This window comes from Rattus norvegicus, chromosome 19 (assembly GCF_036323735.1).
Source record: "Rattus norvegicus strain BN/NHsdMcwi chromosome 19, GRCr8, whole genome shotgun sequence".
In the NCBI taxonomy this organism is placed as follows: Eukaryota; Metazoa; Chordata; class Mammalia; order Rodentia; family Muridae; genus Rattus; species Rattus norvegicus.
In genome coordinates this window covers 86,772-158,860 of record NC_086037.1, presented here as the reverse complement: position 1 = coordinate 158,860, position 72,089 = coordinate 86,772, and the positions used below count along the sequence as shown (strand labels likewise).

The 72,089-nt window shown below is 42.7% G+C and overlaps 2 pseudogenes across 1 annotated transcript; both read left to right on the top strand.

Annotated features, from left to right (window-relative positions):
• The first annotated feature begins 15,925 nt into the window (after positions 1-15,925).
• On the top strand, positions 15,926-22,976 carry Ces2a (carboxylesterase 2A; annotated as a pseudogene). Its single transcript, NR_171898.1, has 12 exons — positions 15,926-16,014; positions 16,542-16,750; positions 17,553-17,691; positions 18,459-18,592; positions 18,676-18,934; positions 20,090-20,188; positions 20,459-20,599; positions 20,720-20,800; positions 21,058-21,202; positions 21,584-21,721; positions 22,127-22,199; positions 22,624-22,976. The product of NR_171898.1 is annotated as a carboxylesterase 2A, transcript variant 1, non-coding (transcript).
• A 14,356-nt stretch (positions 22,977-37,332) lies between these two features.
• Ces2c-ps2 (carboxylesterase 2C, pseudogene 2) lies at positions 37,333-52,832 on the top strand (annotated as a pseudogene).
• The last annotated feature ends 19,257 nt before the right edge of the window (positions 52,833-72,089 follow it).

Here is a 72,089-nt window from a genome sequence, read left to right as displayed (position 1 = left end):
AGGCCTGAGAGCCTAGATTGCCCTCAGTATGCAAATCAACAAGGCCCCATTAATGCTTCTGAAGTGGATATAATTGATTTTGAACTTTTTTTTAATAAGAAATTGCCACCAACACAGCTACAGGGTAGAGGTGGAATGAATAGGGGATGGATACATAAAAAGTACCACCCAACAATAGAGAAACACTGGAATTAAACGATAGCATAGATATAATAGATTCATCATACACCTATGGGACACTTCATCCAAACATTTCAGAATAAACATTCTTCTCAGCAGCACCTGAGATTTTCTTTTTTTTTTTTTATTAACTTGAGTATTTCTTATATACATTTCAAGTGTTATTCCCTTTCCCGGTTTCCGGGCAAACATCCCCCTCCCCCCTCCCCTTCCTTATGGGTGTCCCCCTCCCAACCCTCCCCCCATTGCCGCCCTCCCCCCATAGACTAGTTCACTGGGGGTTCAGTCTTAGCAGGACCCAGGGCTTCCCCTTCCACTGGTGCTCTTACTAGGATATTCATTGCTACCTACGGGGTCAGAGTCCAGGGTCAGTCCATGTATAGTATTTAGGTAGTGGCTTAGTCCCTGGAAGCTCTGGTTGCTTGACATTGTTGTACTTTTGGGGTCTCGAGCCCCTTCAAGCTCTTCCAGTTCTTTCTCTGATTCCTTCAACGGGGGACCTATTCTCAGTTCAGTGGTTTGCTGCTGGCATTCGCCTCTGTATTTGCTGTATTCTGGCTGTGTCTCTCAGGAGCGATCTACATCCGGCTCCTGTCGGTCTGCACTTCTTTGCTTCATCCATCTTGTCCAATTGGGTGGCTGTATATGTATGGGCCACCTGTGGGGCAGGCTCTGAATGGGTGTTCCTTCAGTCTCTGTTTTAATCTTTGCCTCTCCCTTCCCTACCAAGGGTATTCTTTTTCCTCATTTAAAGAAGGAGTGAAGCATTCACATTTTGATCATCCGTCTTGAGTTTCGTTTGTTCTAGGGATCTAGGGTAATTCAAGCATTTGGGCTAATAGCCACTTATCAATGAGTGCATACCATGTATGTCTTTCTGTGATTGGGTTAGCTCACTCAGGATGATATTTTCCAGTTCCAACCATTTGCCTACGAATTTCATAAACTCGTTGTTTTTGATAGCTGAGTAATATTCCATTGTGTAGATGTACCACATTTTCTGTATCCATTCCTCTGTTGAAGGGCATCTGGGTTCTTTCCAGTTTCTGGCTATTATAAATAAGGCTGCGATGAACATAGTGGAGCACGTGTCTCTTTTATATGTTGAGGCATCTTTTGGGTATATGCCCAAGAGAGGTATAGCTGGATCCTCAGGCAGTTCAATGTCCAATTTTCTGAGGAACCTCCAGACTGATTTCCAGAATGGTTTTACCAGTCTGCAATCCCACCAACAATGGAGGAGTGTTCCTCTTTCTCCACATCCTCCCAGCATCTGCTGTCACCTGAGTTTTTGATCTTAGCCATTCTCACTGGTGTGAGGTGAAATCTCAGGGTTGTTTTGATTTGCATTTCCCTTATGACTAAAGATGTTGAACATTTCTTTAGGTGTTTCTCAGCCATTCGGCATTCCTCAGCTGTGAATTCTTTGTTTAGCTCTGAACCCCATTTTTTAATAGGGTTATTTGTTTCCCTGCGGTCTAACTTCTTGAGTTCTTTGTATATTTTGGATATAAGGCCTCTATCTGTTATAGGATTGGTAAAGATCTTTTCCCAATCTGTTGGTTGCCGTTTTGTCCTAACCACAGTGTCCTTTGCCTTACAGAAGCTTTGCAGTTTTATGAGATCCCATTTGTCGATTCTTGATCTTAGAGCATAAGCCATTGGTGTTTTGTTCAGGAAATTTTTTCCAGTGCCCATGTGTTCCAGATGCTTCCCTAGTTTTTCTTCTATTAGTTTGACTGTGTCTGGTTTGATGTGGAGGTCCTTGATCCACTTGGACTTAAGCTTTGTACAGGGTGATAAGGAAGGATCGATCTGCATTCTTCTACATGTTGCCCTCCAGTTGAACCAGCACCATTTGCTGAAAATGCTATCTTTTTTCCATTGGATGGTTTTGGCTCCTTTGTCAAAAATCAAGTGACCATAGGTGTGTGGGTTCATTTCTGGGTCTTCAATTCTATTCCATTTGTCTATCTGTCTGTCTCTGTACCAATACCATGTAGTTTTTATCACTATTGCTCTGTAATACTGCTTGAGTTCAGGGATAGTGATTCCCCCTGAGGTCCTTTTATTGTTGAGGATAGCTTTAGCTATCCTGGGTTTTTTGTTATTCCAGATGAATTTGCAAATTGTTCTGTCTAACTCTTTGAAGAATTGGATTGGTATTTTGATGGGGATTGCATTGAATCTGTAGATTGCTTTTAGTAAAATGGCCATTTTTACTATATTAATCCTGCCAATCCATGAGCATGGGAGATCTTTCCATCTTCTGAGGTCTTCTTCAATTTCCTTCTTCAGTGTCTTGTAGTTCTTATTGTACAGATCTTTTACTTGCTTGGTTAAAGTCACACCGAGGTACTTTATATTATTTGGGTCTATTATGAAGGGTGTAGTTTCCCTAATTTCTTTCTCGGCTTGTTTCTCTTTTGTATAGAGGAAGGCAACTGATTTATTTGAGTTAATTTTATACCCAGCCACTTTGCTGAAGTTGTTTATCAGCTTTAGTAGTTCTCTGGTGGAACTTTTGGGATCACTTAAATATACTAACATGTCATCTGCAAATAGTGATATTTTGACCTCTTCTTTTCCGATCTGTATCCCCTTGATCTCCTTTTGTTGTCTGATTGCTCTGGCTAGAACTTCAAGAACTATATTGAATAAGTAGGGAGAGAGTGGGCAGCCTTGTCTAGTCCCTGATTTTAGTGGGATTGCTTCAAGTTTCTCTCCATTTAGTTTAATGTTAGCAACTGGTTTGCTGTATATGGCTTTTACTATGTTTAGGTATGGGCCTTGAATTCCTATTCATTCCAGGACTTTTATCATGAAGGGGTGTTGAATTTTGTCAAATGCTTTCTCAGCATCTAATGAAATGATCATGTGGTTCTGTTCTTTCAGTTTGTTTATATAATGGAACACGTTGATGGTTTTCCGTATATTAAACCATCCCTGCATGCCTGGGATGAAGCCTACTTGATCATGGTGGATGATTGTTTTGATGTGCTCTTGAATTCGGTTTGCCAGAATTTTATTGAGTATTTTTGCATCGATATTCATAAGGGAAATTGGTCTGAAGTTCTCTTTCTTTGTTGGGTCTTTGTGTGGTTTAGGTGTAAGAGTAATTGTGGCTTCGTAGAAGGAATTCGGTAGTGCTCCATCTGTTTCAATTTTGTGGAATAGTTTGGATAATATTGGTATGAGGTCTTCTATGAAGGTTTGATAGAATTCTGCACTAAACCCATCTGGACCTGGGCTCTTTTTGGTTGGGAGACCTTTAATGACTGCTTCTATTTCCTTAGGAGTTATGGGGTTGTTTAACTGGTTTATCTGTTCCTGATTTAACTTCGATACCTGGTATCTGTCTAGGAAATTGTCCATTTCCTGAAGATTTTCAAGTTTTGTTGAATATAGGTTTTTATAGTAAGATCTGATGATTTTTTGAATTTCCTCTGAATCTGTAGTTATGTCTCCCTTTTCATTTCTGATTTTGTTAATTTGGACGCACTCTCTGTGTCCTCTCGTTAGTCTGGCTAAGGGTTTATCTATCTTGTTGATTTTCTCAAAAACCAACTTTTGGTTCTGTTGATTCTTTCTATGGTCCTTTTTGTTTCTACTTGGTTGATTTCAGCTCTGAGTTTGATTATTTCCTGCCTTCTACTCCTCCTGGGTGTATTTGCTTCTTTTTGTTCTAGAGCTTTTAGGTGTGCTGTCAAGCTGCTGACATATGCTCTTTCCTGTTCTTTCTGCAGGCACTCAGCGCTATGAGTTTTCCTCTTAGCAGAGCTTTCATTGTGTCCCATAAGTTTGGGTATGTTGTATCTTCATTTTCATTAAATTCTAAAAAGTTTTTAATTTCTTTCTTTATTTCTTCCTTGACCAGGTTATCATTGAGTAGAGCATTGTTCAATTTCCACGTATATGTGGGCATTCTTCCCTTATTGTTATTGAAGACCAGTTTTAGGCCGTGGTGGTCCAATAGCATGCATGGGATTATTTGTATCTTTCTGTACCTGTTGAGGCCCGTTTTTTGACCAATTATATGGTCAATTTTGGAGAAAGTACCATGAGGAGCTGAGAAGAAGGTATATCCTTTTGCTTTAGGATAGAATGTTCTATAAATATCCGTTAAGTCCATTTGGCTCATGACTTCTCTTAGTCTGTCGACATCACTGTTTAATTTCTGTTTCCATGATCTGTCCATTGATGAGAGTGGGGTGTTGAAATCTCCCACTATTATTGTGTGAGGTGCAATGTGTGCTTTGAGCTTTAGTAAGGTTTCTTTTACGTATGTAGGTGCCCTTGTATTTGGGGCATAGATATTTAGGATTGAGAGTTCATCTTGGTGGATTTTTCCTTTGATGAATATGAAGTGTCCTTCCTTATCTTTTTTGATGACTTTTGGTTGGAAATTGATTTTATTTGATATTAGAATGGCTACTCCAGCTTGCTTCTTCTGACCATTTGCTTGGAAAGTTGTTTTCCAGCCTTTCACTCTGAGGTAGTGTCTGTCTTTGTCTCTGAGGTGTGTTTCCTGTAGGCAGCAGAATGCAGGGTCCTCGTTGCATATCCAGTTTGTTAATCTATTTCTTTTTATTGGGGAGTTGAGGCCATTGATGTTGAGAGATATTAAGGAATAGTGATTATTGCTTCCCGTTATATTCATATTTGGATGTGAGGTTATGTTTGTGTGCTTTCATTCTCTTTGTTTTGTTGCCAAGACGATTAGTTTCTTGCTTCTTCTAGGGTATATCTTGCCTCCTTATGTTGGGCTTTACCATTTATTATCCTTTGTAGTGCTGGATTTGTGGAAAGATATTGTGTAAATTTGGTTTTGTCATGGAATATCTTGGTTTCTCCATCAATGTTAATTGAGAGTTTTGCAGGATACAGTAACCTGGGCTGGCATTTGTGTTCTCTTAGGGTCTGTATAACATCAGTCCAGTATCTTCTGGCCTTCATAGTTTCTGGCGAGAAGTCTGGTGTGATTCTGATAGGTCTGCCTTTATATGTTACTTGACCTTTTTCCCTTACTGCTTTTAATATTCTTTCTTTATTTTGTGCGTTTGGTGTTTTGACAATTATGTGACGGGAGGTGTTTCTTTTCTGGTCCAATCTATTTGGAGTTCTGTAGGCTTCTTGTATGTCTATGGGTATCTCTTTTTTTAGGTTAGGGAAGTTTTCTTCTATGATTTTGTTGAAGATATTTACTGGTCCTTTGAGCTGGGAGTCTTCACTCTCTTCTGTACCTATTATCCTTAGGTTTGATCTTCTCATTGAGTCCTGGATTTCCTGTATGTTTTGGACCAGTAGCTTTTTCCGCTTTACATTATCTTTGACAGTTGAGTCAATGATTTCTATGGAATCTTCTGCTCCTGAGATTCTCTCTTCCATCTCTTGTATTCTGTTGGTGAAGCTTGTATCTACAGCTCCTTGTCTCTTCTTTTGGTTTTCTATATCCAGGGTTGTTTCCATGTGTTCTTTCTTGATTGCTTCTATTTCCATTTTTAATTCCTTCAACTGTTTGATTGTGTTTTCCTGGAATTCTTTCAGGGATTTTTGTGTCTCCTCTCTATGGGCTTCTACTTGTTTATTCATGTTTTCCTGGAATTCTTTCAGGGATTTTTGTGTCTCCTCTCTATGGGCTTCTACTTGTTTATTTATGTTTTCCTGGAATTCTTTCAGGGATTTTTGCGATTCTTTCAGGCATTTTTGCGATTCCTCTCGGTAGGCTTCTACTTGTTCTCTAAGGGAGTTCTTCACGTCTTTCTTGAAGTCCTCCAGCATCATGATCAAAAATGATTTTGGAACTAGATCTTGCTTTTCTGGTGTGTTTGGATATTCCATGTTTGTTTTGATGGGAGAATTGGGCTCCGATGGTGCCATGTAGTCTTGGTTTCTGTTGCTTGGGTTCCTGCGCTTGCCTCTCGCCATCAGATTATCTCTAGTGTTACTTTGTTCTGCTATTTCTGACAGTGGCTAGACTGTCCTATAAGCCTGTGTGTCAGGAGTGCTGTAGACCTGTTTTCCTCTCTTTCAGTCAGTTATGGGGACAGAGTGTTCTGCTTTCCGGCGTGTGGTTTTTCCTCTCTACAGGTCTTCAGCTGTTCCTGTGGGCCTGTGTCTTGAGTTCACCAGGCAGCTTTCTTGCAGCAGAAAAGTTGGTCTTACCTGTGGTCCTGAGGCTCAAGTTCGCTCGTGGGGTGCTACCCACGGGCTCTCTGCAGCGGCAGCAACCAGGAAGACCTGTGCCGCTGTTTCTGGGAGCTTCAGTGCACCAGGGTTCCAGATGGTCTTTGGCTTTTTCCTCTGGCGTCCGAGATGTGTGTGCAGAGAGCAGTCTCTTCTGGTTTCCCAGGCTTGTCTGCCTCTCTGAAGGTTCAGCTCTCCCTCCCACGGGATTTGGGTGCAGAGAACTGTTTATCCGGTCTGTTTCCTTCTGGTTCTGGTGGTGTCTCAGGCACAGGGGTCCTGCCGCTCCTGGGCCCTCCCCCATGGGAGCCCAGAGGCCTTATACAGTTTCCTCTTGGGCCAGGGATGTGGGCAGGGGTGAGCAGTGTTGGTGGTCTCTTCCGCTCTGCAGTCTCAGGAGTGCCCACCTGACCAGGCGGTTGGGTCTCTCTCTCACAGGGTCTCGAGATTTTCTATAAAGTAGTTTGTATATTAGGATATAAAGAAAATTTTTTTAAAATTTATTTTATTGGATATTTTACTTATTTACATTTCAAATGTTATCCTCTTTCCTGGTTTCCCCTACAGAAAGCCCCTATCTCTCCCCCTACCCCCTGCTTCCATGGAAGTGCTTCCCTACCCTTTACCCACTCCCTCCTGCCTCCACACCCTGGCATTCCCCTACACTGGGGCATTGAGCCTTCATAGAACCAAGGACCTCTCCTCTCATTGATGCCCAACAAGGTCATCCTCTGCTACATATGCAGCTGGAATCATGGGTCCCTCCATGTGAACTCCTCTTTGGTTGGTGGTTTAGTCCCCAGGAACTCTGGGGGGGTCTGGTTGGCTGATGTTGTTCTTCCTATGAGGTTACAAACCCCTTCAGCTCCTTCAGTCCTTTCTCTAACTCCTCCATTGGGGACCCCTTGTTCAGTCCAATGGTTGACTGTGAGCATCCTCATCTGTTTGTCAGGCTCTGGCAGAACCTCTCAGGAGACAGTTATATCAGGCTCCTGTCAGCAAGCAGTTCTTGGAATTCTCAATAGCATCTAGGTTTAGTGTCTGTATATGGAATGGATCCCCATGTGGGGCAGTCTCTGGATGGCCTTTCCTTCAGTCTCTGCTCCACACTTTGTCTCTGTGTTTCCTCATGTGAGTATTTTGTTCCCCTTTCTAAGAAGGATTGATGAATCCAACTTTGGTCTTCCTTGTTCTTGAGCTTCATATGGATTGTGAATTGTATCATGTACTGTATTCCAAGCTTTGGGGCTAATACCTTCTTATCAGTGAGTGCATACCATGTGTGTTCTTTTGTGACTGGGTTACCTCACTCAGGATATTTTCTAATTTCAACCATTTGCCTAAGAATTTCATGAAGTCATTGTTTTTAATAGCTGGTATTCCATTGTGTGATGTACCACATTTTCTGTACCAATTCCTCTGTTGAAGGACATCTGGGGTCTTTCCAACTTCTGGCTATTATAAATAAGGCTACTCTGAATATAGTGGAATGTGTGTTCTTGTTATGTGTTGGGGCATCTTATGCCCAGTAGTGGTATCATTCTGTTTATTTGATTGCAATGGAATAAAACTGCAAAAAAGCAAAGGAAACAATGGACTGTATACAATCTCATAGGATTAAACAACATACAGTTGAATGGAGATGTCTGTCATTCAAGAAATCAAGAATGAAATAAATAATGTAAAAATGACCATCTTACCAAAAATAATCTACAGATTCAATGCACAATAAAGAAATTTCAAGATCTTCCTTCACATACGGAGAAAAAGCCATATTACAATTATCATGAAACAAAAAAAGACTGGATAGCCAAATAATTCTTGAATAAAAAGAATATGGTTGGAGGTATCGAGACACTACGTTTTAAGTGCCACGGTAGTATGAGCAACATACTATAGCATACTCTAAATTGCCAGAGGAAAGGTACAGAGTATAAAGACACAGTTATGGTTTTCTGAACATAACTCAAAGCATAGGACCTCAAAGCCTGCCCCACAGTGATGCACTTCCTTCAACAAGGTCACACCTACTCCAATAAGGCCATCCCTCCTAATAGTAGCACTTCCTAATGGCCAAGCCTATTCAAACTATCAGAGACTTTAATATATAAATATGGTACAAGCACCTAAAGGTCCTGAATGAGGTAATAGAGTTGTCAACAACTAAAAAAATGTCTCCACCTATTATATCTCTTAGTTAAATGTCACTAATAATTGACATTCAAAACAATCCATCAGTTTCCATTCCATCATTGTTTCTTATGTTTAAGAAATGACAAACAGGTCTGGGCATGTCCATTAGCATTCAAGTGTTGGAGGGTATCTGGAGGTGCAGAAGAACCACTTGGTTTCTTGGTGTCAACTGAGTATACAGGTATATGGAAAATTCCACAACCACTCTATACACACAGAAATGCACCAAGGAACATTTTATCTTAGAAAATCATCAATGAATGTTCTTTGAGTGATGTTTTATAAATGGCAGATACATTTCTGCTAGATATGATGCCAGAATCCAGCCTTGAAAAGAAGCACCAGGTATTCAGAAAATGAAGGAACTGGTTCCTTGGCCTAGAGATTGAGGCAGTGGGGTATCTCTCAGGCCCACAGCTCATGAACTCCCTGGTCAGATAATAATTTAGAGTAGAGAGGACATTTGTCATGAAGGGCTGGGACCACAAACTGAGGACAAGTGGTGATTTGAATAGGAATGGGCCCCTCAGACTCATGTGTTTGAATGCTTTGCCCATAGACAGTGACACTATTAGGAAATGTGGTCTTGTTGGAGGAAGTGTGTCACTGTGAGGGAAGGCTTAGAGATCCCCTATACTTAAGCTATACCCAGTCTCTCCTGGGAGCCTGCAAATCAAGATGGGGAACACTCAGCTCCTTTTCCAGCAACATGTCTTCCAGAACGCTGCCATATTTCCCAGCATGACTATAATGGACTAAATCTCTGAAACTGTCTGCCAGCCCCAATTAAATGCTGTCCTTTATAGGAGTTGCCATGGTCGTGGTGTTTCTTCACAGCAGTGGAAACCCTAATTAAGACAAGCATACTGGAGGAGACACAGTGAAAGGGCAGCTGATTTTGCCATTTGGAGGAGGCAAGAGCAGCCAGCCATAGCTGTGCCTTTCAGGAAGAAACAGAAAACCATCAAGGAGGAACTTCTTTAGGGCCAGGGTATGGGTGCCCAAGTCTTCTGTGTACTGGAACAATGGAAGCAAGACCAGTCCTCAGATTGTACTACAGGCTGTCTGATACTGGTCCTTGCACACCTTCCAGAAACTCAGGCTGGGCTGTGTGGGAGTGTCTCTTGATCCAGGATTCTTTAATGTGTCCTGCCACGCTTCTTTGTGATTCTGAAGCTTCTACCTACAGACCTGTATTACAGTCTCTGAAACCCAAGCTAGTCATAGACACCGTTCCCCATTAAACTTGTTGAGTAGGTAAAGGAGTGTGAACTTGATCTCTGTAGGAGCTGGCCATGAGAGTAAGGCAGGATAGGCAGATGAGTTCTTCAGAGGCTCCAGATTTGCAGTGTGTTTCAATGAAACAGCTACGCTATTACAGGGAGTGGGCATAGACATAAAATCGTGACTGTAACGGATGGGAGCCCTGAATGTAGACTCAGGAAACTCTAAGTCCTGAAAGCAGAGAGTGGTTTTCAGGGCACTGTGAGTGCTCACTTTTATCCATGTCACGTTTCAAAGAGCTGCATCCTATTCTCCAGTGATATCCTCTGCATACGTCTACAGGATGTGTAGATTAGGACACCGCCTGATATTTCCAGTAACAACTTTTCTGCAGCCTCCTATTCATACCAACACTTGGCCTAGGCTTGTTCCTGAAAGAACTGTGAATACAGTGACTCTGGGTTTGATGAGAGGATTGCTGCTATACTAGACAGACCTCAGGAGTCCCACTGTGCCTTCTACAAGGGCTAAAGGTGAAGCATGAATGGTGGAGTGCCTTGGCCCTATCTGTTACATTCTGGCTCTTGTAACCTCTGCCTAATGAATTCAAGTTCTATGACTTTGCCTTGTCCCAGCAAACTCTCTACCTACTCCACATAGGACCCAAATTCCTGTCTGAGAGAGGTCCCAATATTCTGTTTCCTGTCAATGACACACAGGAAACAGACTTGGGCCTGCAGGTCCATCATACCACCAGACTAACTTCCTCCTAACATTAAATGCTGGAGTCTAGGGGCTCCTGCTGCTGCTTCTCCTCATGCATGGCAAGACTTGTTAGGGGAACATAGGGAACCTTAGTTAAAACTGGTAAGTTCTGCAGACTCAGAGGCTGAGACTACAGAGAGGAAGAAACTCACAAAGATGTCAGAAGAACTTGTTAGAAATGTTTGTCTCCAAATTTCCTCACCAGGACCTTTGAAATGACTTGGCAAATAAGGGTGCCTGCCTCCAAGCTGGTGACCAGAGTCCAATCCCCAGAACCCACACTGTAGAAGGAGATTACTGATTCTAAATGCCCAAAGACACAGAGTATCTGTCTATCAAGCAAATAATACTGGTGGAGGTCACTCAGAGTGAGGAGATCTGAGTTATGCTGAACCTGCAAGTCAGAGGATAAAGCAGCAGATGGGTCTTTTCCTTCCATGCTTTTGTAACTGAAGCTGTTACTGGACTTTTGGATAATAGGAATATAATGTATTCATGCTGCCAAGTATCTCTGAGTGTGCCAATTCTCAGGATAGAACAGATCCTTCAGGACACTGTACAAAGTTATTAGGTTATACAAAAGGTCCTGGTGCCACCCCCAATGCCTCAGTTGACCTTAGCAGTCCCTGGGTTCTCTTTACCAGGCACATAACCTAGGGCAAAGGTAGGTTGGATTTCAGTCCAAATGGCTTGTGTGCTCTGAGCCTGTCAGTAACTTTCAGGCCCTTATCAGAAGTTAAGCCAGAACAACTTTATGCCCAGAGTATGTGTGCTGTGCGGCAATTGATCAATTCCCCACCTCTGGACACACCTCTTGCTAGGCCTCTCCAATCTGATAGTGTAAACTTCATTGACCTCTTCCCAAACCTCCCTAGTTCAATCCACTGAATTTACCTTACCTGTGACCCCTTGCTGTGGGTCACCAGACTACAGAAGGTCACCAGTGTTCTCTATGCAGCAAGATCTACCTGACTCACTTGTGGCTACTGTTTGGAACATTCTTTTTTTGGATTCCTGGGCTTAGAACCAGTGACAACTAAAGAGGGATGGAGTTGCATCCTGTCCTCCCCTCCATCTCATCCTGTTCTACATCGTACTTGGGAACATCAAATATCACCTTGTAGACAATGCCGAGGATTACTTAGAGCAGATGTATTAGCTGAATGCTTTGTGACTCACCTGTAAACACAGAACCTAAGAAGCTGAGAGAGCAATTCAGTCTGACCACAGATAATATTCTGACAAAAAAACCCTGAAAAATCAGAAAAAGAAGAAATGTGTTCACCTTATTTGAGTCCATGGATGACTCCTGTTCAAGAGTATAAGCTTTTACCTTACAGCCGGAAGGACATTTCTCCTGATCACACAGGATTTCATAATATTTCTTAGAAGATAAAGCTTTGTGGGCATAGTCAGGGTCTAAGCAGGACCATTTCAGTATCTGCTGTCTCTTACAATAACTTTCAGGCATCACTGGCTGGTGCTATCAGTAAGATATATTGACAAAGATGCTGTGTGGTAAGCCATTGTTTGTAGCAACCAAATCACAGGGGACAGGGTGAGCATTTAGACTTAGAAAGGGGTTGAAAATTGTTCTTTTGTGGCCCTGGCACCCTTCCCAAATGTGGCACCCAGGGCGCTGATTCATGTGTGTGAGATCAGGGAGGGCAGCAACAGAAGAGTCACGAGGCCCATTTGGGGCTTTTAGCTTTTCTTGTTGCAACTCATCAGATATGTAAACTTCTACACTGTCAAAAAGTGGTGCCTTGGGGACAGGGGGTGACTGGAAGTGGGAACTGGTGGAAAACACACACACACACACACACACACACACACACACACACACAGAGAGAGAGAGAGAGAGAGAGAGAGAGAGAGAGAGAGAGAGAGAGAGCAAGAGGGTCTCTGTGCTCTCTTAGGCACAGAAAATCAGGACTGCTTATGGACCGCACAACATCCAAAGCAGAACCTTTTCTGAGGTAAAGAAGAGTTAACAAAGCTATTATGTCCAACTGCTTATCTTCACCCAATGTCAAAACTTGGAGCATACAGGATTTTTAGGTCATTAGGTGGTTTTCTATCATCTCTTCATTTCTTGAACCTTACTCCAACAGGTTGGGCATCCTATGTGCAGGACGCAGCAGCTCTCATGTGAGCCCTGGCACAGACAACAATGATGATAATGTAGTCTCTGTGTGTGTGTGTGTGTGTGTGTGTGTGTGTGTGTGTGTGTGTGTGTGTGGCTGTGTATGAGACTGTGTATATTGTGGATCTGTGTGTGTGTTTGTGTGTGTGTTTGTGTGTTTATGCATTGTGTACGTGTGCTCTGACTATGTGTTTGTGGCTGTGGCTGTGTGTTTGCGGCTGTGTATGAAACTATGTATTTTGTGAATCTGTGTGTGTGTGTTTGTGTCTCTGTGTTTGTGTGTGTTGGAGTGGTTGTGTCTGTATGTCTGAGTATGTATGTCTGTGTGTCTATGTGTCTATGTGTATCTGTCTGTCTATGTGTCAATCTGTTTCTGTCTGCCTTTCTCTCTCTCTCTCTCTCTCTCTCTCTCTCTCTCTCTGAGTGTGTGTGTGTTGGAGTGGTTGTGTCTGTATGTGTGAGTAGGTATGTCTGTGTGTCTGTGTGTCTATGTGTATCTGTCTATCTATGTGACAATCTGTTTCTTTCTGTCTGTCTGTCTCTGTCTCTCCCTCTGTCTCTCTGTCTCTCTGTCTCTCTGTCTCTCTGTCTCTGTCTCTGTCTCTGTCTCTCTCTCTCTCTCTCTCTCTCTCTCTCTGTGTGTGTGTTGGAGTCTGCTGAAGTTTCTTCTCAGCCCCCAGGGCCTGGAGATACTATGAGGTTCATGTTCACATGCTTGGAACATCTGTGAATATGTTTGACTGTGAGGTGGGTCTTGGCAATGGAATGGGAACATTAGAAGGTCCAGATGTGTCCAGGAGAAGAGCATCCTATTCCTGTCTCCCTGAGTACCTGCCATTGTATACGCACTTATTTCTAACATTCACAGACCCCTGTGGTCCTTTGGTTGCTTGTGACACAATCACTCTCCTTCAGCTTCCATACTATTAATTAATTTATTATATATTAATTATATATTAATTCATTGTTGCTCCTAAACTTTCTCTGGGTCCTCTATGAAAAACATTTTCTTGTACTTTGTTGAATGGTTGTATATAGCCTGGTTAATTCACAAAGAATATGAACTAGTCAACCAATCTCACTTCAGATACAAGAGTGTTTCTTTCACTGAAAAAGGTTCCTTGTGTTAATTTATGTCAATCACTCTCTTATCTCTGTTCCTGGAAACCACTTGACTACTTTGTGCTGGAAGAGTCTGGAAATGGTGTGTGATTTAGAAACATCAGGGTCCTGGCTCTTCTATCAGGGAAAAGAAATCATTGGTGACTCCTTCTGCTACTAAAGATTAATTAATGGTCTTGAGATTCAAGTGCCATCTTTGACTAAGAACATCAGTCCATATATGAGTATTTGTTTACCTATATCCCAGCTGATGGGCTTCTGAGTGGTTTCCATTGTTTTTTTCCTGTTGTTAATGAAGCTCTTGTCAACTTTTTGGAACATATTTTGCTGTTGTTGTTTATTTGTTATTTTGTGATTAGTAATTTCATTCCCTTGTATTAAAGTCCTAAAAGTAGAATTTCTCAATCATAGGACAAGAGTGTGCTTAATTTTTGAAGAAAAATACCATCCTGTCTTTCAAGATGACTACATCATTTTGAATCTCCTCTAGCCATGTGCATGGGGTGCTCCATACCTTTGCCAACACTGAATATACTAAATGGGTGTGGAGTGGTGTCTTAATGCAGGTGTTTCCGTGAATATTGAGCCTCTGCTTTTAGACCGGTTTCAATGTCTGTCTGTCTGTCTGTCTGTCTGTCTGTTGGTTAGATTGTGTCCCTGACTCCCTGAACAGAAGAGAACCTTGGATTTCTCCAGTCCATATTTTTATCATGTCTCTGGTCAGAGGATATGGGGACTTTCTTCCAGCTGAGCTAAAAAAGAGTTTGGAGTTAGAAAAAAGCACCAGAATGTTCAGGAAACAGAAATTGGTTGCTTAGCCGAGACATTGAAGGAGCTGGAGACCTTTCAACCCCTATAGCCTGGAAAATACTTGGATCTGGGTTCTAAAAGTAGAACATCCTCCAGGAAGGGTTGGAACCACAGATTGGGCAAGCATATATTGGAGTCACAACACTGTATCAAGGAGGCAGGAGAAAACAGAGCTATAAAGTCCTGTAGTGCCAGGCTATGGGATCCTATATTATCTGGGGATAAAAACCATAGAGCCATATCCTATCTCACATTCAAAGGATGACCCCATGTTGATTCCCACACCACTTCTTCCAAGAAGTCAGATGTGTCCAGTTGTAAATTGCTGGTTGTATATTCTTAGATACAGCTTGCTAGGAATTTTTTACTGTGAAACTCCAATTCTGGCTGTGTGTACTGAACCCCACTGATATCACTTGGCAGAGGAGGTGGTTTGGCAAGTGGCTTAGCCAGTTAGGGAGTTTGCTGCCAAGCCTAACAACCTAAGTTTGATCCCTGAACCCATGTGGTGAAAAGAGAGAACTAACTCTTACAAATTGTCTTCTGACTTCCACATGTACATGATGGAATATGAGTGCCCATACATATACATACATGTTCACAATACATAAGTAAAAGGTAGAAAAGGTTAAAACGTTTGTCAAATGGATAAATGACTTCCAAGTTGATTTAAACAGGAGCTGGCAGTGTGAGAAGCTACATTGGAGGTGGAGGCAGAAGTGTCAGAATTTCAGTATCTTTCAATAAAGTTACCATGACCTAATTTTGGGGGCGGGTTATACCTGCATTCCTAAGGTACAAGGGGCTCTGAGTGTGGACTCAGTACGCTACGAGTTTTGTCAGCACAGAGGAGTCTTGAGGATGAAAGGAAGGCACACTCAGATCTCCTGGCCTTGCTCTTCTCTTTATCTTGGCATCTTGACTATGTATCTGTTGACAGGAGCCCCATGACTTCTCCTGTTACAACTTTCTGATCCCTGATCTTCACACCAACACCCACCTTGGGTTGGTAAGTAAAAGAGCCAGAGATTATGATGACTCCATATTTGAAAGTCAGGAATCCTGGAATTCCAGAAGCACTTCAGATGCCTTGCTGTGTCTGGCCAGGAGGCCAGGAAAGGAGCAGAAACAGCAGGGGTGGCTTTGCCCTACCTGCTGGCTATTGGCTTCCTGTGGCTTCTACCTTATCAGTTCTCCAGCAATGAGAACTTTGCCCCATCCAACCAAATGCCACACCTACACCCTCAAAGCTACAAATTCCTGCCTGGGCCATGACAATGCAGCAGCACAGGTTTAGGCCTGAGATTCAACCATGCCTTTGGCTAGACTTCCTGGTTGGCTGTATGTTGTAGCCTGTGGGCTCCTGCTTCTCCTCCAGCATGTGCACGGTGAGACTGTCTAAATGAACGGAGGGGACCAGGGTCAGAGCTGCTCCAGTTCTGCAGAGTCATGGCTGAGGTTATGGGATGGAAAGCAGCAGGGAGGGAGAAGGGACTGGTGGAGAATGACATATGACAGCATGGGGTGTGTGTGCTTCTGTGTGTGCTTTCTAATATACTACTAGGGCACACAGGTGTCAGAGATGTCTGAGGTTAGTACATACTGAGGAGGCAACAGAGACAGAACAACAAGCAAGACATGTCCCTCCTCTGCATGTGGTTGTAGCTAAAAATCCCACTGAACTTGATAATGACAATAATTCCTTCATAATGCCAAGTAGCTCTGTGCCTGTCACATTTTTGGCTAGGGAAGAACCCTGTCGATTTGCAAGAAGATCAGCGGACAAGGTTTCTGTCCCTAGGTAATCCTACTGCTGAACTGAGAGGCCCTGGCTTACCTTCCCCATGTACCATGATGATGATGAGGTAGAAATTCCCAAGTGTATTGACAGCTGATGGCATCTCTCTACTTACAGGCCAGGACTCAGCCAGCCCCATCAGGAACACACACACACACGGGTCAGGTGAGAGGCAGCTTTGTCCATGTGAAGGACACTAAATCTGGTATCCACACCTTCCTGGGAATTCCCTTTGCCAAGCCTCCTGTAGGACCGCTGCGCTTTGCACCTCCTGAGGACCCTGAGCCATGGAGTGGTGTGAGAGATGCGACCTCACAGCCGGCCATGTAAGTTCTGGGACTCAGAGGACTTAAGGCATGAGTTCGAGGCCACACTGCGATGTTTTCTCCAACTCAGCTCTACAGCAGTTTTCTTCCTGTGCTGAGGGGTGTCTCCCATGCACATTTCTGGTGAATGTGCTAAGGGTTAGAGTAGAACAACTGTTCCAGCCTGCTGGGTCAGAGCCTGGAACCTATAGGGAGTTTGTTGAAGGTACTGCAGTAAGGAGCAGAGACTGAGTCCATTTTTCACAGTCTCTGTGACCATCCGTTATCCCTGTGCCACTGACTAAGGAACAAGTACTCATACTTCCAACTGGAGACTATGTGGAACAAGGAGGTACTTATTGATGCTCCTAATGCAAAGAACATGATCAAGATAACTTACCAATGGCATGTCAACCAGTCAACAGATCTAGAAAATCACTGAGTAAGATTCTCTTCCCAGGTGATTTACAATGTGTCAAGTCAATAATCAATACTAGCCACCTTGACAGGATTTAAATTGCATACACAGAAGGGTTAAATTTTGGAACAGAAAGTCAAGCATTTTCTAGGAATCTGTTGGAAGTCTCAATATACTACACCCTAGAATGTTACTATACATGGAGAGGCCTCCCTGAAAAATCTGGCTCTATTTCTATTACCACGGGCCTAGTAGCCTTTACTGTGGTAGGGACTTTAGAGAAGAATCAAGTGTTAGCAGGCCATCATGGAAAGCAGTAATTATAGGTGGCTGAGAGAAGTTTCAGGTTAAGATATACATTTGTCAACCACATACCTTGGACTTCCTGTCTTCCATTTTCACTAGGTGTCTGCAGACTGATATAATGAATTTAGATGGTATCAAGGAAATGAAGCTGACCGTGCATCCCACCCCTATGTCTGAAGACTGCCTGTATCTCAACATCTATACACCAGCTCATGCCCGTGAGGGCTCTAACCTGCCTGTGAGTGTCAGGTCATGGTCGGCTGGGAAGAGATAATTTATTTCTCTGGAAGATGGGAAGGGACAAAATAATTATGAGCTCCACTGTAGTTTAGATCCTGATTAGTAGTTTTACCTCATTGGGTTCAGGTCAACCCATGGTGACCAACCTGCCTCAACGTGTGTGTGTGTGTGTGTGTGTGTGTGTGTGTGTGTGTGTGTGTGTGTGTGTGTGTGTATCAGAGTCCTAGGGATATGAGAGTCCTAGGGTAAGAGGGTCTAGGTCTTTGATTAAACCAGGAATTCCTCTATCAACCTGGCAGACCCACTCAGGATGGTGCACAAGGGCTGATATTGACATCATCCAAATTTCTACCTGCAAGTTATCTCGTCTGCCAATGGGATCTGATGCCTATTTTGATTAACAGTCAGAAAAGACACTCAGAAGCACACTCCATTTTTGTTTTTGTTGTTGTTGTTGTTGCTGCTGTTTGGTTGGTTGGTTTGGACTGGTTTGGTTTTGTTCTACTTTGATGTGTCTGAGAGTAATGATGACTTTAACTTACATCTAGAGTCATTAATCCATTCTGAGATTTACTGTTGGGGAAGCTAGAATGGAAATATTCTCAAAGGCCTAAAGCACCCCATCTGTGACTCACTTCCTGAGATCCTGAGGAAGTCTGTTTGTAGGTCAACCTGTACAGAGCAAAGCAGTTGATAACCTTATGGGCAGTCTAGATGAGCTTGGGCTGTGTGTGGGCCTCCTGGTAGGTGAGTTCCTCTCTCCAGGTGATGGTATGGATCCACGGTGGTGGGCTGGTTCTAGGATCAGCTTCCATGAATGATGCATCCACACTGGCAGCTACTGAGGAAATAGTAATTGTCTCCATCCAGTATCGTTTGGGTGTCCTTGGCTTCTTCAGGTAAGCCTGGGACAGGGCTGGGTAATGGGGACTAAGTAGTACATGGGCAATCGTGCATTCTTCTTCTTCCTGCTACTTCTCAGCACTGGAGACCAGAATGCCAGAGGCAACTGGGGATACCTGGACCAAGTGGCTGCCCTACGCTGGGTCCAGCAAAATATTGCTTACTTTGGAGGCAACCATGGCAAGGTCACTATATTTGGTGGCTCAGCAGGAGGCACAAGTGTGTCTTCCCATGTTGTGTCCCCCATGTCCAAAGGACTCTTTCATGGAGCTATTATGCAGAGTGGAGTGGCCCTGCTGCCTGACCTCATCTCTGATAAATCTGAGGTGGTCTACAAGGTAAGTGCCCTCATGAACATCAGCTACCTCAATCTTGGCTTCTGGTACTCTGGTGTTCAGTTAAATGGCAAAAGCAAGGATCATGGGAAATAGCTTCTTTCCAGTAACTTCTGAGTGGTGTGAAATATTGAATCCATTTTCTTCTGCTTTATGTATGATGAGCATTTACATGACAGCAAACATCTTTCCAGTGTCTTCTGTCACTAGCAGAAACACTTAATACATGGTTTCCCAGTTTGTTTCTTATCACTGTGATAAAGATCATTGTCAAAAGCTACTTGGAGAGAAAAGGTTTATTTCAGCACACAACTTATAATCTATCTTGAAGAGAAGTTCACACACAGACATGTACCTGGAGGCCAGAACTGAATCAGAGGCCAAGAAGCAACATGTCTACTGGTTTGTTAACTGTGGCTTCCTCGTTTTGCTTTCTTATACAACACAGAACACCTGCCCATGGGGGGCATTGCCCACAGTGAAGTGGGCTCTTTTGCATTAGTCATTTATCAGGAAAAGGCCCAGACTTGCCATGGACCAATCTAATAGAGACAATATTCCCAGCAGAACTTCCTCTTTCCAACTGATCCTGGCTTGTGTTGAGTTGATTAAAAAATCTAACAAGAACACAAGATTGAGGAAAAGTGTCAACTGGTAAAACTACTTGCTATGCAAGCATGAGGTCCCAAGTTCAAATACCTTGAACCCATACAAAGCTAGTGTTTTTAATGTTTCAGAAAACTCAGTGTTCCTATGGAGATACAGGAAACAAAGACTCCCTAGTAAGCCAGCTAAGTTTGTATAGACAAAGTGAGCAAGGGATAGGGTGACATGTACTTCCTGAGATTGCTCTCTGACCTTCATAGTCTAAATGTGCTATATTGTAACCATTGTTAAAATAACACACACACACACACACACACACACACACACACACACACACACACCAAAGCAACAACAAAGCAATGCACAGGTAGAATGTCCTTTCCCAGCTGTCAGTCACCTCTGAGCAACAGAAAATGTCAACAATTCCATTGACTCCTTTCATCCCCAGCAAACACTAGGATGTGGTATTTAGGGGTAATGACTTCTACTAGTATCAAAGAAACTGTTCACTGCTGGGAAGGATGAGCTAACCATTGTCTGTTCCATTTACAGACAGTAGCCAACCTATCTGGATGTGAGGCCCCAGACTCAGAAGCCCTGATACGCTGCCTGCGAGCAAAGAGTAAACAAGAGATCCTGGCTATTAACCAGGTTGGGAGAATTGTGTGTCTTGGAGAACTTGATGACCAGGATGTGGGATTACCATTATTCACTTACTACTCAATTTGCTATCTCATCTCCATGGTTTGGTGTCCTTTCAGTACAGTGTTCAAAGAGAGCATGACAAGCTAATGTGCATTTCTTCTAGAGTGTGCATAGTATCCTGAGATAAGATATGATATAGGGAATTGCTGTGGATATTCATGAGCATTAGAATATTTATATGATTGATCTTCGGTACTGACCGTCAATGCTGTATAGGTCTTCAAGATGATTCCTGGTGTGGTGGATGGAAAGTTCCTACCCAAACATCCTCAGGAGCTGTTGGCCTCTGGTGATTTTCACCCTGTCCCAAGCATCATTGGTATCAACACAGATGAATGTGGCTGGGGAATCCCTGTGGTAAGACATAGTTCTAAGCCCCTGAAAACATAAACTCAAATGGTGTGGGGGGAGGAATTCAGAGATACTTTGATGTAGTTCCAACCCATCCAAAACTTAAGACTATCTTCTGCCTCTCAGTTCCTGGGCCTTGACCATATAATAAAGAAAATAACCAGAGAGACCCTGCCCACTGTTCTAAAGAGCACAGCAGCACAGATGGTGAGAGATACCTTAGTTTCCTGTCCCAATAAAGAGGGTTCCTGTATACTTACTTTCCTAGATCTCTCTCTCTCTCTCTCTCTCTCTCTCTCTCTCTCTCTCTCTGTGTGTGTGTGTGTGTGTGTGTGTGTGTGTGTGTTCACTACAAAGCTTCTAACTTTACCCATAGACCCTCTTTCATCTCTGACCACATTCCTTACTTAGAGGCTGCTGCCTGCCTGTCCTGTCATCATTCTTCCTGATTCTTCCTGGTATAGATGCTGCCTCCTGAGTGTATTGACCTGATAATGGAAGAGTACATGGGGGACACTGAGAACCCAGAGACCCTCCAAGAACAGTTCAGACACATGCTGGGGGACTTCATGTTTGTGATCCCTGCCCTGCAAGTAGCACATTTCCAACGTAAGTACATCTGTGACAAGAGGGGTAATCAGAGCTGTGGGACCCCAGTGAACTCTGCAGTGTCAAGGCTGGACCCAGGCCCTGGTCAGGTCTCAGGTAGCAGACAGCTTTCCCCCCAGTGAATCTTTATGTCTAGTATAAAGGATGGCATCCAATCCAGGTCTAGAGGAGGAAACATGTGAGATACACTCAGTGTCTTGTCAACTCCTTGGCTGGAATACCAGGGCCTCTGCTTAACACAGATTTCCTGTGTCCAGTGCCCCAGTCTGGATCTCACCACTCAACTGGGATTCTAGATAATTTAACAGCAAGGTTTCCTGTCACTGAAGGTGAGGCAGATAAGCACCATATGAGAAATCATGATGTCAACATGTGTTCCAGGTTCCCAGGCTCCTGTCTACTTTTATGAGTTCCAGCATCTGCCCAGCTTCATCAAGCAAGTCAGACCATCCCATGTTAAGGCAGACCATGGTGATGACATTCTCTTTGTCTTTGGCTCCTACTTGTGGGGCATGACCTGTGAGTCTTTCTTGTTTCCTTGGGATGAATCAGCATCGATGAGTTCTCAAGGGATTATTGTGCTCTCTGTCCAGTTGGGGAAACTGGGAGGGGACCGGGTCAAGTGTTCACCACATCAGAGCTTAAAAAACAACCCAAGCTCCTCCTCCCAAATATGTTTCAGTTTGAATATGATCCTTTCCTTGTCTAGCTTGTGCTAGAAGGAATGAGAGCACACTGCTCTAGAAATGAACCCAAGAAACTTCAAGTACTGCTTTGGATGGATACCCAATTCTGAGAGGAGAGGGAAGAGGGTATAAACCAGGCCTAGGGTTTACTCTCTGGCTGTGGTTGCTATAGGAGAGCATGAGTTGATAACTACATGAGTTGGTAGGACTTGGACTCTTTTTCTTCTTCTGTCTGCAGTTGACCTCACTGAGGAGGAGGAGCTGCTGAAGAGGAGGGTGATGAAGTACTGGGCCAACTTTGCAAGAACTGGGTGAGAATAGACCCCATCTTCAACCTCTTTATGGTCAAGTCTCCATCTCCAGCCCCAGTGTGGGTGTGTTCCATTAGTGTTCATGTGTCCTTAATAACACAAGAGTCTACAACTCAGGCCACACTAAGGCAGATATCTTACAGCTTTCAGTTACTGTTCATCCCACAGAGATCAGGTGGATGAGTCACATTACTGTAGTACCGTTCTTTAGATTTTCCTCTGAGAAGGAGATACAAAACTAGCCAGCTCCCCTTGCTTCACATGGAGTAGACACTGATGGTGAAACTTGTATCTATATCAGTACACCAGTCTCTCTGTCCCCTGAGGCCCATGGTCTGCTCACCCACTACCCTGACCAAATAAGGGGATCAGGCTTTGTGTCAGAGAGACCTTCACTCCTATCTGCTGGCTGGTATATCCACAGGAACCCCAATGGTGAAGATCTACCCCACTGGCCTGTGTTGGACCATGATGAGCAGTATTTGCAGTTGAACACCCAGCCTGCTGTGGGCCGAGCCCTAAAGGCCAGAAGGCTGCAGTTCTGGACCAAGACTCTGCCCCAGAAGATCCAGGAGCTAAAGGGTTCTCAGAGCAAGCATGCAGAGCTGTAGCATCCTGGGCCAGGAGTGTGAGGTTGAAAGCAAATGGGGTAATTCTGAGGTTACAAAGTACATTATCTACATTTATTCATTCCAATAAGTACATAAGCATTTCTCACCTCAGCATTTGGTCTTTCAGACATGTATGAAAAACACTCTGTGTTATCATTCTGGGCAAACATTCATTAGAGTCAATAAAAGCTCTCATAACAGTGTGGATGTTTGTGCCCAAAAGTACCTCCACATTCTTTAACCCTTCACTGAGACTAAGCTCCTCTTTCCTTCCTTCCTTCCTTCCTTCCTTCCTTCCTTCCTTCCTTCCTTCCTTCCTTCTCCGTTCCTTCCTTCCTTACTTTTTTTCTTCCATTAGCTTCTTCCCCATCTTCACTCTCCTCTTCTCCAAGTCCCAGACCCTCTTCAAATGAAGCAGATGCTTCAGGGACTGTTGACTACAGAGACTGACTGAATTAAATCCCGTGTCTTCGCTTGGCAAGTTCATGTTTTCTCATATTTATAATTACCATCAGAAAAATCAGTTTCTTTAAGCCCCATTGCCTTCAGAATTCTGTTCCTAAGAGATCATTAACTACAAATAGAACACATGTGTCCTCAGATGTGTGCAGGCCAAGATAGGAAAATTACATAAATCTGAAGCAAGATAACAAGACCCACATCTCTGAAGCAAAACAAAAACCATAACCAGTAACTTACAACAGTACAAATGTACAGTCTTATGGATTGAGAAATTCTGGGTCAAGATGCCCACAGATTTGCTGTGTGGTGAGAAACAGTTCTCAGGGAAACCATTCTCAAGGATTACTACTTGTGCCCTCTCCTGGTAGGATGTGTAAACAAGGCCATTATAAGGATAATATTAAGTCCCTGCTGACTTGAAGTGGGGACAGGGAAGACCTTCCTCTCAGTGAGACTGACCCTGTGTGATGTTTCTGTTCTATATGCACAGCATTGATTGAAGTTCCTACTGCCAGCATGCCTCTGCTTATCAGCTCAGTATACACACATTAACTGGGTGTCAATTAAGTTTGAGAGTTTTAATAATTATCTCATTTTTAATAACTTGAGTGTGGGTTGTTTTTTGATGCTAGGGATTGATCTTAGGACTTGTGCAATTAGGCAATGGTTCCACCCATGAACTATATCCTCAGATTGTGGATTGTTTACATGCAATTAAATTAATCTATTTTAGGTGTATAGTTTAGAAAGCCATGAGTAAATTCTATGCTTCCCTCAGGCCCTTTTGTGGCCAGTCACTGCCTTTAATTCTGTTTCAGAGTAAATATGAAATTTCTTTATCTTGCTGTCCTGGTATTTATCTCTAGTCCAATATAAATAGAACATTTTGTTACTGGTTAGGCCACTTCATGTAATGTTTTTGTTTCTTTTTATTGTGGAGTGCTATCCAAGTGTGCATACAACACATTTATTCACTTACCTGTCTATGCACAACTGTTGTCCTTCACTAATTCCAGGTTTGGGTTTTAATAAGCTGTATGGATATTCCCACACATGATGTCAGGTGATCACATGTATTAAATTTTTGAGTTTACAACCTAGAGCAGAACTGCTAAGTCATGAGACACATGTTAAACATTTAAACAAGGTTGTAAGGCTGGGAATATAGCAATGGTAGACAGATTCCCCTATTGTACAAAGCCCTGAGTACTATAAAAATAAAATAAAGACAGATCAGATAATATAGACTTTCAATCCTAGCTACTCAGAGAGCTGAGAACCTAGGGATCACAAGTTAAGACCTGCCTGAGGTATAGAGCAAGCTCTAGGCAAAACTGGAAATTTTAGTTGTGATCTGTCTCCACATAAAACATATAAAAAATGGCCAGTAGGTGGTGACTGAGCATGCATTTTTAAATTATTAATTATATCTATTTACATTTCTATTATCCCCCTTCCTGGTTCTCCCTCCACAAGCCCCACATAAAATTCCCCCCATCTCCCTTGCCTATAAGAGTGTGCTCCCCACCCACCCACTCCCACTTCACCCCTCTAGCATTCCCTTCTCTGGGCCATCAAACCTACAAAGGACCAAGCACAACCTCTTCCACCCACTCCCACCTCACCTTTCTAGCATCCCCCTTCTCTGGGGCATCACTCCTCTAAAGGACCAAGCACAACCCCTCCCACTGAGATGAGTTAGTCCTCTGCTACATATGTAGTGGGGGCCACAGACCAGCCTATGTGTGCTCTTTGGTTGGTGGCTTAGTTTCTGGGAGCTCTGATGGGTCCAGTTAATTCATACTGTTGTTCTTCCTACGGGGTTGCAATCTCCTTCAGCTCCTTCAGTCCTTCCTCTAATTCTTCCATGGGGGTGCCCAGCCTCCGTTCAATGGTTTGCTGTAAGTATCTGCATCTGTCTCATTCAGGAAGAGCCTCTCAGAAGACAGCCATGCCAGGCTCCTGGATGCAGGCACATCTGGCATCAGCAATAGTGTCAGGGTTTGGTGTCTGTATATAGGATGAATCCCAAGGTAGGGCAGTCTCTGAATGGCCTTTCCTTCAGTCTCTACTCCATTTTTTGTCACTGCATTTTCTTTAGATAGAAACAATTCTGGGTTAAAAATTTTGAAATGGCTGGGTGACCCCATTCCTCAAGTGGGAGCCATGTCTATCTACTGGAGGTAGTCTCTCCAGGTTTTATCTCCCTGATGTTGGGCATTTTAGCTAATGTCATCCCCATTGGGTCCTGGGAGTGACTGAGCACACCTTTAATCCAACTTTTGGGAAGCAAAAGCAGTTATATCTCTGAGTTCTGTGCCAGCCTGGTCTAAAGAGGCAGTTCCTGGTTGGCCAGAGCTACAGAGAAACACTGTCTTGAAAAAAAAGTACAAGAAATATAAAAATCTAATTTGACTTAGTGGGTTATTAAAGAAAGGGCACACAGAAAAAACAAGAGAAATGAACAAAGAGAAGAAGAAAGAGGAGAAAACAGCAGCCTTCATACAGATTAGCACAAGATCTTTACCCACCCTACATCCAACAGAGGCTCAATATTCAAAATATATAAAGAACTTAAGAAGTTAGACACCAGCAACCCAAATAACCCAATTTAAAAAGAGGGGTACAGAGCTAAACAGAGAATTATCAACAGGAATCTCGAATGGCTGAGAAACACTTAAATATTTGACATCCTTAGTCATCAGGGGCATGCAAATCAAAACTTCTCTGAGATTCCATCTCACACCCATCAGAATGGCTCACATCAAAAACATCAAAAAGCACATGCTGGTTATGATGTGGAGTAAGAGGAACATTTCTTCACTGCTGATGGGAGTACAAACTTGTACTACCACTCTGGAAATCAATTTGGCATTTTCTAAGGAAATTAGGATAATGCTACCTCAAGACCCAGCTATACCTCTCCTGGGTGTACCCAAAAGATGCTCCACCTTTCCACAAGGACATTTGCTCAACTATGCTCAGTCAGCTTTATTTGTAAGACCTGGAAACTAAAAGGAACCCAGATGTCCCTCAACTGAAAAATGGATAAAGAAAATGTGGTTCATTTACACAATGGAATACTACTCAGCTATTAAAACAAGGACATCATGAATTTTGCAGGCAAATGGATGGAACTAGAAAAATATCATCTTGAGTGAGGTAACTCAGATCTAAAAGGGTGTGCATGATTTGTACTCATTTATAAGTGGATATTAGCCATAAATTATAGGATAAACATGCTATAATCCACAGAACCAAAGAAGCCAAAATAGCAAGGAGGTCCCAAAGGAGATGCTTGGATCTTTCTCAGGAGGGGAAATTAAACAGATATTGAGGTCGATTGATGGCGGGAACTTGGTGGGAGAGGGAAGGGGAAAGGGAGCCAGGCTGACAGTGATCAGGGGAGAAAGAATGGAATTCGGTGGTGCTGAGGCATATCTAGCACATGCCAGAGACCAGGGAGGGGAGGAGGCACCAGGGAGGTCATGGGGGTGACTCTAGCTGAGACTCCTCGTAGTGAGGGATATGGCATCTGGAGTAGCCACTTCCTGTTGCCAGGCAGGACTCCCAGTGGAGGGATAAAGACAGCAACACACCTGCAAAACCTTCCAAAATATGTCCTGCTTTCACGATGTTCAGGGACAAAGATGGAGCAGAGACAGAGAGAATGTCTAACCAATGACTATCCCAAATTGAGACCCAGCCTATGGGCAAGAAATAACCAATCCCTGACACTATCAATAATACTGTGTTAGGCTGGCAGCCTAGCATAACTGTCCTCTGAGAGATTTAACACACAGGCAATGGAAAGAGATACAAATACCCACAGCCAAATATTAGATGGAGCTTGGGGAGTCTTGCAGAAGAGTTGGGGAAAGGCCTGAGGAACCCAAAGAGGACAGGGGCTTTGCAGGAAGACCAACAGAATTAACTAACCTGGACCCTTGGGTACTCCCAGAGACTGAACTACAAACCAAAGAGCATACATGGGCTGGACCTAGGCTCTCTGCACATATGTTGCAGATGTGTAGTTTGTCTTCATTTGGGTTCCCCAACAACTAGAGTAAGAGCTATCCATGAACCTGTTACCTGTCTCTGGATCCTGTGCCCCTAACTGTGCCACCTTGTCTGACCTCAGTGGGAGAGGATGCACCTCCTCCTGCAGTGAGTTGATGTGCTAGAGTAGGGTCATACCCAGGGGAAAAAGAAGGAGGGTTGAAGGAGGATCTGTGTGAGGAGAGACTGGGAGAAGGGGTGGATGTTGGGATTTAAAGTGAATGAATGAATGAATGAATGAATGAATGAATAGATAAATAAATGTATAAATAAATTAAAAAGAGGAAGAAGACAGAGGAAGAGGAGCACTTGAGTGTCTTTCTTCCAGCCGCCCCAGGCCTGAAAGACCTGGGCAGTGGCTTGAGTGTCTGTCTAGGGGCCCACTCTGGCAGGTGTGGCTGGAGTCAAGGCTTGGGAGACTTTCTTCCAGGCACCCGGGCACTCCAGGCATTTGAGTGACTTTGGCAGGGCCAACCCACCAACTGGCCTGAGCTTTATTTTTTAATCTATTTTTAATCAAGCAGTTATGAACATTTCAAGCATGAGTTTCTGTGACATACTTTCACATCCTTGGGCTAGAAATGTGAAATTAGATTTGCTGAATCACACCACACTTTAAGTTTTGAAGAAAATGCCAATCTGTCTTTCAAAATGACTACACCATTTCGCATTTCTTCCAGCTGTATGTGAGGACACCAGTGACTCCATGACTTTGCCAACACTACATTACTACATTAGTGAGAATGTAGTAATGGTGTCCATTTGCAACGGATCTGTGGATGTTTTGTTTTCCTCCTCCCATATATGAAGTTTTTTTTGTTTTTTTTAGGTGTTATTTTAAATCTTTTAACTCTCCTTTTCTTCTTCTTTAAGTTTATTTCTTCTTTAAAACTTTTATTTCTTTTTATGGAAAATACCCTTTTCTCCCAAAATTTACCCTGATTATCATTTCTTCTCCTTCTATTCCTCCCAGCTTCTCAACTCATCTCCATCTGCATTCATGCCTTTCTGTCTCTCATTAGAAAAAAATAGGTTTGTAAGAGATAATATCAAATTATACAAAACTACAAGATAAAACAAAAACTATCACATCAAAGTTGGACAGGACAAACAAACAAAAGAAAAAGCCCAAGAGAAGGTATTAGAATTAGAGACACACTCATTCACACACTCGGGAATTGAATAAAAACACTAAGCCATGATATATACTAGAAAACCTGGTGTATACCTGTGCAGGCTGCTCCAGTCTCCTGAGTTCTATGTGCTTTGCTCATGTTGACTGAGAGGGTCTTGTTGGCTTGGTGTCCTCTATCCCCTAGAGTCTTACAATCTTTCTCCCTCCTCTTCTGCAGGGTTTCCTGGTCACTGATAGGAGAGATATGAGGAAGCCATCCCATTTAGGGCTGAGTGTCCCAAGGTCTCTCAGTGTCTGTGTAATGGTTTATTGCGGGTCTCTCTATTTTTCTCATTTGCACCAGAAGGACTTTTCTCTGATAATAGGTGAGCAAGGCATTAGTCTATGAGTATAGCAGAATATCATTAGGAGTCATGTAATCACCCCCTTTTTTTCCTTTAGGCCAGGAATATTTTTTTTAACCTAGGTAACTTGGGATATCTAGTCTCTGGCTCCTGGGCACAGGTGAGTGTTGAGTGTGGGTTCCATCTCATGGAAGGGACCTTAAGTCAAACCAGACATTGGTTGGTCATGTCTACAGATTTGTGCCACCATTGCCCTATGCAACTTGCAAGAGGACAGCATTGTAGATCACCGGGTTTGTGGCTGGTTTGATGTTTGTGGTTCTTTTGGAACAATGCGAGAGTACCTTTCTGTACCAAAGATGCTAGAATGTTGGGGTGGAGGTGCTGGACTTTCCTGTGTTCAGTGACTTGTCTAAGTGTTGTCTTCAGCAGTGAGACCTTGTTGTCAGCGAAGAGCAACCTATGATATTAGGAATAGCCTGGCTTGTTTGGGGGATTCCCACGGGACTTTTTTGTCTAAAAACCCAATTATAACAGAGTTAGATGTAACTTAATCTTGATGCTTGAAGCTTCATTTGGTGACAAAGGATGGCCAGCTGATACTCTGCCTCCCCCATTATTTGACAATTTTATTTAGATCTCCATCATATACATACATATTTTAGGAAGTATTTACTGTATTAGGTTTCCATACTACTCTTAAAATATTCTTTAGTTTTGTCTGTCTCTCTTCATATTCCCTACTTCGACCACCCCTGCTTACCCTCATCACTTTAACACCCAATTCCTTCTCTGCTTCCATCCACAATTAACTATTGCATTCCCCTTTCCGAACAGGATCACTCTGTTCCCTCTGCTCCCTTGCTCTGTTCCTATTGTCTGTGGTTCAATGAATCATAGTTTGCTTATCATTGACTATACAGCTAGTTTCTACATATAAGCAAGTACATATAATACCTGACTTCAGGATCTGGGTTGGGTACTTCACCCAGGAAGATTTATTCTAGTTCTATCTAGTTGCCTGCAAGTTTCATGATGTCATATTTTTAACAGCTGAGTAATACTCCATTGTGCAAATGCACTGCTTTTCTTTATCCATTCATCTGTTGAGGGACATCTGGGTTGATCCCAACTTCCTGCTATTATGAATAGAGTAGCAATGAACATGGTCAACAAGTAAGTGTCTGTGTGGCAGAATGAATCATCTTTGGTCATATGTCCTTGAGTAGTATAGGTGGATCTTGATGTAGATCTATCCCCATCCTCCATAGGCACTGCCACACTGACTTAACAAGGCCTGTACACCTAATTAAACACACCCACCAGCAATGGAGGAGTGTGCCTCTTTCTCCACATCCTCACCAGCATGAGCTGTCACTTGTTTTGTTAATCTTAGCCATTGTCACAGGTGTAAGATGAAATCTCAAAGTCCTTCTGATTTGCATTTCCCTGATGGCAAGGATGTTGGATTGCTTAAGTGCCCCTCGGTCACTTGAATTTCCTCTACTGTGAATGCTCAGTATCCCATTTTTAATTGGGTTATTTGCTTCCTTGATATCTAGTTTCTTGACTCCTTTATATATTTTGGATATTAACCCTCTGCCATCTGTGTAATTGGTAAACATTTTACCCCATTCTGTTGGTTGTCTCTTTGTCTGAATAACACCAGTGATAATGGCTAAGATCAAAATCTCAGGTGACAGCAAATGCTGGTGAGGATGTGGAGAAAGAGGAACACTCCTCCATTGTTGGTGGGATTGAAGACTGGTACAACCACTCTGGAAATCAGTCTGGAGGTTCCTCAGAAAATTGGACATTGAACTGCCTGAGGACCCAGCTCTTGGGCATATACCCAAAAGATGCCCCAACATATAACAAAGACACATGCTCCACTATGTTCATAGCAGCCTTATTTATAATAGCCAGAAGCTGGAAAGAACCCAGATGCCCTTCAACAGAGGAATGGATACAGAAAATGTGGTACATCTACACAATGGAATATTACTCAGCTCTCAAAAACTATGACTTTATGAAATTCATAGGCAAATGGAGGGAACTGGAAAATATCATCCTGAGTGAGCTAACCCAATCACAGAAAAACACATGGTATGCACTCATTGATAAGTGGCTATTAGCCCAAATACTTGAATTACCCTAGATGCACAGAACACATGAAACTCAAGATGGATGATCAAAATTCAAATGCTTCACTCCTCTTTAAAAGGGGAACAAGAATACCCTTGGCAGGGAATTGGGAGGCAAAGTTTAGAACAGAGGCAGAAGGAACACCCATTCAGAGCCTGCCCCACATGTGGCCCATACATATACAGCCACCCAATTAGACAAGATGGATGAAGCAAAGAAGTGCAGACCGACAGGAGCCGGATGTAGATCGCTCCTGAGAGACACAGCCAGAATACAGCAAATACAGAGGCGAATACCAGCAGCAAACCACTGAACTGAGAATAGGACCACCGTTGAAGGAATCTTAGAAAGGACTGGAAGAGCTTGAAGAGGCTTGAGACCCCATATGAACAACAATGCCAAGCATCCAGAGCTTCCAGGACTAAGCCACTACCTAAAGACTATACATGGACTGACCCTGGGCTCCAACCTCATAGGTAGCAATGAATAGCCTAGTAAGAGAACCAGTGGAAGGGGAAGCCCTTGGCCCTGCCAAGACTGAACCCCCCTGAATGGGATTGTTGGGGGGAGGGTGGTAATGGGGGGAGGATGGGGAGGGGAACACCCATATAGAAGGGGAGGGGGAGGGGTTAGGGGAATGTTGGCCTTGAAACTGGGAAAGGGAATAACAATCGAAATGTAAATAAGAAATACTCAAGTTAATAAAGTTGGAAAAAACAAAAAACAAAAACAAACAAACAAAAAAAAAACCAAAAATGTTCTCTGTCATGTGAAGCTTCTTGGTTTCATGAGGTTCTATTTATTAATTGTTGGTCTTAGTGCCTGTGCTAATGATGTTTTGTTCAAAAACCCCTTTCCTTTGCCAATTAGTTCAAGGCTATTCCCCACTTTTTTTTCTATCACATTCAGTGTATCTGTTTTTGTTTTTCTGTTGTTGTTGATGGCTTTGAACCACTTGAAGTTGATTTTTGTGCTTGGAGATAATTGGATAAAATTGGATTTGTCTACATACAGCCATCCACTTCACCATTTTCATTTTGTTGAAGATGTCTTTTTTCCCCAGTGTGTATTTATGGCCTCTTTATAAAAAATCATGTGTCCATACATGTGTGGACTTATATCTGGGTCTTCAATTCAATTTCATTTATCCCCGCCTCAGGATCCATTCCATGTGCTGCCACTAAACCCAGCCACTCTTGCTGATGCCAAGTTGTGCTTGATGACAAAAGCCTGGTATAGCTGTCTCCTGAGAGGCTCTGCCAGAGCCTAACCAATGCATATGCAGATGCTTGCAGCCAACTCTCTGAGTGAGCACTGGGATTCCAGTGGAGGAGTTAGGGGAAGGACTGATTTTTGTGAGCTAATTTTGTATCCAGGCACTTTGCTGAAAGTGTTTACCAGCTGTAGGAGTTTTCTGGTAGATTTTTTTTATTTAACTTTCGTAATTGGTATCTGTACAGAAAACTGTCCATTTAGTTTAGATTTTCCAATTTTGAAAAGTGTAGGCTTTTGAAGTAAGACCTGATGATTCTTTGAATTTCCTCAGTATCTGCTGTTGCTGTATGTCTCCCTTTTCATTTCTGATTTTCTTAATTTGAGTACTGTGTTTCTGCCCTTTAGTTAGTTTGGCTAAGGGTTGATCTATCATGTTGATTTTTCTGAAAAAACAAATCTCTTGGTTTTGTCCATTCTTTTTACTGTGTTTGTTTGTTTGTTTTCATTTAATTGATTTCAGCCTGACTTTACGTTCCTGACATATACTCCTATTGGGTGAGTTTGTTTTTTCCTAGAGTTTTCAAGTATACTTTTAAATCATTAGTATGAGAACTCTCCGATTTCTTTATGAGGGCACTTAGGGATATAAATTTTCCTTAGCACTGCTTTCATTATGTCCCATAAGTTTGGGTATGTTGTGAGCAACTCATCTCTGCTGGCTGTGCCCCAGGAGGACCAGACTTGGGAAAATTGGTGGGGGAGGATTCTAAGCTGGTTGCTCTTGGGGTCCCAAGGCCCCCACAGGAAACAGGAAGCTCTTGGGGTCCCTCAAGACTCCTCCAGATTGCAGGGCAAGCCCAGAGGCAGACAATGGAGATCAGAAGACCATGTGTATGCAACTCACCTCTGCTGGCTGTGCTCTCAGTTACATGAGACTCTGGGAGCTACTCCTAATATACTCATGGTAGAGTGTAGGCTTGATTTGATCTAATAGTAGATGCCATAGAGGCAAAGAGCAAGCTCAGATGCAGAGAGGAAACGGTATGAGCAGACACTTGGTAATTCAACTAGGTTATATCAACAATAATAGATTTGTTGAGTCCCAGCACAAGTATGTGTTTAACTTTTGAAAATAAAATGTCAACCTGTCTTTCAAAGTGACTACACCATTTGGCATCTCATACAGCCATCATGTGTGAGCTTCATGTCTTTGCCAACACAGATTATGTGCTCCTGTATTAGTGATATTTTCTTGAAGATGATTCTATAGTCTTTAGTCCTTCTCTCCCTTCTTGCTTACAAATGAAAGATTTCAGATTCACCCCCTGTGTGATACACACAGAATTTGAGAGGCTTTTCCATTATACATTTTTACCAAGTTCTCTGCCATTCTCAATAAATGGCCTTTGATGGTGCAGTGGGTGACAGAGAACTTGGAACCTTCCCTCAAGTCATGTTACACAGTAGCCTAGGATTAAGAGGACACACCAGGCTGTCCAGATCACATAAAGAAACTACTTCTACATCTCTGAGCTTGGAAGAGCTGGGGGAAGGAAGCTTCCAGCTCCATAGCCAGCTGTTCCTCCAGAAAGGGTGCTAAGAAGGGACAAAACATCTTTCTAGACAGGGTCTGGAAGCACAGAGATTGTGATGGGAGACACTGAATTTATAGCATACCTTATAGATGGGATGATTTTTATGTTGCACATTCCAAATACCAGGAAGAGGTGGAACTATCCTTTAGCCTTGGTTCAGTAGCTTGGCAGAAAAAAGCTCTTCCTTGGAATGCAAGAGGATTGATGCTGATATTTGTACTGGGGCCTTAATGCAGTATTGAGCTCCTGATGCACACACATCTGTGATGTCCCCATTTCTGCTGACATACAAACCCTTACCAAATGGTCTTAAAATTTTCAGTAGCTGTATTATATTTAAAAAGCTTTGCTGTCTAATGATTTCTAGACAACCAAATTTGCTCATTTACCAACACAGATGGGAAAATTTTGCATAAAAACATGAAATATCTAACCACCTACACTTAGGTCTGAGACTACTCCTTTCACTAGTATCTTCTATGTCAATCATTGTTTGGTCTCTGTTCCAGAGCAACCACTTTCAGATGCTATAGTTTGGAAGCTGTATATAATTTGAAAACATCAGAGCCCCATCTGTCTTATTATGGTAAAATAATTCTTTGTGACTGGTCTGGTTACTAAATAAAACATTTTTGAGAGTCAAGTATGTCATTTGGTTAACAGTATCATTCCACACATGCACACAACACGTTTTAGTCACTCCTCAGTTGATGCACATCTAGCTGACCTGATTTTGGCTGCTTTTAATTGAGCTCTTATGAAGTTTTTTAAAGTATGAGTCTTTCTGATTGGTATCTTCAATTTCTTAAACTAAACACCTGTAGTTGAATTACTCAATCATGGGATAAATATGTTTAACCTTTAAAGAAACTGTCAAACTGTCATCTATAATGACTCTATGATTTTGTATCTCCTCTAGCCATATATGAGAGTGCCAGTGTTTCCATGTCTTTGCCAACACTTAGATCTTAAATCTGATTATACTGAATGGGCATATAAAAGTAGGTCATTGAATGTATTTTCATGGAGCTGAACCTCCACATTCTCTCTGTTTCTCTCTGTGTGTCTCTCTCTCTTTCTGTCTCTCTCTTTGTCTCTCTCTGTCTCTCTCTGCATCTCTCTCTGTTTCTCTCTCTGTCTCTCTCTGTCTCTCTCTGTCTCTGTATGTGTGTGTGTCTCTCCATCTCTGTCTCTTACATCTCTATCTCCCATGCTTCCCCTACTCACTTTCTCCTTCTATAGAACAGAACCTGAGTGACTTCTTCATTTTCCATTTTCACCGGGGCCATGGCTATTAGCAACACAGGGCCTCTGAGAGATGGTGCAATGAGTAGCAGAGTACACAGGGATTTCCTGAGCAGAGGTAAAGAAATGTTTGGGATTAAGAAACACAGGGAAGCATATAGAATAGGAGAGGGAGGGTTTAGGGGGATGTTGGCCCGGAAACCGGGAAGGGGAATAACATTCGAAATGTAAATAAGAAATACTCAAGTTAATAAAGATTTAAAAAAAAGAGAGGAAAAGGGCAAGAAAAAAATGAAAAGAATTTCATGGTAGGAATCTGCTTTAAAAAGAATATTTTCGAATTATGCCCTGAGTTTAGGAGACCTAGATTTCTTCTTTTATTTTTTTTACAAAATGTAATAATCTCATCTATTATTTTCTTTTTTACATTGCTACTCACAAATACAATTTTATAAATGTGATTATGTCCTATAAAAAAAAGAAAAAAGAAACACAGAGATGCCCAACACCTATTGAGATCTGGTTATTTCATCCCTAGATTAGACAAACCTGGACCTTCTCAGCCCTCGTAGTCTAGCAATTCTTTGGTCAGGGAATGTGGTATAGAGAGAACAGCTACCAAGAAAGATTTGGACCACAGACAGGACAAGAGTGCATTGGAGGGGTGAAATTAAATTAAATTCTCTTAATTAGAGAAACCAGGAAAAAAAACCCCTGCTGCGTTGTGCCAGAGAAGCAGACAGAGAGACAAGGAAGGAGTTCTGTAATGCTGTCTTAGTCAGGGTTTCTATTCCTGCACAAACATCATGACCAAGAAGCAAGTTGGGGAGGAAGGGGTTTATTCAGCTTACACTTCCACATTGCTGTTCATCACCAAAAGAAGCCAGGACAGGAACTCACACGTGATAGGAAGCAGGAGCTGATGCAGAGGCCATGGAGTGAAGCGACTTACTGGCTTGCTTCCCCTGGCTTGCTCAGCTTGCTTTCTATTAAAACCCAGGACCACCAGCAAAGGGATGGCACCACCTACAATGGGCTGGGCTCTCCTCCCTTGATCACTAGTTGAGAAAATGCCTTACAGCTGTATCTCGTGGAGGCATTTCCTCAACTGAGGCTCCTTTTTCTGTGATAATTCCAGCTTGTGTCAAGTCGGCACACAAGTACTGACACACCAGCCAGTACAAGTGCCATAATGTAGGCTCTAGATTATTACTTGGATAATTATGATGACAATTATAATTTGGAGCCAAGGTCAAGTTGCAGTTGTACTAGAGGCTGTCTGACACTGATAGCCACAACACTTCCTCCAAAGAGTCAGACTGGACTGGATATTGGCTCCTGATTCATTCATTCATTGATATATCCTGTCGGGGTTCTTTGTAATTCTGAAACATCTATTTTTAGATTTGTTCATCAGCTTTATCATAGATTGACCCCAGTGTTGGAGCTATTAAGGCCCTATTAAATACTGGTCATGTGGATAAAAATGAGATTGATCAGGGTGCGGTAAGAGAACGTTCCCCCAATTATGATGACCTGAGTTCTGCCTTGAGATTGACAGGGTGGAAAGACTTAACACAAATTATCCTTTCACCTTCATATAAACTATATATGGCCTAGGAGCATCCACACACACACATGTCCACGAGCAAAATAAATGCAAACAAAATTATTTGTTAAATGGACGAGTGACTGTGAAGTTGATCTTGGCAGGAGCTGAGCACTAGAGGAGACACTTCATAATAGTGGAGAGAACGGGGGCTATGGACTCTAAAAGTGACAGGATTTCAGTGTGTTTTCTTGAAAAAATGTGACCTAATAGGGAGAGCATCATGCAGATCCTAAGATAATTGTAGGGACCAGGGACCCTGAAAGCAAGCTCAGCAAACTGAGTCTTCAAAGCAAAGGTGTCTTGAGGATGCAGGTTGCACTCAAAACTCCTGCATTTGCCCATCTCTTATGTGCCATCTTACTGTGACCTTTTCATAGAAGCCATCTGGCCCCTCCTGTTACAGCTCTCTACACAGGTGAAGGGACAGGGTTCCTGGTATCCCAGATGAGCTCCAGAATTCATGCTGTGCTTTTCCATAAGGACAAAGACAGAACAGAAACAGCAGAGGTGACTTTGCCCTGACTCCTGGCCATTGGCTCCTATCACTTTTCTCTAATCACTTCTCTTACAATAAGAACGTTGATCGACCACAGGTTCCCCACCTACTTGTTTTGGTTTAAATACCTGCCTGAACAAGACTCACACATTCCGCTTCCCACGGGTGAAACGTGGTCTTCCTAGCTGCACAGACTCAGGCCTGAGAGCTGATCATGCCACAGAACCAACTGCATAGCGGGCTGAATGCTGTGCTCTTTGGGCTCCTGCTTCTCCTTGTTCATGTGCAGGGTAAGGCTTACTAAACTAGCATTAGGGAATGACTGGAGTCAGAGCTGCCAAGTTCTGCATGTCAGAGCTGAGCTTCTGGAAAGAAAGGCATGGAAGGTAGGGGCTGATGGATATGATGCATAGTGTTTCTTAACCTGTGAGTCATGCCCATTGAAATCCCATATTTCTTATGGTATTAGAACCATCCAGACCATGTGTTTATTTTTATTACAACTTCCTAACTGAAATGTTACTCTTGATTGGTTTCTCAGTTCTTAAGAGCATCAGAAATATGTCTTTTCCAATGGCCATGACCCACAAGTTGAGGACTGGTGCAATAGATAAAAATATGATAAATGTGCTTACCACTTCTCTGACAAAAGCACACATATTGACCGGAAATCCCACACCCGCGGATCCCGGCCTGCAGCAGCTCTCTGCTCCCAGACCCCGTGAGAGAGAGAGACCTCACCACCTGGTCAGGTGGGCACTCCTGAGGCTGCAGAGCGGAAGAGACCACCAACACTGCCCACCCCTGCCCACATCCCTGGCCCAAGAGGAAACTGTATAAGGCCTCTGGGCTCCCGTGGGGGAGGGCCCAGGAGCCGCAGGACCCCTGCCTGAGACACCGCCGGAACCTGAAGGAAACAGACCGGATAAACAGTTCTCTGCACCCAAATCCCATGGGAGGGAGAGCTGAACCTTCAGAGAAGCAGACAAGCCTGGGAAACCAGAAGAGACTGCTCTCTGCACATACATCTCGGACGCCAGAGGAAAACACCAAAGGCCATCTGGAACCCTGATGCACTGAAGCTCCCGGAAACGGCGGCGCAGATCTTTCTGGTTGCTGCCGCCACAGAGAGCCCAAGGGCAGCACCCCGCGAGCGAACTTGAGCTTCAGGACCACAGGTAAGACCAACTTTTCTACTGCAAGTGACCTGCCTGGTGAACTCAAGACACAGGCCCACAGGAACAGCTGAAGACCTGTAGAGAGGAAAAACTACACGCCCAAAAGCAGAACACTCTGTCCCCATAACAGGCTGAAAGAAAACAGGAAAACAGGTCTACAGCACTCCTGACACACAGGCTTCTAGGACAGTCTAGCCACTGTCAGAAATAGCAGAACAAAGTAACACTAGAGATAATCTGATGGCTAGAGGCAAGCGCAGGAACCCAAGCAACAGAAGCCAAGACTACATGGCATCATCGGAGCCCAATTCTCCCACCAAAACAAACATGGAATATCCAAACACACCAGAAAAGCAAGATCTAGTTTCAAAATCATATTGATCATGATGCTGGAGGACTTCAAGAAAGACGTGAAGAACACCCTTAGAGAAACACAGGAAAACGTTAATGAACAAGTAGAAGCCTACAGAAAGGAATCGCAAAAATCCCTGAAAGAATTCCAGGAAAACATAAATAAACAAGTAGAAGCCCATAGAGAGAAGACACAAAAATCCCTGAAAGAATTCCAGGAAAACATAAATAAACAAGTAGAAGCCCATAGAGAGAAGACACAAAAATCCCTGAAAGAATTCCAGGAAAACACAATCAAACAGTTGAAGGAATTAAAAATGGAAATAGAAGCAATCAAGAAAGAACACATGGAAACAACCCTGGATATAGAAAACCAAAAGAAGAGACAAGGAGCTGTAGATACAAGCTTCACCAACAGAATACAAGAGATGGAAGAGAGAATCTCAGGAGCAGAAGATTCCATAGAAATCATTGACTCAACTGTCAAAGATAATGTAAAGCGGAAAAAGCTACTGGTCCAAAACATACAGGAAATCCAGGACTCAATGAGAAGATCAAACCTAAGGATAATAGGTACAGAAGAGAGTGAAGACTCCCAGCTCAAAGGACCAGTAAATATCTTCAACAAAATCATAGAAGAAAACTTCCCTAACCTAAAAAAAGAGATACCCATAGACATACAAGAAGCCTACAGAACTCCAAATAGATTGGACCAGAAAAGAAACACCTCCCGTCACATAATTGTCAAAACACCAAACGCACAAAATAAAGAAAGAATATTAAAAGCAGTAAGGGAAAAAGGTCAAGTAACATATAAAGGCAGACCTATCAGAATCACACCAGACTTCTCGCCAGAAACTATGAAGGCCAAAAGATCCTGGACTGATGTCATACAGACCCTAAGAGAACACAAATGCCAGCCCAGGTTACTGTATCCAGCAAAACTCTCAATTAACATTGATGGAGAAACCAAGATATTCCATGACAAAACCAAATTTACACAATATCTTTCTACAAATCCAGCACTACAAAGGATAATAAATGGTAAAGCCCAACATAAGGAGGCAAGCTATACCCTAGAAGAAGCAAGAAACTAATCGTCTTGGCAACAAAACAAAGAGAATGAAAGCACACAAACATAACCTCACATCCAAATATGAATATAACGGGAAGCAATAATCACTATTCCTTAATATCTCTCAACATCAGTGGCCTCAACTCCCCAATAAAAAGAAATAGATTAACAAACTGGATATGCAACGAGGACCCTGCATTCTGCTGCCTACAGGAAACACACCTCAGAGACAAAGACAGACACTACCTCAGAGTGAAAGGCTGGAAAACAATTTTCCAAGCAAATGGTCAGAAGAAGCAAGCTGGAGTAGCCATTCTAATATCAAATAAAATCAATTTCCAACTAAAAGTCATCAAAAAAGATAAGGAAGGACACTTCATATTCATCAAAGGAAAAATCCACCAAGATGAACTCTCAATCCTAAATATCTATGCCCCAAATACAAGGGCACCTACATACGTAAAAGAAACCTTACTAAAGCTCAAAACACACATTGCACCTCACACAATAATAGTGGGAGATTTCAACACCCCACTCTCATCAATGGACAGATCATGGAAACAGAAATTAAGCAGTGATGTCGACAGACTAAGAGAAGTCATGAGCCAAATGGACTTAACGGATATTTACAGAACATTCTATCCTAAAGCAAAAGGATATACCTTCTTCTCAGCTCCTCATGGTACTTTCTCCAAAATTGACCATATAATTGGTCAAAAAACGGGCCTCAACAGGTAGAGAAAGATAGAAATAATCCCATGCGTGCTATCGGACCACCACGGCCTAAAACTGGTCTTCAATAACAATAAGGGAAGAATGCCCACATATACGTGGAAATGCTCTACTCAATGATAACCTGGTCAAGGAAGAAATAAAGAAAGAAATTAAAAACTTTTTAGAATTTAATGAAAATGAAGGTACAACATACCCAAACTTATGGGACACAATGAAAGCTGTGCTAAGAGGAAAACTCATAGCGCTGAGTGCCTGCAGAAAGAAACAGGAAAGAGCATATGTCAGCAGCTTGACAGCACACCTAAAAGCTCTAGAACAAAAAGAAGCAAATACACCCAGGAGGAGTAGAAGGCAGGAAATAATCAAACTCAGAGCTGAAATCAACCAAGTAGAAACAAAAAGGACCATAGAAAGAATCAACAGAACCAAAAGTTGGTTCTTTGAGAAAATCAACAAGATAGATAAACCCTTAGCCAGACTAACGAGAGGACACAGAGAGTGCGTCCAAATTAACAAAATCAGAAATGAAAAGGGAGACATAACTACAGATTCAGAGGAAATTCAAAAAATCATCAGATCTTACTATAAAAACCTATATTCAACAAAACTTGAAAATCTTCAGGAAATGGACAATTTCCTAGACAGATACCAGGTATCGAAGTTAAATCAGGAACAGATAAACCAGTTAAACAACCCTATAACTCCTAAGGAAATAGAAGCAGTCATTAAAGGTCTCCCAACCAAAAAGAGCCCAGGTCCAGACGGGTTTAGTGCAGAATTCTATCAGACCTTCATAGAAGACCTCATACCAATACTATACAAACTATTCCACAAAATTGAAACAGATGGAGCACTACCGAATTCCTTCTACGAAGCCACAATTACTCTTATACCTAAACCACACAAAGACGCAACAAAGAAAGAGAACTGCAGACCAATTTCCTTTATGAATATCGATGCAAAAATACTCAATAAAATTCTGGCAAACCGAATTCAAGAGCACATCAAAACAATCATCCACCATGATCAAGTAGGCTTCATCCCAGGCATGCAGGGATGGTTTAATATACGGAAAACCATCAACGTGATCCATTATATAAACAAACTGAAAGAACAGAACCACATGATCATTTCATTAGATGCTGAGAAAGCATTTGACAAAATTCAACAACCCTTCATGATAAAAGTCCTGGAAAGAAGAGGAATTCAAGGCCCATACCTGAACATAGTAAAAGCCATATACAGCAAACCAGTTGCTAACATTAAACTAAATGGAGAGAAACTTGAAGCAATCCCACTATAATCAGGGACTAGACAAGGCTGCCCACTCTCTCCCTACTTATTCAATATAGTTCTTGAAGTTCTAGCCAGAGCAATCAGAGAACAAAAGGAGATCAAGGGGATACAGATCGGAAAAGAAGAGGTCAAAATATCACTATTTGCAGATGACATGATAGTATATTTAAGTGATCCCAAACGTTCCACCAGAGAACTACTAAAGCTGATAAACAACTTCAGCAAAGTGGCTGGGTATAAAATTAACTCAAATAAATCAGTTGCCTTCCTCTATACAAAAGAGAAACAAGCCGAGAAAGAAATTAGGGAAACGACACCCTTCATAATAGACCCAAATAATATAAAGTACCTCGGTGTGACTTTAACCAAGCAAGTAAAAGATCTGTACAATAAGAACTTCAAGGAAAAGAGGAACTTGAGGAAAGAAATTGAAGAAGACCTCAGAAGATGGAAAGATCTCCCATGCTCATGGATTGGCAGGATTAATATAGTAAAAATGGCCATTTTACCAAAAGCAATCTACAGATTCAATGCAATCCCCATCAAAATACCAATCCAATTCTTCAAAGAGTTAGACAGAACAATTTGCAAATTCATCTGGAATAACAAAAAACCCAGGATAGCTAAAGCTATCCTCAACAATAAGAGGACTTCAGGGGGAATCACTATCCCTGAACTCAAGCAGTATTACAGAGCAATAGTGATAAAAACTGCATGGTATTGGTACAGAGACAGACAGATAGACCAATGGAATAGAATTGAAGACCCAGAAATGAACCCACACACCTATGGTCACTTGATTTTTGACAAAGGAGCCAAAACCATCCAATGGAAAAAAGATAGCATTTTCAGCAAATGGTGCTGGTTCAACTGGAGGTCAACATGTAGAAGAATGCAGATCGATCCATGCTTATCACCCTGTACAAAGCTTAAGTCCAAATGGATCAAGGACCTCCACATCAAACCAGACACAGTCAAACTAATAGAAGAAAAACTAGGGAAGCATCTGGAACACATGGGCACTGGAAAAAATTTCCTGAACAAAACACCAATGGCTTATGCTCTAAGATCAAGAATCGACGAACGGGATCTCATAAAACTGCAAAGCTTCTGTAAGGCAAAGGACACTGTGGTTAGGACAAAACGGCAACCAACAGATTGGGAAAAGATCTTTACCAATCCTACAACAGATAGAGGCCTTATATCCAAAATATACAAAGAACTCAAGAAGTTAGACCGCAGGGAAACAAATAACCCTATTAAAAAATGGGGTTCAGAGCTAAACAAAGAATTCACAGCTGAGGAATGCCGAATGGCTGAGAAACACCTAAAGAAATGTTCAACATCTTTAGTCATAAGGGAAATGCAAATCAAAACAACCCTGAGATTTCACCTCACACCAGTGAGAATGGCTAAGATCAAAAACTCAGGTGACAGCAGATGCTGGCGAGGATGTGGAGAAAGAGGAACACTCCTCCATTGTTGGTGGGATTGCAGACTGGTACAACCATTCTGGAAATCAGTCTGGAGGTTCCTCAGAAAATTGGACATTGAACTGCCTGAGGATCCAGCTATACCTCTCTTGGGCATATACCCAAAAGATGCCTCAACATATAAAAGAGACACATGCTCCACTATGTTCATCGCAGCCTTATTTATAATAGCCAGAAACTGGAAAGAACCCAGATGCCCTTCAACAGAGGAATGGATACAGAAAATGTGGCACATCTACACAATGGAATATTACTCAGCTATCAAAAACAACGAGTTTATGAAATTCGTAGACAAATGGTTGGAACTGGAAAATATCATCCTGAGTGAGCTAACCCAATCACAGAAAGACATACGTGGTATGCACTCATTGATAAGTGGCTATTAGCCCAAATGCTTAAATTACCCTAGATCCCTAGAACAAACGAAACTCAAGACGGATGATCAAAATGTGAATGCTTCACTCCTTCTTTAAATGAGGAAAAAGAATACCCTTGGCAGGGAAGGGAGAGGCAAAGATTAAAACAGAGACTGAAGGAACACCCATTCAGAGCCTGCCCCACATGTGACCCATACATATACAGCCACCCAATTAGACAAGATGGATGAAGCAAAGAAGTGCAGACTGACAGGAGCCGGATGTAGATTGCTCCTGAGAGACACAGCCAGAATACAGCAAATACAGAGGCGAATGCCAGCAGCAAACCACTGAACTGAGAATAGGACCCCCGTTGAAGGAATCAGAGAAAGAACTGGAAGAGCTTGAAGGGGCTCGAGACCCCAAAAGTACAACAATGCCAAGCAACCAGAGCTTCCAGGGACTAAGCCACTACCTAAATACTATACATGGACTGACCCTGGACTCTGACCCCATAGGTAGCAATGAATAACCTAGTAAGAGCACCAGTGGAACGGGAAGCCCTGGGTCCTGCTAAGACTGAACCCCCAGTGAACTAGACTATGGGGGGAGGGCGGCAATGGGGGGAGGGTTGGGAGGGGAACACCCATAAGGAAGGGGAGGGGGGTGGGGGATGTTTGCCCTGAAACCGGGAAAGGGTATAACACTTGAAATGTATATAAGAAATACTCCAGTTAATAAAAAAAAAAAGAAATACTCAAGTTAATAAAAAAAAAAACTAAAACATAGAGCTAAAAAAAAAAAGCACACATATTTTGTGGACCCACCAGCACTGAGACAGTCAGAGACATCTGAGATCACTCTATACTGAGGAGACAGCTTACTACTAGAAGCTCTAGAGAGAATAGCAGACAGTTCAAGGAAAAATGTGGAGTTGTTTCCCCTCTTCGGTGTCTGGCTATGACTGTAGCTACTACTGAGCTTTGTATAACAGTGACAATAATCATGACTTCATGTGGTCAAACGGCTCTGCATCTGTGACCACTTTGGTCAGAGAAATGCTCTGGTACCCTTCAAGTGGGTAGTAGGAAAGGTTCCTGGGCCTGAAGGATAGGGTAACTCTCACATTCATACCCCACAGGTGAACTTTGAGGCCCTGGGTTCCTTTCTCCTGTGCCCTGGTGACAATGAGATGGGAATATCACAACATGCTGGCAGCCAATTATAGAAAACTAACCCTGAGCCATCTCCCTTCAGGTCAGGACTCACCGGAGTCCAGCCCCATCAGGACCACTCACACTGGCTAGGTCCAAGGCAAGCTCATCCATGTGAAGGACACTAAAGCTGGTGTCCACACCTTCCTGGGAATTCCCTTTGCCAAGCCTCCTGTAGGACCACTGCACTTTGCACCTCCTGAGGTCCCTGAGCCATGGAGTGGTGTGAGAGATGCGACCTCACATCCGGCCATGTAAGTTCTGGAACCCAGGGGATTTCAGGGACTGGGGGAAACTGTGCTCTGAGCTTTGGACCAGGCTGAAATGTCTCCTCCCTCTCAGCTACACAGAAGATTTTTCTCTTTGTGGATAAGTGCCCCATGTGTTTTTCTGGTAATGTGCTAAGGTTTAGTAGAACAACTGGGCCAGGCTTCTGGGTCAGAGCTTGGCACTCATGGGGAGCTAGATGCAGGTACTATTTTTTTCCACTAATTCATTTATTCACATGACATCTCAATCCCAGTCCCCCATGTCCTCCAAGTCCCCCTGTATATAGCCCCTCTTTCATCTTCCTCCCCTTCACCTCTAAGAACAGGGAGGTCCCTCACAATGAAGAAACCCACCCTAGTACCTCATGTCACTGCAGGACTATGTTTGTCCTCTCCTACTGAGGCCAGACAAGCTGCCCCAGTTAGGGAAGTAGGATCCAGACTCAAGCAACGAAGTCAAGGTAAGCCCTGCTTTCATTGTTGAGGACCCACATGAAGACCAAGGTGCGCATCTGCTACAAATGTGCAAGGGGCCTAGGTCCAGCCCTTGTATGCTCTTCGGTTGGTGGTTCAGTCTCTAAGAGTCCCCAAGTTTCCAGGTTAGTTGGCACTGTGGGTTTTCTTGTGGAGTCCTTATCCTCTCAGGGTTCCTTAATTCTTCCCCCACCTCTTCCACAAGACTTCCCAAGCTCCATTTAATGTTTACTGTGGCTCTCTGCATCTGTTTTGGTCAGCAGCTGGGTAAAGCCTCTCAGAGGACAGTTATGCTAGGTTCCTCTCTGTGAATCCAAGCTGACAGGAACAAACAGCCTGAAGCTCCAAGGAGGAAGGCAGACCTGCCACATGTCTGAACAGATCTTCTGAGGACAGCTCAGACCATCCCCCATAGATTGGCAGGGGTTGCCACTGGATTCATTTATGTCTATCTCACAAGGGAAATCTGTTTATCCAGGCCAGCAGTGACTAATATAGATGTCAACAATGTCTTCACATGTTTAATTGTGACAAGGCTTTGACCAACAAAGAGGCATAAAGGACTCACATTGTGTCCCTGTGAATCTACTACCTCTGCAGACACTGTTTGTTGTTTCCACTGGCCACACATAGACCTTTGTGGAGATGTGACTGAGTGGCACATTCATCAAAGTTGAGTTCACAGTGGTCTCCAATAAATCCAAGTGCATAGTCATAGAAGTGAACCCCAAGAGCATTCTGACATGTGAAACCATATAGACATGACAGGGATCCACAGACATGAATTTTGAACTCCAAGTTTATACCAGAATACTATTAAGGATGGACATGTGTGTATCTTCCTATATATTGAGGCATACAGTACCATTCATGCAGGGATAAGAAACATTTATCCACCTTCGAGTCACAATGCCTGTTTTGATATTCATATACACAGAAGCAGGAATAACCATTGATTCCATCCGGGCACACAACCCCATTGTGGCAAGGTCTGAAAGCACTCTCATTCTGATCTGTCTCCTGAAAACCTTCCAGCATCTCCAGCAGGGCAGATATAGACCTGCTGCTTGGGGTTTGTGTGACAGGTGCCTCTGTGTTGGCAGGCATTCCTCCCACAGGAATCAGTGGCCGTTTCCCAGGTCAGCTCGCTCTATCTATGATGATATTGAACTGCAGACACTCTTGAGAACAGAGATAAAATTGTTCACAGATTCAAATTAAGCCCCGTGTCCTCTGCCTCAGTAGGAGGTATATCCAGGCATGAGTTAATGTTACCTATTAGGCATCAATCTCCCCAAAAGACAGGAGAATACACCAGGTCCTGAGGAGTGTAATAGTGATCAATACTTGCTAACTCCACCCTCATGGTCACTGTGACAACCTATGTGCCATTGACAAGGGAACAAGTATATGTAATTAATTTCCTCTGGAGCACTTTAGGCAAGAGAAGTTCCCTGAGAGTCTGTACATGCGATGACTACTCCCTACCCTTTAGGGCAACATTGTCCATTGAATCTTCTAGAGACTGTGAGTCCAACATTCCAATATTGGAGAGTTTGTTTTCTGTTGCTATAATAAAGTACTGACAAATACAACTTAGGGGAGAAGGCTACTATTAGAGGCTGCAGATTTCAATCCATCATTGGTGGAAACCACAGTGGAACAAAACTACAGGAGCTGCTCACATCACAGCCGTGTCCAGGAACAGAGACTAGAAAATGCTAGCATGTCTGCTAATGCTTGGCTCACTTTTCTCATACAGTTCCATGAATGTCACTACAGACAGCCAATCATTTTCATATGGACACCAAAATGTTTCTCTATCACAGACTCAGAAACGTAAAAAGCCAGGCTTCACAGGACTGGCAACCTCCCTAAAAATTTGGCTCCAGTGCAGATTTCACAGGTCCCATTGCCTTTTCATTGGTTGGAAAGGACATAGAGAGAGAATTTGCATTCACAGGCACCATGGGGAGCAGCAGCTGAATGTGGCTGAGATAAAATCTCCAGGCTCACATTAGGTTTTGATTGCCATTCATGTCTTGGAATATTTGTCTGCTCTTTTCATCAGGTGTCTGCAAAATCTTGAACTACTGTACCCAGAGGGAATGAAGGAGATGAAACTGAACCTGTTTCCCTTCTCTATGTCTGAGGACTGCCTGTATCTCAACATCTATGCACCAGACCATGCCCATGAGGGCTCTAACCTGCCTGTGAGTGTCAGACTGTGGCCAGCTTAGGGAGAGGGCATTTTTGTCAAGACGATTAGAAGGGACAAAAGCAATCAGAGTTCCATTGCAGAGTGGATCCTGATGAAAGTCTTAGCTTATTTGGGTCAAAGGCCACCTCAGACATGATGCAGCTGAAACTTGAGTATGGGACACAGAGCACTGGAGCACTGAGCCATCAAAGGCTCTTTGATAAAACCAGAAATCATTTTACAACTTGTGCTCTGCAGAACCACTTAGGAGTTCAAGATCTCAACACTGAAGTCACCCAAACTTATACTTTTGGATTATCTGTTGTGACCATGACAGTTGGTGATCTTTTCCATTTTCAATCTGGAAAGATATGCATAGAGACACTCCTCTTTGTTCCACTGTAAAGAGCCTGAGTAATGATGACATCACTCTGTACATAGAGGCATTAATTCAAAGTGCAACACATGTTGGGAATGGGGATTAGAAATACACTAGTGGGAATACTAGAGGACCATGACTGTGGCCAAAGCCCTGAAGTCCTGAAGATTTTTATGTATTTCTGTAGCTATACATACTCTAGTAAGCAGGCCAGAGAGGTTTAACAGTCTAGGAGCTTCCTAGTGTCTCTTCTGACTTCTCCAGGTGATGGTGTGGATCCATGGTGGTGGGCTGGTTGCAGGCATGGCGTCCATGTATGATGGATCTACACTGGCAGCGACTGAGGATGTGGTGGTGGTCACCATCCAATATCATCTTGGTGTCTTGGGCTTCTTCAGGTGAGTTTGTGGCTGGGGTGGACAATGGTTGCTGATCACAACCTAGACATCCCTTTGATCCATGTCCCTTCCACTTCTCAGCACTGGAGACCAGCATGCCAGAGGCAACTGGGGATACCTGGACCAAGTGGCTACCCTACGCTGGGTCCAGCAGAACATCGCCCACTTTGGTGGAAATCCTAACCGTGTCACAATTTTTGGCGAATCTTCAGGTGGCACAAGTGTGTCTTCACATGTTGTGTCCCCCATGTCTCAAGGGCTCTTCCATGGTACCATCATGGAAAGTGGTGTGACCCTGCTGCCTTGCCTTTTCTCCAACACCTCTGAGACGGTCTCCACTGTAAGTGCTCTCAGCCCTGCTGCCTCAGCCTTTATGCTCTGGTACTCTGGTGTTCTGTTCATTGGGGAAATCAAGGACCACAGAAAATAGCTTCTTCCTAATCATTTCAGAGAAATTCAGGGGTTAGCATCTACTTACCTCTACTTCATACTGAGTGACTGTGTTATAGTCCTTGAAGCTTCTGTCATTGGCAAAATAAGTAAGCATCTGCGTGGAAGCTGCTACATTGATTTTTAAAAGTGCTTGGGGTGCAGGCCTGAAGACATAATTTCAAATACCCAGAATCCCCTAAGGGCTAGAGATAGTAACACCTAATGGTGTTCCTCTGCTGAGGTGGGAGCCAGAGAGGAGAGAATCTCTGAATGCTCACAGACCAGCTTAGGTAGTATAGGCAGCAAAAATGAAAAGACACCCTGTTAAATAAGAGGGGCAGGAAGAATGATATTTTCTACTCTAACCTTCATGTACAATCCTCAACAGACTTACTCCTTCCCTCATATATAAAATAAAAAAAGGCCAATGGAAAAAAACAAAACTACCCTAACAAAAAGAACAGGTATGCAGGTAGAAAAGGTCAGGCTTCCTGGCTGTCACCTTTGAGCAATAGGACAATGGGAACATTTATTTATTCCAATCCACGCAACACACACTATATATAGTGTGGAAATTAGGCACAACAGCATCAACTTGGAATTGAGAACTGTCTCCATACTTGTTCCTTTTGCAGACGGTGTCCAAGATCTCTGGATGTGAGGCCATGGACTCAGAGGCCCTGGTGCACTGCCTGAGAGGCAAAAGTGAAGCAGAGATTCTGGCTATTAACAAGGTTGGGAGAATTGTGTGTTTGGGAGAACATGGGCTACAGGATGTGGGATTCTGAACCAAATACCTCATCTTTATGCCTTTGTATTCTTTCAGTTCTGTGTGCAAAATGAATATCAAGATAGACTTATCTAAGTGTAGATTCTCCTCCAGGGTGAGCAGATCACACTGAAACAAGTGAGAAATGAGAAAACAGGGAGGTAACTCAGTGGACATCAGGATATTTATTTCATTAACCTTCAGCATTGACCTTTAATGCTACTCAGGTCTTCGTATTGATCCCCGCTGTGGTGGATGGAGAGTTCCTACCCAGGCATCCCAAAGAGTTGTTGGCATCTGAGGATTTTCACCCTGTCCCCAGCATCATTGGTGTCAACAATGATGAATATGGTTGGACAATCCCCAGGGTGAGGCACAGTTCCAATTATCTGGGAACCTGGAAGCTCATATGCTAAGCAGGTGTATTGATGGAAATGCAATACATCTTTAATCCAAGCCCATCAGACCCCACACTTAAGACTGTCTTCTGCCTCCCAGCTCACGGGCTCTGCTCAGACAATAAAGGAGATAACCAGAGAGAACCTGAAGGCTGTTCTGAAAAATACAACAGCAGAACTGGTGAGATATTTCTGGTCCTGTCCTAATAGTCTGGTCCCTACTATCTCTATTATATTTCTCTATTAGTAAAATAGCATCACTATTAATAAAAATCAGTAAATATGTAGGATTTGGTATGGGATTATCTCAGACCATGAACCCTTTTACCTATACTCTATGTCATCCCCAGCACCATTCTCCTAATACTGAAGGCAGTTGCCTACCTAACCCACATATGCCAACTTCAACATTCCTGATCTCCATTATAGTTGCTGCCTCGTGACTGTAGTGACCTGCTAATGGAAGAGTACATGGGGGACATTGAAGATCCCCAGACCCTCCAAGCACAGTTCACAGAGATGATGGAAGACTTCATCTTTGCAATCCCTGCTCTCCAAGTAGCACATTTTCAAAGTGAGCACATCTGTTTCAAGGTTTAGGGTAGAGGCTTAGAGATAGGAGTCATAGGTGAGCACTGTGGAGTGCTGTGGTGCTCAGATCTCCTCATGTCTAGTTTAAGTGGTGAGATCTGGGTACAGAGGAGAAAATGGGTTGCAAACTTAATAAAACCACTCAGTTAAGAAGGCCATGAGAACTGAAGAGTCAAGGGCTTTTCCATAGCTAGTGCTCCTGCCTGGGGCTCCCTCTCCCATCTAACTTCGGTGATTCCTGGTAACATTTTATCAAGGTATCTTGTTACCTCATTTGAATCAGAAAAAAAATTTCAGGTGAGAGGCCACTATGTCACTCTTTGTCCCACCTCCAGGTTCCCATGCTCCTGTCTACTTCTATGAGTTCCAACATCAATCTAGCTTCTTCAAGGGTATCAGGCCACCCCATGTGAAGGCTGACCATGCTGATGAAGTTCCTTTTGTTTTCGGGTGCATGCTCTTTGGAATGAAACGTGAGTCTTCATTGTTGTTGTTGTTGTTTCAACTGAATGGGGTTCAAGATGACTTCCTGGATGATTGCTGAGCTCTCAATCCATTTGAGAATATCTAGGTTTTGGGCAAGGACAAAATCAAATGTATACCAAATCATGGCCAAATAATCTATAACCAGTTTAGAATCTGTACCCTTCCCAATCTAGCCTGTGGTGGAGGATCTGACAGCACATTGGGGCAGGAATTCAATTAGAGGCTTGCGTGAGTCTTGGCCACTGGTTAATGAAGAAGTGAGGTAGTAAACCAATAGTTTGGGGTCCACCAAGAGTTGGGATTGTGAGTGTTGCATGTAGTAGCATACACTGGGATTTTTGTCTTTCTCATGACTTCAGTTGTCATCACTGAAGAGGAGAAGCTGCTGAACCCATGAAGTACTGGGCCAACTTTGCAAGAAATGGGTGAGAACACGCTCCTTTCCCAACATGTTAGCTGTGGGTCTTTATCTAGGGATCAATTTTAGATGGTGACTTTCTTAGAATACATGAATCTTTGTTCACATGATGGAGTCTTCTCTATCAATAGCCCATTTATACAAATACCTTGCAGTTGTCAGATACTGACCATCTCACGGTGATGTAACTGATGGGCTATAGTGCTGTGGTACTGTTCTTTAGATCTTGCCCCTTAGAGTGAGACATAAAAGAGCTCATGTAGTCATCCCCCACATGAAGCAGAAACTAGTGAGTGACACTTGTCTGTGCATATCACAACTACTTTCCTATCAGTCCCCTTAACCCCTGTCCTTCTTGTTCCACTACCATCACCCAAAACAGGGGATCAGGCTTTGGACCAGAGTGACCTCACCCTTCTTTGCTTGTTGGCATATCCACAGGAATCCCAACAGCGAGGGTCTACCCTACTGGCCCATGCTGAACCAAGATGAGCAGTATATGCAGCTGGACATCCAGACTGCTGTGGGCCGAGCACTAAAGGCCAGAAGGCTGAAGTTCTGGACCGAGACTCTGCCCCAGAAGATTCAAGAGCTAAATAGATCTGTGCATACAAAGATATGTAGTGCCCTATGTGAAGAATGGTGTGTGGGATTGGATGCTGAGGGAGTCAGCTTCAAGTTCCCAAAATATATTGAGATTTCTGAGTTGATTCTAATATTCACATAACCTCCATACTTGTCTGGGTTTTTTTATTTACCAGAAATTCTCTGCATGTGATTCTTTATCAAGCCTCATCATCTTTGGTTAGACCCACTCAATCAGTGCTCCCATAACTCTATATTTGTGAGCCCCACAGTGCCCCATCTCCTTTCACAGCTCACTGGAACTAGTTCCCTTAGCCTCTCAGTCTCACTCTCCTCTATGATATCTTTGAGTGTGAGGCCAGAGATGGGAAGGACTGTGGGAGTCAGCCTAATGTAAGAGTGTTTTTGAGGTATACCCAAACCCCAGAGATTTCTTCCTGAGTTTAGAAAGAGTAGGACTGCTTTCACCACCGCCCCCACACACACACCTTGTGGCCTCATGAGGTCATGTCCTGCAGGACTTGGAATTCTTCCTTATGTACCCAGGTTCCAGCCTATGATGTAATCTCACCCCAAAGACCCGTACCTTCTCTCCAATGGTTTAATTATCCTTTGTTACCCCCCAATTAAATCAAGTTGTCTTCCAAAAGCTGTTTCCTGAGATTCTGTTCTAGACACAGTCATGCTACCTGAGGTCGCTCCACCTGCAGCCATTGCTGCCTTTCTTCTCTTCCCAGATTTCAAATGGTCATGATTGTGGGCAGATCAAACTGTGAGGGGCAAGGAGTGGAGATTCCACCCTATGTGTTCTTATAACCTCACAGTGACCAAGTCAATGTGTGTTAACTCCCCTGCCTTTCTCTGGTGCACTATAACATTACAAGTTCCTGTGTTAACCCCTTTTCAAGATTTCTGCACTCCTGTAATGATAGTTCCCCAGGTTTATGTCTATGATCCAGAAGAACTTGCTTTACAGGTGGGAGGGGACCAAAAAAAGGAGGTTTTGGGTCTTCTTGAACTGTGTCTCATAATCTTACTGAGGGTCATGGGAACTGCTGGAACAGCTCTCATTCAAAGACACTATCTGGCTGTCAACTTCCAGGATAAGTTTGACCAGGCAATGGTCTCCACCTTTGACAGCCTCCAGTCCTTTCAACTTTAGATAACCTCCGATGTGGTGATTCCCTTACAAGAGCTCTCAACCTCTGACAGCTGAGCAAAGAGGAACTTGTGTTGTCCTAGGGGATAAATGCTGTTTCTATGTTAAAGACTCTGGGCTAGTTGAACAAAACATACAGGTATTTAAGAATCTCCCACTACATTTCTGAGCCTGTTATGATCTGAGTACCTCCAGAAGTAGCTTGTCTTCTTCCCCTCCGTCTTAGTCAGGGTTTCTATTCTTGCACAAACATCATGACCAAGGAGCAAGTTGGGGAGGAAAGAGTTTATTCAGCTTACACATTCACATAGCTGTTCATCACCAAAGAGAGTCAGGACTGGAATTCACAAAGGGCAGGAAGCAGGAGATGCGGAGGCCGTGAAGAGATGTTACTTACTGACTTGCTTCCTCTGGCTTCCTCAGCTTGCTTTCTTATAGAACCTAAGACTACCAGCCCAGGGATGGAACTACCCACAAGGGGCCCTCCCCACTCCCTTGATCACTAATTGAGAAAATGCCTCAATGCTGAATCTTATGGAGGCATTTCCTCAACTGAGGCTCCTTTCTCTGTGATAATTCCAATCTATGTCAAGTTGACACACAAAATCAGCCAGTACACCCTCCTTCGCCTCATACTGACTATTGGGACCTTCCTCCTCATGGATTCCTATTTCATACAATTTCTAAAACAGCAATTCAACAACACTGACAAAGTCACTAACAACCGGGTTCTGGTTCAATAACAAACCATTCCCCACCTAGAAGTTGACAACTATGATGATACATTATCTTTATGAAATGCAAGTGGAGAGAGATATGGAGCCAGGGAGCCATGGGATCTAGGGATCTGGTCCCAAATAAGACTGGAGTTGAAGCATACCCAAACCCCAGAATCCTTGCCCTGAGATCGGCCTGAGTAGTACTGATTCCCCCTCCCCCTGACCTGCATGTCCCTATGAACACTTCCTTATGCCTCCACCTTTGCCGTGCAGAGGATGCTACACATACTGGTAGCTAGGTTAAACTTTCATGTGGGAATTCTTCCTGATGCAAATGAAGGACCAGGGTCCCAGCCAATAATGTACTCTTGCCCCAAAGATCCCTACCCACTCTCTAAAGGTTTAAATACCCTTTGTTTCTCACATTAAATTGAGCTGTCTCACTGAAGCTGTCTCCCAAGAGTCTGTTCTTATGAGGCCAGGCCACCTGAGGTCCCCCCACCTTAGGACATTGTACTTCACTTCCCCTCTCAGGATCACAATGTGAGGGACATGGAATGAGGCCTGAATGGCATTTAAGTAAAGCAGAAGTTTTGGAGAATGGTGATATGTGTTTTCCAGAGAACCCATATCACATGGGTGGCCATGTCAAAAATCACATGCCCTCTCTCATCAAGTTCATATTTTTGGAGACCATGAATAAGGTCTCCAACAAGTTTGCTGTGTGTGCTACTTGACTCAAAAAGGATATCTTTTGTTTTCACTGTGTAGATGGGATAATTAATAGTTCTCATGAGCCAGGCCTCTAAAGGTATCACTCTTACTAATATCCCATAGGAGCCCAAGTTTCAATATAGAAGTATGATTCATAGGTGCTTTCAAAACACAACATATTGAGATTCCCATGTCGATTACTGGAGTTGAAAACATCTTAAAGTGTCTCTACCTATTGTGTTTGTAGATTTAATGTACAATTTAATTTAAGATATCTGTTCATTTTTGGATATTGATTTATTTTTCCACCCTTCCTATCACCAAAACTCATTCATCTAATCTGCCCCAAAGTGATTACTGGCATAATTTTATATGTGAAGTAGGTTCAAGTGTATTGAATTCTCCTAAAAGACTTTCTTTGTCATTAAGAGACCAGATATTTCCTGCTAGACACCTGGATATGTTATATCCCACTATCTCTGATCAGTTTGCCCTACAAGTCAAGTTTTATCAGGTTGTCAATGTCCTCTTATTAAAATTCAGTGCAAGGAAGACCAACCACAGGACAGCATGACCTTTGGGGTCACAATGAAGATTATGAATTGTCCATCCCGGACTCTATGTTCAGAGAAAGAAAACCTCCAGGAGGATTGCCCAGTACTCCCACTGGGGCCTGAGTTCATCATTGGGCTTTTGCTGCCAACAATTAAAACACATCAGGCTGCTTAGTTAATGCAGAGAATCTAGTTCTGTGTCCTTGAGCTTAGAAGAGCTGAGACAGACCATTTCTCAAACTCCAGATGTTCCTTCAGTGGGGGAGTTGGAGGGAGTCAAAACATCTGCCTTGTCCAGGAGTGCAAGCACAGAGACTTAGAAGGGGAGACACTCACTTGACACCATGCCTTGATGACTTGGGGAGTCAGGTACAGCTATGGTGGTACCATGACAGTGTAGACATTCAGAAAAGCACTGGAGGAAGGCCTGCTTTGCCAGGCTGTGGGAACTCTAGATTACTGAGGGATGGAGAGGAGACTGGCTCTCAGGTAGAACAGATGGTTCTCTACAGTAGATAGCCACACAGTTTCCTCCATGAACCCCTGTAGTCTTTAGTGAATCCTGACAGGTTTTCCAGGATTGCGACACTCCTGTTCATAGGTCTGTATTTCAGCTTAATCATGGTTTCTAAGTGTTCAGTGAATTCCAGTGTTGGAAACATGGAAAAATGTTTGTCAGGTGAATAAATGACCCCGAACATGTTCTCAGTAAGAGTTTTCCACCATGTTAGCCACATCATAGAGAATAAATGAAGAGGGAAAGGATACTTAAAAAGTGTCACATAAAAACAGACTCTCACCCAAAGTAAAAGATATCATAGATCTAGTGGACCTAATGGTCACCTACAGAACATAGCATCTAAATGCTACAAAATACACATTCTCCTTTGAAGTCCATGAGAATTTTCTATAAAATAGATTGTGTGCTAGGACTGGAAACAAGTTTTAAGAAACATTGGAAAATTGAAGTAATTATATCTTTCCGATAACAACAGAATAAAACTTTCATTCCATAGTAAGAGAAACTATAGAACAAATACAATCTTGTGTGGTTTAGACATCACGTATGCATCACTGAAGAAATCAAGAAGGAAATTCAGAAATGTAGAATAGCCCCGAGCTCTAATGTCTAAACTAAAGTCAGTATCTGACCTTTACCCATCTGTGGGTTTCTCAACACAGAGAACTTAGTGAAAGCAGAATCTGCAATTGTGGTTTTCTGCTCCTGGATCACTAACACAAAACCAACATTTGCCTATGAATGTGAAGATCATAAACTCTAGATTGTGAGTAAGGGTTGCTGGTATCTACAATGGCTTCAGATGCCATTCTGTGCCTTTCTTTTGGACTATAGAGTGTAATAACTCAACAGATATGACTTCCTTCACCTGCTAAATGCTGGCTCTCATCTGTCTAGTCAGGGAAATTCTCCTGCCCTGTCCCACCAAGCTGTCTTTGTATACCTCTATGGGTACAAAATCCCTCATAGACAAGGTCTTCCTGTTGGGAAACAGTGCAGCCATTTCAACACAGATTCAGGATGCAGTTGTGCCACTGGAACAGTTTCCTGAATGCTGTGCCCTATGGGCCCCTGCTTTGCCTTCTGTGTGTGCATGTTAACACTGAAAATGGGGGAAATGGAGACTGGGGTAAGAGAGTCAGAGGCTGAAAAGGCTGGTGACAAGGGACAGTGGAGATGTAAATTAGTAGAGTTGAGAGAAGACAGTGTGAGAAAGTGCACCACCCAATGTCCATGCCAAAATTTATGGGATAGCCCCTGTGGCCCACTGAGGGTCAGCAATGACTGAACACACTCATCACTAAGGAAACTGGTCAGTGGAGGACATTCATGAGCTGGACCTGCAGGTCAAAGTGCCAGGCACAAAGTTCAAATCAGGACAGATGTGACATTTCCCTCCTCCGTGTTTGGTTGTGGCTGTACCTGTGACTATAACTGCTACTGGCCCTCAGATAATAATGAAATTGGCTGTGTCATCATTGTGCCATAGAGCTCTCAGTGTCACCTACTTGTCCTTAGGAACAATCTTTTCCCCTCCAGGAAGATCTTGGGCAAATTGCCTGGCCCTAAGGCACACAGTTCCTAGACCCATATCCCACTGCTAACATGAGAATCCACAGGTTATCTTCCCCATACACCTCACTCTGGGCACAGAAACAAGTTGGTTTCTAGAGTAAAGGTTATGTTCTCTGGGCTTTTATCAAAAGTTTACTCAGGAGTGTTCAGGATCCAGAATGTATACATATACATATGTGTATGCACATACACATATACACATATAATTCCCTTAATGTCTATCACTCCAGGTGTCCAGTGTGAATTGCTGACCTTCCACCAGGATTGCCAATCTATTACAACCTACATAGGCCATACTTACTTTACCTGTGATCCTTGTGTGCTGTTTCCCAGGCTCTAGGATCTCACCAAGCCTTTCTAGGTAGGAAGCTCTACCTCACTTACTGAACATCCTCTGCTGGGATGCCTGGGTTCAGAATCAATGAAAACAGTAGAAGGCGTAGAGGTGTGTTCCCTCCTCCTTCATCCCTCCCAAGCCTGCCTCATCCTCCTAACACTAGTTCTAGGTACCGCTGATACATAGTGTCTGGATTAATTAAGAAGACGGGTATAAGTTGTATGTGTTGGCCTGTGCCTGCAACCCAGAACTCTGTATAAGGCAGAGAAACAGCAGAATATAGTTTCAAGGCAGCCTGAGATATATAGCAAGAGTTTGGCTCAAACTAACCAGGTATGCTAATAATAAAATGAAATATCCTGAGTATTCTGATTATTTTTTTTCAAATTGACACAAACCATAGAAATCTGAAAGAAGGGAATCTCAATTGGGGGAAAAAAGCCTTTATAAATCCTAGCTACTGCAGGACATTTTTAAAATTAGTGATTGATGGGGGAAAGCCCAGCACGTGTGGGTGGTGTCATCCCTGGACTGGGGGTCTGCAGTTCTATAATTTCAGGGAATTATAAAATTGGTCTGGTCTAGCTGCCTTGAGAGGCATGCACAAGTCATACTTCTTCTGGTTTTAACCTGAAGCTCCTAGTACATTTTGTGTGCCTTTCAGTTCCCGAGAAACCAAGGCACTTCCTCAGGCAGTGAGGCATACAGTAGCCTGTGGGTGTCTCTGGGTGCCATAGAGCTCAGTGAAGCGTGAGGTATCTGGTTGAATAATTAACATTAGATGTTAGTCTTATGTCCCATGTCTAGCTTGCACCTGCCATTACATCATGGGAACCATGTTGTATTCTGTTTGATACATGTACAAAAAAGCTGATTACTTGGAATAATTTAACAGGATTTTCACAACTCACCAGAGGTTAAATAAAGATACAGGGAAATATTAATTTTTATTATAGCTTAGGCCTTTAGCTCGGAAGACTCTCAGATAGGTTAATCTAAATTGACCTGACGTTTGTCAGGAAGTCTTGAGCCAATGATTAGTGAGGGAAAGATGGGCAAAGGGCAGGCCTGGAACCTGGCAGGTAGAGGAGGAAAGAAGGGACCATACCAAAGACCTCAGATCAGGTGAAGCAGGGATGGTAAGTATTGAGCACGAGCTGGGAGCTGCATGCTGTGGTCAGGACCAGGACCCTCATCCTCCTCCTGTCTGCAGTTGACTTCACTGAGGAGGAGCTGCTGAGCAGGAGGAGGGTGTACTGTATCAATGTTTCATAACATGGGTGAGCAGTCTCTTGGTGATAGAGAAGCAGTCAAAGCTCTGTTTTATCTTTGCTGACCTCACTACCAGGCATTTGTTCTTGATCACATGGTAACCTCCTTCCTCTGTACCAAGATCCACTTAGACAGGGATAACTTTTAGATGCTGGCTTCTGGTCATTAAACAAAAATATAGTGGGTTTAGATATTATGGTTTTTATAGAGAGAAACTGTCTCCATCACATGGCTCTACATGCATTGGATGCTGATCACTCTTTGATTGTCTAATCATCAAATTCATAGCTCTGTGCTCCCATTCCATGACCCCCTTCACTGCCCATAGGAGCTCTAACTGGGAGATAAGGCTTGGAGTCATCAGGACTCTAAGTGACATTTTTCTCATCCTGCTGAAAGGAGGTATTTGCAGTAACCTTAACATCAATGGCCAGCTCCTATACCCTGTGTTCCACCAGGATAAGTGACATTTGCAGTTGGACATGTTGCCTACCATGAGCCATCATCTGAAAGTCCACAGGCTGAGGTTCTGGATGCAGACCCTGTCCTCAGATGATCCAGGAGACCAAATGGATTGAGGACAAGCATAGTCCTGCAGCATGTAAGGATGGTGCTATCCTGAGTGCAAGTGAGGGTTTTCTGAGATGTACGCACACACACACACACACACACACACACACACACACACACACACACACACACACACAGAGAGAGAGAGAGAGAGAGAGAGAGAGAGAGAGAGAGAGAGAGCGCCAAAGGTTGCTGTATTATATATGTCTCTATGTATCTACTCTTCAACAGCCTGGTCACCTAACATTTATAAAGAATCCTCTCTATGCCCATAGTTACAAAGCCTATATTCTCCCTGTCATATTTATTCCCTCAGTAAATGCCCTAAGAGAATGTGTGTGTGTGTGTTTGTGTGTGTGTGTGTGTGTGTGTGTGTGTGTGTATCCTCAGTAAATTCCCACAAGACAACATATGTGTATGAGCCCTGACTGATGCCATCTTTCTCCACACCCTCCCTTGACCCTGGGTTTCTTCATCTCTTCCTGACCTCATCTTTCCCCACTTATCTCATCTCAAACATTAAAAGTAAGCAGATGCTTTGAGAAGTATTTGCCACATTTTGTGAATGTATCACATTTTTATCCTCATCTTTGAGAAAGTCCTGTGTTTTCACATATCTATGAGTGGCCACTAAAACCTCGATTAGCTGAAAGTCTAATACATTGAAGTGCAGTGATCTTAAATCTTGGTTGTCGACTTCATAGTATCTGGAATCAACTAAAAGACACACCCTGGGTTGGATCTTGAAGGGCATTCTGAGGAGGTTAGCAAAGGGGAAAGGAGCCTCCTTGACAGTGTGTCCCAGACATGTTAACATGTTAACTTGTTCCATGTTAACGGCAACATTCCTTGCCTTCTTCCCTCTGCTTCTTCCTGGTGTGAGCATCTAACCAGCTCTGCTGATGGTACTACCATCTTTCAATGACATCAGATGTTAGTTTCTTCAAGTCTTCCAATGTGTGTTGAAGATGGGAGACTCTCCAGGAATCTTCCAGGCCTTCAACACCAGACTGAAACTGCTAGGGCATTGGAACATCATGGAATAAGCAGCTATCAGGATTCTAAGCCTCTCTAAGGTACAGATTGTTATCATTAGAGAACCTAGTACTTACCATGTAAGCCAGATATTCCAGTAAATCCCTATGTATAATGTATGTAGTCTATCACTTCTACTTCTTTAAAGGATTCTGCATGATACAGCTGTTGTAGCAAAATCATCCTAAGCGGCTAGCTTTGTGTTGAGTCAGGTGTCTATGTCCCAGCTACTTGGAAGGCAGAGACAGGAGGATTGTGTGAGCTCAGGAATATAAGAATTATCCATCTGATACAGAAGAATTATGTGTCAATAATTATATATGAACATATTTGTATGACTATACATATAAGTTTTCAACTTATAAACAATAAAACTTTGTTCATAGCTTTGGAGATTTATAAATCTAGGTTCAAGATGCTAGTAGATGTGCTGTGCTGTGAGGACTAGCTTTCTAGCTCAAAGATGTAACTTGTATCCTCACAAGATAGAAAGTATAAACAATGTTGCCATGACTTGATAAGCTTATTATAACTGTCCCTGACTATTAATATCATCACACTTAAGAATTGACTTCAACATATGACACAACTTAAGTGTTACCCATGACTGACATTTAAGACAATCCACCCATTTATGTATTTATTTGTGGATGACACATTTGTTAAGGAGATCTGGACCTGAATTTTCCCATTAGTTCCTCTAGCCTGAGACTGTGTGTGTGTGTGTGTGTGTGTGTGTGTGTGTGTGTGTGTTTGTGTATGAGTCTGGGTGTTTCTGTGTGATTGTGTATTTTGGAGTCTGCTGAAGTTCCTCCTCAAACCTCAAGACATGAATGTTCTTGTTTCCCTGATCAGGGCAACAGTGAATATATTTGACTGCGAGGTGTGTCGATGTATGGACAGCTATCTCTGCCTTTCACAGATGCCCCTGAGACTCTTTGGCTTCTTGTGACACAATCACTCTCCCTCAGCTTCCATATTATTAATTTATATCCCAACTTATTATTGTCCCTAAACCATCTCTGGACCCTCTATTAAAAAACTTTCTCTTACACTTTATGCTATCATATAAAGGTGACAAATGGTACTCAACCTATCTCTGTGTTCCCTAAAGCATTTTCTCCTTGTCATTAAAGGTTTATGTCCTACCTGGTCCCACTACAGGAAGCCTTACCTGGCTACAGAAAATGGCTGCTTCATGCTCCATATTCTCTGTTACTGTGAGTCTTCACCAGAGTTACCCTTGTAGATTCCAGGAAGCTTCCACTGCTTCCAAATCCCAGTCATCTCTCCCAGCACTCTCTCCTTCCATCCCTCCCCTGCTCCTGATTCTTCCTGTTTCCCTTCCCCCACACTCCCACTCTGTCTATAAAACCTGTTTTATTTCTCCTTCCCTGGGAATTCCATGTGTCCTTCCTTAAGACCTCCTTGCTACTTAGTTTCTCTGAGTCTTTGGACTGTAGTCTGATTATTCTTTATATAACAGCTAATATCCACTTATAAGTGAGTACATACTATGTTTGTCCTTCCGGGTTACCTCACTTGGGATGATTTTTTTTCTAGTTCCATACATTTCACTGCAAATTTCATGGTGCCATGTTTTCCTAACAGCTGAGTCATCCTCCATTGTGTAAATGTAATACATTTTCTTTATCCGTTCTTCAGTTGACAGACATCTATGCTGTTTCCAAATTTTGGCTATTATGAACGTAGTTGAGCAAGTGTCCTTCTGGTAGGATGATAGCATCCTTTATGTAAATGCCCAAGAGTGGTATAGATGGGTTTTGAGGTAAATCAATTCCAAACTTTCTGAGGAACTTCCATATTGACTTATAATTTATAGTGCCTGCAATATGTTCTGTGGTAATGGTGGTGCCGAACATGTGGGAACGGTCAAATAAAGACAAACCCAACTTGAGGTCCATGTCATGAGAGGGAGCACATGCCTGACACTGCCTGGATGAACAGTAAACACAGTCTGGATTGCCCAGAGACCTAGGGTAGAACCAAACACAAAAGTTAATGAAATGATTCCTAATGATAGTCTGCTAGTCTCACAGATCTATGTCTAATCCAGTTGTCATCACCAAGGCTTCAATCAGCACCTGATGGGAGCAGTTGCAGACACTCACAGTCAAACATTAGGCAGAGCTGGGGAACTCCATGAAGAGGGGGAAGCCAAATTGTAGGAGGGGTCAAGGACACCCCAATAACACAGCCCTCAGAATTATCAAAGTAGGGCTCATAAGGATTCACGGAGACTGAAGCAGCAATCATGGAGCCTGCATAGGACTGTGCTAGGTCCTCTGCATACATATTATAGTTGTGTAGCTTAGTGTTCTTGTGGGACTCCTAACAGTGGGAGTAGAGTGTATCTGGTTCTCTTGCCTATTCTTGAGACCCTTTCCATCCTCCAGGGTTGCCTTGATAATCAGGGTTTGCACCTAGTCTTATTGTAACTTGTTCAGCCATGTTCAGTTGATATCCCTGGAAGGCTATCACCTTTTTGAGGGGAAAGAGAGGAAGAAGTGGTTCTGAGTTAGAGGACAGGGAACTTAGCATTCCAGAAGGACTTCAGATGCTGTGTCTGTCCAAGAGGCCAGGGAAGGAGCAGAATCTGTAGATGTGCCTTTGCCCTGACTGCTAGCTATTGCCTTCCTATGGCTTCTGTCTTATCAGTTCTTCTTCAATAAGAACTTTGTCCCTCTAAATAAATTTCCACACCTACACTACTGAAAATACAAATTCCTGCCTGGGCCAGGACAATCTCTTCTGTTTCCTGCTGTGAGACTCTCATTTTGCAGCAGCACAGGTTAAGGTCTGAGATTCAACCATGCCTTTGGCTAGATTTCCTGTTTGGCTGGATGTTGTAGCCTGTGGTCTCTGACTTCTGCTCCAGCATGTGCATAGTGAGACTGTCTGAATGGGCAGAGGGGACCAGGGTCAGAGCTGCCCCAGTTTTGCAGAGTCAGTGGCTGAGCCTATGGGATGGAAGGCAGCAGGAAGTGAGGAGGAGCTGGTAGAGATGACTATCAATGGACTGTCTAGACTCACCAGCTACCAAGAATGACACAGAGACTATTATTTATTATACCTCAGTCCTTAGATTAGGCTATTTCCAACTTGGCTCATACTGCTTAAATTAACCGGGTTATTCTATTCTACATTTGCCACATGACCTGTTGACCCTAACACAATCCAAACAAATTCCTCTGTGTCTGCCTTGCTAATCTCTCACATCTCAGTTCTTCCCACAGCTCCTATCTCTACCCGGATGTCCCTCTCCTGCCTCAGCTATTGTCATCAGTAATTTATTAAACCAATAAGGAGATGATGGAGAAGATATTTACAAAACACTGAAACTGGTGACACTTCATAAAAAAAATCAAAGTCTGGAGAGTACTCAGCTCTCTGCTGGCATGGAAATCAACTCTTAAATAATACAAAGGCAACCTTTACACAAATAAAAGATTATTATTATCTTTTTATCCCAACGTCTCCTCCTTTTTTCCAGTAAAAGATTCTTTTTCTAAAATAAATAAACCATATACAATAAGGAAATTATAGGAACTATATCATAAGATTACATTTACAGTGTCTAATCCATTTGTATTTGGCAACCTTGGAGAAAGTACTCCATCTGTATCTTATCTTGGTGAGTTCAAAGTTCTGTACCTAATCAATTTCTATTATAAATTGCATTACCAATCCAAAAATATCTTTTTTTAGACCTTAAACCCTTTTTTAAAATCCTAAACAAATCAAACTTAATGTGGGACTATAACTATCTAGTTTTCAATCCCATCAGAGACTTGAGAAGGATAAATATTACTTGAGTAAACAGGAAGTAGAAAGCCACTTCCAAAACTCCAGAAATGACAAAGACTGTTGCCTGCCTGGACAACCACCCAAGGTTCCTCTGCAACATTGGGGCATCCATCTATCCTTAGCTTACAGGCCCAGAATAGACTTATCTGTGAAGCAGGAATATTGAAGCACTGGCCTACCTTGACTCTGCAAAGTTAGTCAATTGACTTCCCAGTGTCCTGTTTGTCCACAGCTTGGACAGCAAGCTGTCATCAGTCGAGACAAGGGCAGTTTTTTGCCCAATGCCTAGTTTTGCCACATTTGAAGCAAACTCTATATGGAGGTTCCGCGATGCCCATCATCTTCTTTGAAGTAGTATGGGGGTGCTGCCAGGAGCTGATGTGTCTCACAGTCATGAAAGCCTTTTGTTATTAATACATATTAAATGTCATAACATCTCTAAGTGGATAAGAGTAATGGCTCATCTTCTCATTTCCAAGATTCTAGAACATTCTTTTCCTGCAATTTTAGTAATTGCATATAATGAGGATTGACAGAATATGTTGCATCATTAGAAAGTCAAACCTGACAAGGAATGAAAAGAAATATTAAATCATTAGCCAGTAAAGGAAACTCTGGGATGAAAAATAAGTAAAAGTATATTCTGACTTGTTATCTGCTGGACAGTCCTTGGAAAGTTTCCTACCTATGACAACCCTTAACAGTTCCATGATAGGAAAAGAAAGAAATCAGACAAAGGGATTCATTCATTTTCATTGTCTGACAATATTAGAGTTACAAGAGAAGGATGAGTAAGTTTCTGTGGATTTAGCTTGTAGGTGTTACTTACACCAAGTCTAGAAGTTTGTAGGGGCATGTATTCTTCCATAAGAGAAAATTATGAAAATGAAATGTAGAGGGGTTCATTGAGACATAATTCCTAGGCTCACTGAATAGGTAATATTATTAACACTCTTACATGTTTTGTTTATTGAAAATATAATTTTTAAATATAATGGAATTCACTAATATGGCTACCAGGTGATTTGTAAATGTTTACACTTAGCTGAACAGCAATTTGAAGTCCATTAACGTCTCAAGATGTCAGACAGATGATTCCTGAGTAGTTTACAAGAGTTTTGTCAAAATGGAAACACCAGATCATTAATAAGGTGGTTTGAAAATGGTAAAAAAATTATTAAATACCATATTCTACAGATCTCTGAATAGGTTGAAAACCTTTTATCTAAAGTATATCTTAATAGGCAAAGGATGCTTGTTTCTAGCTGTTTACTATCTGCTTAACTTTGAAAACTAACTTTAATTTTTTTCAAAGTCTACTTTTAATGATGGTTCTTAAATGCTTTAACCTCCCTTCTAGCCCGCTACCCACCAGAGGTAGTGGAAAAGAAAGGATATAGGGAAGTGGACCTGTTTAGAAATGGTTCTTTGTGTAAATCCCGTCTGTGTCGTCAGGAAGTCAACAGTTCAGTTCACAGGCCAGCAGTGGCAGCTTGATCCACTGGCAAACACTTCACAGATCTATCAGCAGTCCAGCTCAGTAGTGTCAGGATAGCAGCACAGAGCATGACCTAGCAGGAACAGCCAGGCAGGAGGGATGTGGAGCAGCAGGGGTGTCAGGAGCAGGTCTAGGCTGTGCCTCTCTCAACAAGCAAAGATGAGCGAAGATGCAAGACCAACAAGCATTGCACAGCTAGCCCCATAAGCCAACTGAGCCCAGCCAAGCCTCACATTCCTTTTCTACTCTGTTGAGTCCTATTTATACTCCCTCCAAATATCATGTATCCTCCACGGGTCTTGCCTCATCACATGTCTTGCCTCAGACATGTGTGTCTGTCTCAGTTAACATCACTCTGTCAATCAGCCCAAGTAATCAGAAGCAAGAAGCTTACAGCATACCACCGGTTTTTTGGTGTGTATCTTTATGGAGTTCTGACAAATGAAGCTTAACTATGCAATATAAGGCCTGTCACCACATGCTTCTGTGTCCTTTCACGCGCCTGCTTTAGTAGAACATCCTTTCACCTGTGTCTGCTTCAGGAAAACGTGCCTTCACAACTCTGCCATAGCCTTTCATCTGTGTCTACTTCAGCAAAATATTCCTTCATGTGTTTTCCCCAGCAAAATGTTCCTTCATGTGTTTTCCCCAGCAAAACACTATCCAACACAACTCACTTTCCAAAGATCCTTTAAGTTTTCATTTCAGAAAACATCTCAAGGCTGCTAAATAAAGCTTATTCCTGTAATAACTGAACTAGGACCTAGCAATACTCCAAGTTTGATTGTAATAGTTGACTAACTACCCACCTGCATTTCTTAATTATCTTAAACAGTTTATAGTAGTGACTTTCAGGACTAGAGCTTTACATTACATTTTAAAAATGAATTGTATAGGTACAACACCTTAAAGAAGAGTTGAAACATATATACAGTATGTTGTTACAAAATAACCTTAAATTTATATCAATATACAAATAGCCATACCATAAAATATTTTAGACTTATAGACTTATAGTTGTTTTTTAGTCCAAAATTAGAATCAGCAATCTACCCTTTTATTCTATCATTCCTATAACCCCCTCCCACATATGTTTCTGATGAATGTGCTAAAGATTAGAGTAGAACAATGGTGCCAGCCTGCTAGGTCAGAGCTTGGCACCTGATGGGAAATAATTGAAGGTACTGCAGTAAAAAGAGAGACTGAACCCATTCTTCACTGTCCCTGTGACCATCTATTGTCCCTATACCATTGATTAAGGAACAAGTACACATGCTTCCAAATGGAGACTATGTGGAACAAGGAAGTACTTATTGGCACTTAGAAGTGAACTTAAGATTGTCTTAGTACCATATGGAATGGTATTGTCCATTCACTCCTATAATTGCTATGTGGGCACACTACCCCAGTACCCAAGTACCTTTGTTCTCTTTCTGTTACTATAATAAAGTATCCTTATATAAGCAACTTAGTGAGGAAAGATTTTATTATAGGTCACAATTCCAGCTTATATTCAACCATAAATGGAAAACCACAGAAGCAAAAGTTTAAGAGAGCTGATTGCATCACATCCATAATCAGGAGCCTATGCTCCTATGTTTAAAGAAAGCATGCATGCCTACTAATCTTAACTTATTCTGTCCATTCTGATATAATTCAAAGAGTCCCCTTCTAGGGAATTGTGCCACCTACAATGGGCAGGTGTTGCCATTGCAATGAACAAAGTTGAGATAACTTGTCATTGTCAGGCCAACCAGTCAACAGCACCTAGACAATCCCTCATTAGGTTTGTTTTCCCAGGTGATTTTGCACTGTATCAAATCAACAACTCAAAACAACCACCACACCACCATTTACATTGTACAAACAGGAAGGATGAATGTTAGAACAGGAAGTCGAACAGTTTAATAAAAGTTACCAGACGTCTCCATATACTAGCTTCCAGAATATTACTATCCAACCATAGGCCTCCTTATAAGTCTTGATCTACTTCCATTTCCAAAGAGCTGGTGCCCTTTACCATTTGAGGAACTTGAGAGAGGAATTATATGCTAGAAGGCCATCATGGGAAGCAGTAGCTGAAGATGGTTAGGAGAAATTCAGACTAAGTTTAGGTTTGTCAACCATGTATCTTGGACATCCTGTCTTCCATTTTCACCAGGTGTCTGCAGACTGATATAATGAATTTAGAGTGGTGAAGGAGACGAAACTGAACATGGCTACCATCTCAATGTCTGAGATCTGATTGTATGTCAACATCTACACACTAGATCACGCCCATGAGAAGATCCAGGAACTAAAAACGTCTCAGGACAGGACTTCGCTGAGTGTTAGGCTATGGTTTTCTTTTGAAGAGGTCATTTTTTCTCTAATTCTGAGCTCCACTGTGGTTTAGACCCTGATTACTAGCCTTAACATAGGTTCAAGAAGGTCATCTTAGCTCATGGTGACTTCCCTAAACCTGTGTGTGTGAGACTCAATCCTGGTGCTCTGGGAAGTAAGAGGGTCTAGATCCTTGATTAAACCAGGACTTCTATCAACTTGGCAAACCCACACAAGATGGTGCACAAGGGCTGAATATTGACATCACTCAAATTTCTAGCTAAAATGGGATCTGATGGCCATTCTAATTAACAGTCAGGAAAGCCCCCCAGGAAGACAGTCCTTTTTGTTCTACTTTGATGGATCTGAGAGTAATGAAGACTTTAATTTAGATCTAGAGTCATTAATCCAAACTGAGATTTACTGTTGGGGAAGCTAGAATGGAAATATGCTCATAGTCCTAAAGTATCCCATCTGTGGCTCACTTCCTGAGATCCTGAGGAGATCTGTTTGTAAGTCAACCTGCACAGAGCAAAGCAGTTGATAACCTAATGGGCAGTCTAGGGCTGCATGAGCTTGGGCTGTATGTGGGCCTCCTGGCATGTGAGTTGCTGTCTCCAGGATCCACGGTGGTGGGCTAGTTCTAGGTAGATCAGCTTCCATGCTTGATACATCCACACTGGCAGCTACTGAGGAAATAGTAATTGTCACCATCCAGTATCATTTGGGCATACTTGGCTTCTTCAGGTAAGCTTGGGACTTGGCTGGTAATGGGGACTAAGTACATGGGCAGACAGGGAATTTTTCTTCCTATAACTTCTCAGCACTGGAGACCAGCATTCCAATGCAACTGGGGCTGCATAAATCTTTTTTCTACAAGGAATGTGAGCATAAATCTTTTTTCTACAAGGAATGTGATCTCCCTAGGGAAGGAAAAACCCAATAGATCAATGTAGAGACTTGGATGTATCCTGGATTCTGAGTGGTGAGGAGAAAGGGTATAAACCAGGCCTAGGGTTCAGCATTAAACTATAGTTGCTAGAGTAGATACTGAGTTAAAACATGCATGAAGTGGCTACATATCTGACACTTGTCCTCTTCCTGTCTGTAGTCCATTTCACTGAGAAATAGGAGCTGCTGAACCGAAGGATGATGAAGCACTGGGCCAATTTTGCAAGACATGGGAGGGATTATATCCCTCCCTTAACCTCTTTATAGTTAAGTCTACTTCTAGTGTCCCAGTGTGGGTGTGTTCTCTCAGTATGCATATGTCCTTAGTAACATGATAGTCTTCACCTCAGGGCACACTCAGGCAGATATCTTCTAGCTTTCAGTTACTGTTCATCCCACAGAGACCAGCTGGGTAAGTTACCCTATTGTGGTATTGTTCTTTAGATTTTACCTCTGAGAAGACACAAAACTAGCCAGCTCCCCTTGCATCACATGCAGTGGTGAAACTTGTATCTATATCAGTACACCAGTCCATCTGTCCCCTGAGGCCCGTGGTCTGCTAATCCATTGCCCTGACCAAATAAGGACATCAGGCTTTGGATCAGAGAGACCTTCACTCTTCCCTGCTGGCTAGTATATCCACAGGAACCACGACAGTGAGAGTTTGCCCTACTGGCCTGTGCTTGACAATGATGAGCAGTATCTGCAGCTGGACACCCAGCCTGCTGTAGGCCAAGCCCTGAAAGCCAGAAGGCTGCAGTTCTGAACCAAGACTTTGCCCAAGAAGATCCAGGAGCTAAAGGGCTCTCAGGACAAGCATGTAGAGCTGTAGCATCCTGTGTCAGGAAAGGTGTATGAGATGGAAAGCAGATGGGGGATTACTAAGGTTACAAAGTCCATTTATTAATTTTTATTTGTTCTAACAATTATATAATCATTTCTAACCTCAGCATTTGCCCTTTCAGATATGTATGAAAAACAACCTGTGTTATTCCTTATCATTCTGGGCTAACTTTTATTAGAGTTAATAAAAGCTCTCATAGCAGTGTGGATGTGTGAGCCCTGAAGTGCCTCCATCTTCTTTAACCCTTCACTAAGACTAAGGTCTTTCCTTCCTTCCTTCCTTCCTTCCTTCCTTCCTTCCTTCCTTCCTTCCTTCCTTTCATTATCTTCTCCCCATCCTCACTCTCTCTCCTCTTCTCCAATCCCAGGCCCTCTTCACATGAAGTGTATGCTTCAGGGACTGTTGACTACACATCCTGTATCAGCATATTTAGAATTACCATCAGAAAATCTTCTTTCCTTAAATCCTTTTGCCTTCAGAATGCTGTTTGTAAGAGATCATAAACTACAAATTGGACTCATAGTTTCCATGGCCTCAGATGTGTGGGCATTGAGATAGGAGAATTATATAAATCTCAGGCAATATAACAAGACCCACATCTCTGAAACACATAAACGAAATAGTCATAACTTACAAAGAGTAGAAAAAAAATACAGTCTTATAGATTGGGAAATTTGGGGTCAACGTGGACCCAGATTTGCTGTGTGGTGAGAAACAGTTCTCTAGGAAACCATTCTCAAGGGCACTGCTTGTGCCTTCTCCTGGTAGGATGTGTTAACAGGGCCATTACAAGGATAATATTAAGTCCCTGATGACTTGAAGTGGGTACAGGGAAGACTTTCCTCTCAGTGAGACTGAACATGTATCATGTTTCTGTTCTATATGCACAGAATTGATTGAAGTTCCTACTGCCAGTGTGCCTCTGCTTATCAGCTCAGTATATACACATTAACTTGGTGTCAATTAAGTTTGAGAGTTTTAATAATTATCTCATATTTAATAATTTGAGTATGGATTGTTTTATGGTGCTAGGGATTGATCTTAGGACTTGCATGTTGGGCAATGGTTCCACCCACGAACTACACCTCAGACTATTGTATATTGTTTAGATGAAATTGAATTAATCTCTCTTAGGTATCTGGTTTAGTAAGTCTGAGTAAATTCTCAAGGCTCGCAACTGTCATCAGATAAGATTTAGAACACTCCACCCTTCCATACTTCCCATAGGGCTTCCCTCAAGCCCCATTCACTGCCTTTAATTCTGTTTCAAAGTAAACATGTCATTGCTTTATCTTACTGTCCTGGGACTTGTCTCTAATCCAGTATAAATAGAATGTCTTGTGACTGGTTAAGTCACTTCATGTAATGTTTTTGCTTCCTATTATTGTAGAGTGCCATCCAAGTCTGCACACAACACATTTTATCCACTTACCCAGTCTATGAAAAACTGCTGTCCTCACTTATTAGCTCTTCTTTCTGGAGACACTGTTTCTGTATGGACCAGGAGGGCCTTGAACACATGACCTCGCTGCCTTGGCTCCCTCAGTGTTTGGATTACAGGATTATTGGGGCACCCATCCTCGGTTTGAGTTTTAATAAGTTGTATGGATAGTCTCACACATGATTCTATGTGATCTCACATATCTATTGTTGGTTTTACAATCTAGAGCAGAATTGCTATGTCATGAGACACGTGTGTTAAACACTTAAAGAAGTTGTAAGGCTAGGGATATAGCAGTGGTAAACAGCTTGCCCTGCATGTACAAAGCCCTGGGCACCATAAAAAGCAAAATAAAGTCAGATCAGATGGCATAGGTTTGTAATCTCAGCTATTCAAAGAGCTGTTGTGGCCAGGGACCACAAGTTAATACCAACCTGAGCTATAGAGCAAACCTCCAGGCAAAACTGGAAAAATTAGTTGTGGTCTCTCTCCACAGAGACAAAAAAATGGCCTGTAGGGGGCAGTGGTTGTGCCT